Below are 72089 nucleotides of genomic sequence, written 5' to 3'. Positions count from 1 at the left end.
ACACTGCAGATACCTTCAATAATCTGACCATAAAAAACATACTTAAGAAGCAATCATGTCAGTCCAGGAGCACTTATGAGGCCACTTGTGACGATCAGAGAAGCCTGGTGGCATATTGGTAAGAAATGGATGACAGGGGGAAGTTATAGTTTACTAACCTATTTCATGTTCAGATGAATTTTTTAAAAACCCACTTTCAAGCCTGTTATTTTACTACTAGTTTAAAAATAGAAATGGCTTCCTCTCAGAAACTTAAAATACTCTTGTAAAGGGATTTCCCACTTGCAGAATTAGTAAGATTTAAAATTGCATCCACGTGCATTACTCCTATCTCCTCTCCTTTCCCAATTTGTACCTCTTTTAACACGGGATGAAAAGGGAAACTTTAATGTGATTATTCAGGCATAATTCGATCACATCCTGATGTCTCAGTCATCTGACTCTTAGGAATTTTTTCTAGGAAAACACTTTAACAACAACAAAAAAAGTACTATGTGCATCAAGAAGTTGCTGTAACACTTATAGCAGAAAACCAAAAAAAAAAAAAAAAAAAAGGATATACTCTAAGTATTAATAATATCTGTAACATGACATTGGATAGTAATATTGATATAGAAATGTTGTATATATTCATAGAAATATTGTATAAATTAAGTGAAAAGGCAAAATGCATAAATTTTAAAGTCTGAAAGAAACATATACACATATGGATATACTAGGAAACGCAAATAAATGCACTGGCTAATTTTCACCTTATACAAATTTATATTATTTTAGGTGAATGGTTTATTGCTATTCTTTGTGAGGATGTACATAGCACAGAAACCATTTCAGCATCCTTATATCCTCTTTGGGCCTAGTTAAGATTGCATTTATCAGGTGAAAATACAGTATACACCATTAAACTTGAATTTCAGATTTTAAAAAACAACTAATTTTTAGTGTAATGAGAATAAAATATAATTTAGTGTAATAGTTTAATTTTTAGTATAATATGCATTTAATTTGGGGATATACTATACCAAAAAATTTTGTTATTTTTATCTGAAGTCTAAAGAGGAACTGGAAAAAGAGGTTAGTATAAGGGGAAAAAAGATCATTTAAACTCTAGTGACACTTCTTCTCATTTATGTTCCAAAAGAAGTGCCCATATTGAGTTTCACACCAAGCTTCTCCAATGACTAACTCGTCCTGACATGCCTTGGCCTTAAACATTGTTCCTTAATGTGGCCAGAAATGGTTTGCCCTACAAACATAGAAGAAACCACAGAAATTTCATACAGATATAAAAGTCTGAACTACTGGGGCCCCTGGGTGGCTCATTTGGTTAAGGGTCTGATTCTTGGTTTCCGCTCAGGTCATGATCTCACAGTTTTGTGAGTCGAGCCCCGCATCAGGCTCTGTGCTGGCAGCGAGGAGCCTGCTTGGGATTCTTTCTCCCTTTCTCTCTGCCCCTCCCCCACTCACACTGTCTTTTGTCTCTCTCAAATAAAATTAAAAATTTTAAATATACATATTAAAAAAAAGTTTGAACTGCTCTTCTCAGATGGGGGTAAAAAAGCACTTAGATCTTTTTGGACTCATCTCCATGACAAAATTCAAATGGAAGAATAAAATATAAAATGCTTCCCTCATGTCAATCTTAAAAATCAATATATCTATATGCAAATGAGCTTTTATAGCAATACTATCAGCCTTGCTACAGGAGGCAGATTGCTTTGTGAAAACAGGATTATAGGAATCAAAATAGAATTTAATATAAATATTGGTAGTCCTTCAAATTCTCAATATTTTCCTTTACTAACTATACTACTAGTCTGGTTATCAGAATTTTTAATGAGGGAGTATCATAAAAATCTCAAAAGTACAGACGACAACTTAGAGAGTAGAGAGTTACATGCCTTGTTTCACAAATAAAATGGAGGTACCAACAGGTTAAATGAGCTGTTCAAGGTCACATCTACTTCCTGACTTCCCTTTAGGAAGAATAATTGAATTTTTTCCAATTTTTTCACCAAGGCAGAAAGGTGATTGAGGACCAACCATTGACAGCAGTGAACTGATTTACTTGGACTAGGAGGTTTATGGTAAGCAAAAGGCAAAAAAGACTTAGGACAACATAGGTAATTCTTGACATTTTGCTTTCAACACAACTCAAAGATGAGTTCAAAGATTATGATTAACAAATATGTATAGATGTCAGCTAAGAATATAAAGACAATTTGATTAGGAATTACACTGATTTCTACTTTATAAGTCAAAGCTTTGCCGTGACAGCCTTCAATTTTACATTTAGATGAGTGTGTGTTGATGGGTGCATAGAGGGGTGTAGGTTTTCATAAAAGTAACATCAACCAAATCAAAAACAAACCCTGTATCCATTTTTTGCTTTCATAGACAACAGATCTAAACATCTCTCACAGAGAAAATTAGAAGCTTCAAATTGTGGAGAGTAACGTTATTTCGTGGCCTTTTGTAACAGCTTGACTCTACATGAAAAGCTAGGCTAATACCAAGAACCCAAAGTAATAAAGCTTGTGCACACAACTGTAATCCATTGTCAGATAAGATGGAAAAGTAATGTTTCCATAACGCTTAAAAGAGTTTTGGAAATTGCCAATAAGGCACTAGTTTTCTTTCCTTGCCCCAAAACATGATAGAACAAAAGACAATTGCTTTTCCTTCATCTAAGATGAAGCTCCTTGATGTAAAAGCAAGAGAAATGGACTCATAAAATACTTGCATTTTATCTAGTTATCTTAGTCTCTTCTTTTCAAGGGAAGGGTGGCATCTTGTGGCACAAACATGACTTACTTCAATAAGCTTACTTTCCCTGGGAGCAAAACAGTTTGGAACAGGACATCTGGTTCTGAGCAATTATGCGTATTTTTAAATTTCTTTTCCCTCTAGGATCAGCCCCTTTCCTGCCCTATTGTGGTTGCAGTTGCTGTCAGTAGACAGAGAGCAGTGGGTGGAAGGTGCTTGGTTTATTGAACACAATGTGACAGCCAAACCACCGGAACACGATGCTTTCCACGCAGCTCCGCTCACCTCTTCCTCGCCCTATTCTACTGGGGCGGGGATCCTGATTTTCAGATTGCCTGAGATTTTTCTCTCCTTGCTAACTTAGCCTAAATGATTAACCCTTCCTATAATTACAGTCTCAAGCAGTTTGCTTCTAAAAGCACTTGGCCTATTTCTGGGGTAGAAAACAGTAGCTGTAGGTTTATAGCAATTCAGTGTTAGAGTTTTAATCACAGTGCAGGGAAGGAGGAAAGAAAGCCCTACCAGCTTGGGGCCATGGAAGAAAGAAGCAAAAGTGTTCCTAAAATGTTAATTTCATACCAAAGGAAGGCAAGAACTCTGACGCTGTCGTGACCTTTGTGGGAGTTAACCTTACATGCAAACTTTTGGCTTTTCAGAAAATCTAATTTGGGGAGAGGGGTATTTTCTTTTAATTGTCAGTGACGAATAAGACCGAGGTCCACTGTGTTTCCTCCACGTGCTGAAATCACATCACCAGATATGGCAGATATACGTGTGCACAACACAGAGATCCATCCATTGAGCCCCTCTGCAGCTTATTCTATAACAACCAGACACATCAAAGGCTTTCAGAGAGGTTTTAAACCATGTTTACAGGTGCTCCCTATGCTACTTTATAAAAATAACATCAGAGCACAAACTGTTTCATAAACAAATGATTTCAATATACATGTTGTGTGTGCAGACATTTGCCCATGGCATGGAATTTAATGACAACAGTTGTCTATATAGATATATTTTTTAACCCCCATCCTCACCACAACTGTTAAGCACTTAGGTAGTTCTCCCAAATAATACTTTGTACATCTTTGTGCACATTTCTGATTATTTTCTTAGGAAAGTTGTCCTCAAAAATAAAATTTCTGGGTAAGACAATATGTATATTTCAAGAGTTTTGAAATATATAGTTTTGAAATATATTGCCAATGTGACAATCTAAAATATTGCATCAACTTACATTCCTTGAGCTATATTTTCACACGGCAATTTGAGTTTTATCACATTTTTAAACCTTGCCATTTTGATAGGTGAAAACCAGTGTCTCATTGCTAAAAGATACATTTGTCTTAGTGGACAAAATATTTACATATTTTCACTATATACGATTATCTTCATTTTTCCTTTTCAAATACTTTGTCCATTTTTCTATTAAATTATTTATCTTTTTTATATTTTTTGGAATAGTCTTTTTGTGTGTTAACAAAATCAACCCTTTAGCACCTAAGTGCAAAATATTCTCCCCAATTTTTTTATTTCATCTTAATTCCATTTATGGTATTTTTCTTTGGATTCTGGTTCAGTGTGTTTATATATCTTACATGTGCCAGTAGCCTCTTTTCTTCTTTTTCTATCACACTTTAAGTTGCCTAGATTTTGGAGCCTTTATTCCTCCCAGAAATTGACTTCCTTCATCAGTCTAATATTTGTAACAGGTTGTATTTCATGTCTGAAAAGAATGGATTGTGGTGCCTGGCTGACTCAGTTGGAGGAACAGGGTCGTGAGTTCAAGCAGAGATTGCTTACATAAAAAATAAATAAACAAAAAACTTAAAAAAATACAACATGAAAAGAATGGATTGATTATTCAATAAATGGTAAACAGGCAATTAGATACCTAGAAGGAAATAAAATTTAAATTTTTTTTTTCAACGTTTATTTATTTTTGCGACAGAGAGAGACAGAGCATGAACGGGCGAGGGGCAGAGAGAGAGGGAGACACAGAATCGGAAACAGGCTCCAGGCTCTGAGCCATCAGCCCAGAGCCCGACGAGGGGCTCGAACTCACGGACCGTGAGATCGTGACCTGGTTGAAGTCGGACGCTTAACCGACTGCACCACCCAGGCGCCCCATAAAATTTAGATTCTTACTACAGGCCTTAAACATACACACAGGCATGTGTGATTTCCCAATGAGTTCAAGATCTAAAGATAAAATAAATAATAAAACAAAACACAATAAATAATGAAGTAACTAGAAAAGGCAATGAAAAGAAATAAGGTCTCAAATCTCAGGAAAGAATCTTGTACTCAAGTCCAGCAGGGTAGCTGAGGCAATGGGGCTTGAAAAGCAGGCATATGGATGATATCCATAGGGAGTATACAGCCCAAGGACCTGGCCAAATATATTGCTCTGCCTAAGAGAATCTTCCCACATCCATGAAGGTTTAGGAGAAGAACCCCAATGATGACTAACCATGAATGTCCATCTCCGGGAGGATATTGTGAGAGATGCACATAATTGCATTTAAAGAATATAAGGTAATGCGGTAGTTCCTACACACCTGACTGGAGTTACAGACTCAAAACCGATAGATGATAGATTGATTGATAAATAGATAGGTGATAGATAAATAGATAGATAAATAGATCAAAATCCAGATTCGGTATATTTTAAAACTCCTGCAAAACAATAAAAATACAGTGAAAATGGGTGAAGTATATGAATATAAAACTCACAGGAATAATATACAAGTGGGGAACATACATATGAAAAGATCTCTAGTCAGGGAAATGCAAATTCAAACAACGATGAGACATCATTCTTTTATCTAAAAAGCTGGCAAAAATCAGTAACATCGATAATATCCAATCTTGGGAAAAACTAGCAAAAACTCTCAAAGGAGTGTAAATTGGCACAGCTCTTTTTGGAAAGAAGTACCTTCTCATTTTTTTTTTTTTTTAACATTTATTTATTTTTGAGACAGAGAGAGACAGAGCATGAATGGGGGAGGGTCAGAGAGAGAGGGAGACACAGAATCTGAAACAGGCTCCAGGCTCTGAGCCATCAGCTCAGCCCTGACGTGGGGCTCGAACTCACAGACCGCGAGATGGTGACCTGGCTGAAGTCGGACGCTTAACCGACTGAGCCACCCAGGCGCCCCCCTTCTCATGTTTTAAACGTACAAACATTTGAGTCAGAAATCCACAGGTGCCCTTCCTAGAAAAATACTTGAAACTATGGGTAAAAGTGGTGTAAAACTTTTTTCAGCATTATTTTTCAGTTTTATAGGAAAAATTTCAATTAACACCTTTGTGCATTATTTTTGTAAGCATGTATTTCTATAGAAAAGAAGTGAATTTGCTGAGTCCAATGTATACACGTTCAAATTTTTTGTCAATAAACTGACATTGCACCAAAACAGTCTTACTAATGTGCTCTCTACCAACAGGGTTTGAGAATGCCTATTTCCCTGTTTTCTTGGCAACAACAGGTATTGTCAACTGTTACCAAACAGTGACTGAGAGGATAAAATCTGTTAAACAACTTGCCTTTCCCTAGTTATTAGAGAGGGTTTCAATTTTTATGTGGTTAAACTGGCTTATAGTCTCTTTTATAGCTCTTGAGTTTTAGACATTTTTCCTAATGCTATCTACTTTTTTACCTTTTGAAAAATTGTAGTAAACTACACATAAAATGTACTAGCTTCACCATTTTTAAGTGTACAGTTCAGTAATGTTAAGTACATTCACACTGCTGTACCTCCAATCTCCAAAACTCATCATCTTGCAAAACAGAATTTCTGCACATATTAACGAACACTCCTCATTCACTTCTTCCCCAGCTCTTAGCAACCATCATTCTACTGTCTCTCTCTATGACTCTGGGTTCCTCGTATAAGTGGACTCATACAGTATTTGTCATTTTGTGACTGGCTTATTTCAATGCACTTTATTTGAAAAACTAGAAACGACTTAGTAAAAAATAGAATAGTTAAATAAACTATAATATATCCCTACCTTTTATACCACGAAATTATTTGCTTGTTTTATAAAACAGATGTAAATGCGCTGGCCAGGCAAGAGGTAATGATGACTTGGAAAAAGATCACCATCTTGGATGCAGATGGTAAAAACTGGCCAGATTCTGGACACATTGTGAGTTAGTGCCAACAGTATTTACAAGTGGATTGGATAAGGGATTTGGAAGAAAGATGACACTAGTGTTTCTGACCTGTGGAAAGGGAAGATTGGAGACAGATTGGAGATGTCTTCCCGAGATTGGGAAGATGACTGGAGGAACAGTTTGGGATGTGCAGGAATCAAGAGTTGACTTTTGGTCATGTTAAATCTAAGATGTATAATTGACATCTACAGTTGCATATGAAAATAGAAGAATCATTTAAGAGCATTTATTTTAATTCACTGTCTCATGCTTTGAGATTAGAGCAATATGCGTATATTTTTTTAAAGGATTCAGTAACTTCAACTGGCTGGATTTTAAATGTTTTTTTTTTTTTTTAACATAAAAAAATGAGTACCATATGCAAATACAATCTTTTAGCTAAATTTGCATTTTAATATGGTGGCCTATTATACAATGCTACCACCTGTGTAAAATGAGTCAAACATGGCTCAATAGGACTTGGATATAATTTATAACGTAAAATAGAACTATCACATTTGGTGATTATCAAAACTGCAAGCTGAATAAAATGAGAAATTCCATCTGTTACTACCTACCTTTCACCCTTACATGAAGGGAATATAAAAGGGAAGAGTTATAGGAGTTTCTCCAAGTGGTTGCATAGAATGAAAGTTCCCATTTGGCAAGGACTGTGTGTTATTCATTTTTGTATCACCCACAGTGGCTTGTGGGGAGTAGGCGTCCAATTAACATTAGTGGAGTTTAATCAAAGTCTATTGAGCTGTAAAGAAAAATGTCACAGTCGTTATTCAATACATTTGCACAAGCATTTGTTATGGAATGTTAAAAAAACATAGCTTAACTTCTGGTAACTTCAATTATCTACAACACAGATAGTAACTGAGAAAACAAGTGAAAAAGGATTAACTACCATAAGAATACTTGTACTTTGCGATTTGAGAGAAGTTGGTTGTCACCTTCAGGCCAGAGAAGGGCTTAGAATTAATTCTAAGTAAATTAAAATTCATTGATTTAATAATAGCATATACATAATAGCATACACAGGAGGGCATCTAGTTTATCCTAGGAGCATATATAAGAAGACTTATTCTAAGTGCTGATACTCAGACTCAATCCTAAAGACTCCTAGTCCTGAAGCAAACAAACTCAGTGGAAGATGTCTTCAAAATCTAATCAGAGGACCAAGTCATCTCTACTCTTGAGCCCATCATCATCTGAAAATCGATTAACTTAATAATTCTATCAAGTATCTCTCTTAGAGCCTCATCCTCTCCTTTCCTAAAAGCTCTTTCTTCTCAGCATAGAAATATGCTCATCTTCTTCATCTTTGTTATCTTTTGCTCCCATGACTCTTCTAACTATTGCCCGACTTCTCTTCTTTCCTTTACAGTCTTTTATAAAACATGCTCTGCTCCCTCAGCTCCCCTTCATTCTTCTTGCTGCTTTACCAGTAATTAGTCTTGCCCAGGTTGCCAATGATCTCTTGCCTGCCAAATTCATTTAATATTTTACCTTGTCTTCCTTGACCATTTTTTCCCCTTCTGTGGCTTCTCAAGTCTTTCAGTGACTGTCCACTATATTATAAAAGTTCATGCTAACAGGATTTTGTGTGAGGACTTATCCAGTTTGAGAAACCAGTTTTTATTTCAGAAACAAATGCCTAGAAGGAAGTAGATGAGGATATATCACAGGGAAAGCATATTTAATCAGATAATCAATTTACAAATATAATTTAAGAAGCACGTGACAGAATTAATGGCCTCACCAGAGCCTTTACTACCAAGCTAGGGTCATGGACAAGAGCAGACCAACATTCCTGATCTCTGTAGACAGGGAGCTCTCAAGGAAGAAAGGAAGAGCAGACTAGGTAATTTGAACTAACCTTCTCACTGAGGACAACTAAGAAAACTGGACCAATAAAATAAATTAACTTACAAAATTATGCAGTACTGGTAGGCCAAGACTAGACGAGAGTTAGAAAAAGTAAGCCCAGCTGCTCAAAGCTACATTTTTTCCAAAGGCACTTGCCTATGATGGAAAAGAAACTATGAAGTTCATTTGCATTTTGGTGTCCTCTTGAGGCCAAAGAGATAGGAATCAAAGCCTGGACACTGCCAAGGGATGGGACTCTGATCAATTAATTCCCACTTTCATTATGAAATTGAAATTTCAATTTATTTATTTCAATTCAAATTATGAAAAACATGCCCTCAGAATAGATGTGAACTAAAAATTAGTAAACCTCAGCAGGAATTTGTAATCTAGTCTCTAATCAGCAAGATGTCCAGGAATCTCAAGCTTTGAATCAAGGTTAAAGAGGTCCCAGAATGGTAGCACTCCCAAACACCTAGCTGAACCAGATGAAAGTCCTCTTTGGAAGAAGACACCATCATCCTAGGCATCAAAACATTTCCCTAAATATCTTTTAAATACAATGTGTAGCACAGACTTAAAGGTAACCAAGCATACAAGGAAATAAACATCTTAAGAAAAAAACAATATAAACAACAAGTAACAGAAATGATCCACAAATACAGTTTACTCTTGAACAACACTGTGGCTAGGGGCACCATCCCCTGTGCAGTCAAAAATCCATGTATAACTTCTGGCTCCTTAATAACTTTACCAATAGCCTACTGTTGATTGAAATCCTTACCAATAACATAAACAGTCAACACTAAAATAAGCTAAAACAATGTTATTTAAAAAATCATAAGGAAGAAAAGAACACATTTACAGTACTGTACTATATTGAAAAAAAATCTCCACGTAAGTGGGACCCACAAAATTCAAACCCACATTGTTCAAGGGTCAACTTTATATGATATATTGAAATTGCCAAATATACACTACTAAAAAAGCAGAACAACAAAAACCAAAACCATGTTTATTATGTTGAAATAAATAAAGGTCAAGATTGAAAACTTTGCTGAAACTAAAAACCATAAAAAATAACAAAGGCGAGAAGAAAAACAACTAAAAGTCTAGAACTGAAAAATACAATTTTTAAAAATCAAGAACTCAGCAGATGGTTTGAATAATATGTTGTATACAGAGAAATTTAGTCAACTGAAACACTGAAAGTCAACTGAAAGGTGAAAAGAAACTAGAATATAGCACAAAAAAATTCAGAAAAGAAAAAAGATATCTGGAGGATACATTGAGCAACAAACGTTTTGTTGCTGTTCCCAAAGAAAAAGAGAAAGAGGATGTGTCAGAGGCAATAGCTGAAGACTGATGAAAGACATGCATCCACAGACTGAAGAAGACAAAAATATTCCAAGTAGGATATATACAAGGAAATCCACAATTAGACACATCATATCACAAAGGCAGAAACAAAGACTAAAGGGAAATCTTAAAAGCAGTCAGAGTAAAAAGAGTTTCAAAGCATCAAAAGTTAGAATTATAGCTGGCTTCACAATAGCAATAATTGAATCCAGGAAATAATGGAATATCTTCAAAGTATGGGTGTGGAATTCCATATCCAGCAAAAATATCTTTCAAAAATCTGGGGTGCCTGGGTGGCTCAGTCAGTTAAGCATCTGACTTCAGCTCAGGTCACGATCTCACAGTTCATAGGTTCGAGCGCCGCATCAGGCTCTGTGCTCAGGCTCAGGGCCCGGAGCCTGCTTCAGATTCTGTGTCTCCCTCTCTCTCTGCCCTTCCCCTGCTCATGCTCTAACTCTTTCTCAAAAGTAAATAAATGCAAAAATATCTTTCAAAAATGAAGACAAAAATATTAACATTTTCAAATTAGGAAAAAATACTAAGTCATCACCAGAAGACCCATGATAAAGGAAATTCTAAAAAATATACTTCATGCAAAAAAAATAAATAAATAAAGATCTGAGATGGAATCTGAAATGCAGCACAGGATAAAGGATGAATAAGGTGGTAAAAATAGGAGTTAAATATGAAAGAATATTAGCTGTATAACTAAAAATAATGTCTTATGATTTTTAAATAAATTTTTAATAACAAGATTACCTGGAAACAATAGCATATTGGGAAGGTAATTAATGGAATTAATAAGATTCTTGGATTACCTTGGAGAAGGGTAAAAACCTTGATTAATTTAGGCTTTCACAAATTATTTTTGTTAATTTTATTTATCTATTTTGAGAAAGAGAGAATCCCAGGCAAGTTCTGCATTGTCAGCCCAGAGCAGAGGCCAACACGGGGCTCAATCTCATGACCCATGAGATCATGACCTGAGCCGAAATCTAGAGTTAGACACTTAACCTACTAAGACACCCAAGCACCCCTTGACTTTCACACATCATTAATGATTATTTTTTGGTAACTATAAGGTAACTTCTAATTTTGAAGGTAACCCTTAATAGAATAAAATAAAATGTATAATTTTTTGAATAATAGATTTTTAAAAGATGGAATTATATAACTAAATTCAAAAGAAGACAAAAAGAGAGAGAGAGGGAGAGAGAAACAAAGAATGAGTATGACAAGTAAAAGACACATAATAAAATGGTAGATTTAAATCCAAACATGCAGTAATTTCAGTAAGTGGACAGACTCAGAACTAGAAAGCCCTCCTCATCTAGTCACAGTAACGGCTGGAACAGTCACAGGCCTCTCATGGACACCGATGGAGGCAAGCCACCTTGTAAATTTTGCAGCAGGGAGAAACAGAACAAAATGCATTCTTCCTTGGGGCAATTTGATCTCAAAGCAAAGCAGAGGGGAAGGGTGTCTGCATGCCCACTTCCTGTTCCCACGTTTACTAGGCAAATAATTAACTTTTCACAAAAGAAATGTATGAGGGGACAGAGAACTGTCAAGAATACTACAATGATTGATAAAGCTAGGGAAAAGTCCGCCCACCACCATAGAAATATTTATTGCTCTAGTCTAGGCCACTGTAACATATTTGGTTGAGGAGAGGTTAGGGACAGAGGAAGGGAGGGTACATATAAGGTAAATCTTAAGAAAATTATAAAACCTCTACCAGGGTTAGGGAGGAGTAAGGAGAATGTCTCAGATTTTTCCAGCACTTATTAGGACAAAAACAAAGAGCAACCAGAGCAGATAGGAATGATTAGGAGAGACTGAGAAGAAGAATTGGTTAATATAAAATTTCAGATGAAATATAATTCCTCCAAGGCTGTATGTCTGTCTTAACCTACATCCCTTGAAAAATATCATTAGCACAGAAGCGCTTTTAAAGAGGTGCATTTTTCAGCTCAAATTGGAGAGCAGTTTCAATCAAAGGACTCAAACAGAGTTCGAAGAGATATCACCTCAATCCCTCCATCTTTAAAAATAACCCTAAACTAGACACCTCAAAAAGCTAAAAATGTACCCTATATTTAAAGACCTCCAGAGAAAGATTTTTACATGCCATCTCGGTGATTAATTTTAGCACTTAACACAAATTCTTTTTTTCAACTGAATTATCATTCACAACTTGAACAGGAATTTCTTTTAAAAAGAAAACAAACCCAATTAATTTAACCTACATCTTAAATCTAATTATTTTTCCTCCAGGAAGATAAATATTATATGAGTTCTATAAGGCTGGTGGCAAGATGCCCTGTGGAACTCTGAGGCAAACCTCCCACAAGAAGACATAAAAGTAGAAAGTGGCACAAAAACGGAAAGAATCGCTCTTCAACCTTATTGCCTGACAGACCTGGTGTAGTCACAGGATTTATAATGCTGAAGTGAATTGCTTGACGTTGTGGAAATCAATGAAAGTAAAATCCAATTTAAGCTTTTTATTAAAATAACATCAATTTTAAGATGTGACCTTCCTGTCAAAGTAAATCATCAAGACGTAGTAAGGATTGCTAGAGGTAGAACCAGAGAACCATCGTTCGAGCACATGAGTTATACCCTGAGGAGCAGAGTGTTGGCCCTTTCGGGCCTGTCACAAAAAAAAAAGAAGTTGAGTCAAGTCCATATACTCCAGGCACACCATTCTTTCCATGTCAGTAGTCTCTAGAGATAGTGATTGATATTGCCAAGTCCATTATACAGTAATCACCAGAAGATTAATTATTAAAATTACTGCAATTCCTAAAATCGCTGAAATTCGGGAAGGAGCCATGGTATATACACCGTCCTTTTCAAACACCGTGATACAGCTTGAAAACCGGCAATATTATGAAGAACTTACACTTGTAACATGACATCGAACTAGCCCAGGCTGCTGGCTCCCTCTCCTGAACCCTACCCTAAAGAAGCGAAAGTAAAACAAAGCAAAAAACAACCAAGAAGGAATCAGATGTACTTTCAAAAACTAACATAAAACTCCTAAGATACCCCTGGAGACACTGAAAATGATTATGACTGTGAGTGGACTGGAAATGGTAGTCTCACCAGAAGGTTTATAAACCAGGGCCTGAGCTTCAGACTCCTTTCCCTGGATACTCATCAAAAGCCCACGTAGCAAAGACCCCAGGCAATATAAGCTCGGAAGGAAAAATGGCATACAAAGAACATAAATGCTATAAAACAAAAGACAATGAACAATAGCAAACAGCAAACAGAGCTGAATTAACGGAAGGAGCAGATTAAGAGTTTAAAGTCGGCAGAAGATCAGGTATTGGTGACATGATGCAGAAATAAGAATCTTAAAGAACCAATGAAGAATCATGAAATGCAGTATAGATGGAGTGGAAAACTAATTTAGCGAGCTGGAAGACCAAGACTAAGAACCAGTCTAGGAGGATTCAGGGATGGATTAACAGAATATATGTGGGATATTATGAGTATATGTTAGAGATATGAAAATAAAGCATCACCCTCTGCTTAATAATATGATGGGAAAATAAACAGAAGGAAGCAAATATCTGAAGAATTAATGACTGATAGTTTCCCAGAATCAAAGATGAAAAGACTTCTGGTTAAGAAAGCATACAGAGTGCCAAGGGACAAACAGGAGAGAGAAAAGGAGAAGAAAATCCAAAATCCAGATTATCAGTGGAGGAAAACCAAAGGACTTCAAAGTCTATGGGAAAATTCTAAAAGCTTCTAGAAAGGAAGAGTAATTCAACTACAAAGAATAAAATTCAGATTATTCATTCTCTCAACAGCTACACTAGAGAAAATGGAAAAATACTTTTAAAGTATTTCAAGAAAAGAACATTAAACTTAATATTTTAAGTCCAGTAAGTCACATTTAAATAGAAGGCAGTAAGAATATCCTTTACATACAAAGCCTCAGACGGTTTTTTAAAATTTTTTTTAATGTTTATTTATTTCTGAGACAGAGAGAGACAGACAGAGTATGAGTGGGAGAGGGACAGAGAGAGAGACACACACACAGAATCAGAAGCGGGCTGCAGGCTCTGAGCTGTCAGCACAGAGCCCGACGCGGGGCTCGAACTCACAAACCGTGAGATCATGACCTGAGCCGAAGTTAGTCGCTCAACCGACTGAGCCACCCAGGTGCCCCCCGCCATTTTTTAATTTTTTTTAATGTTTATTTCTGAGACAGAGAGAGATGGAGCATGAGTGGGAGAGGGACAGAAAGAGAGGGAGGCAAAGCCTCAGAAGGTTTACCACACAAAGACCTGCTGTGAAAACATTCTTAGAAAGAATATTTTAACAGAAAGAAAAAATAAATAAAGCCAGATATAAAGGAAATCAGGGTGAGCAAATAATTTAATAAGGTTTATTTTGTCTAAAAAAGGAAGGGGGTATGTATATTATGTATATTAATACATAAAAATCCATAACTAAAACAGGATGATCCTAAGTACCTTGCTTCAGAGAAGAGGGAAGTAGAGGTTGTAGTCAGAGAGAAGAAAGATTCCATTTTACAGATGAGGAAATGAGTCACAGAGAGGTTAAGAAACCTATACAAGGACACACAGCCGGTAAGAGGCAGTGCCAATCATTCCAAGTCAGGCCATCTGGGGTGCCTGGGTGGCTCAGTCAGTTGAGTGTCCGACTTCAACTCAGGTCACGATCTCACGACTCGTGAGTTTGAGCTCCATGTCAGGCTCTGTGCTGACAGCTCAGAGCCTGGATCCTGCTTCAGATTCTGTCTCCCTCCCTCTCTGCCTCTCCCCTGCTCATGCTCTGTCTCTCTCGCTCTCAAAAATAAATAAACGCTACAAAAGCATTTTTTTTAAGAAGTCAGACCATCTGATTCAGAGTACAGTCTTCAAGGGGGAAGACATAAGTATTGATAAAATCAAGAACTATGAAAGAAAAGATAAACATAAGAGAGGTCTTAGTAAGGTTTAAGTAACCATCAGATAATTAAAAATATAAAATGTAACTGTCTTATGTCCAGGGTAAGAATATTTGATTTATCCATTGGAAGGAAGGAGAAGAGAAATAAATTAACCATATAAAAGTATGATAAAGAAATAATTTTAATTAGATGGCCTCAGTAACTCTAAATATGACCATAACTAAAATAAATGTAAATGGTTAAAACTAACCAAGAGAAATAGAGTGTCAGATTGGCATAAAAATAAACAAAAAGTAATATGCAAAAACAAGTCACCTACAGAGATAAACTTAATACAGACAAGTTGAAAATGAAAAGGAAGAAAAAGATATAATAGGCAAGTATGACAAAAAGAAAGCCAGAGAAGAAATTTTCATGTCAGATAAAAGTAAATTCAAGGCCAAAAATGGCAGGGAAAAACATGAATATGATACATGGATTAAAAGATATAAGCCAGGGGCTCCTGGATGACTCAGTTAATTTCTGCTCATGTCACGATCTCGTGGTTTGTGGGAAAGAGCTCCACACTAGCGCTGATATTGTGAAGCCTGCTTGGGATTCTCTCTCTCTCCTTTTCTGCCTCCCCGCCACTCATGCTCTCTCTCTTTCTTGATAGATACATACATACATACATACATACATACATACATACATACATACATACATAAAAGCCAAAAATGTAAAATGATTATATCCCTTCATTTAGTGCTTATCATATTCCAAGCACTATTCTAAGACCTTTAGATGTATTAATTCAACTAATCCTCAACAACCCCACGGGATAAATAATATTATCATCCCCCATTTTGCAAAGAAGGGAGCTGAGGCACAGAGAGTTAAGACACAGAACATGCTAAGACTGTCTGATTCAGAGTTCACATTCTCAACCTCTATTTTCTGCTAATATTCTAGATTGTAAAGTAACAACTGACAGGTTTTAAAGGAGATAAATCAAGAATAAATGATAAATTTGGAAATTTTAACATACCCTATGGAAATTGATAGGTCAGGTAGATAACAAAGTAATAGAACATGGGTCAGCAAATCATGGCTTATAGGCTGGCCACCTATTTTTGCAAATAAAATTTTATAGGAACACAGCTATGCTATCTATTTGCATATCATATATGACTGTTTTTCCATTACAAAAGCAGAATTGAGTAGTTATGACAGAAATTGTATAGCGTGCAAAGCCTTAAATACTTACTTTCTGTCCTTTAGGAAAGTTTGCCAGCACTTGCAATAGAAGATTTAAACAAAATTAACCTGCTCAACCATTGATATAAAGAGCATTATACCCAGAGAAGAGACTCTGCACATCTTCCAAACAGTGCATTGATTACCATAAAGCTCTAATTCTACCCTCCTTGCACAATAACACAGGTCTCCAAAATATAACCCTAATCACAATATTATAGAATAAACAAACATGAAGCCCAAATAAATAAGATGAAAATCACTGCCTTAAGAAAAGGCATTTGAATGTGACAGTGAAATGCACAGATCTTTGGGGCTAATTTAAATGAGTGTAGAGGTATGGACTAGTAAAACATCTCAATGCAACTGTGACTATTAGTCAACGAATTTTTAATAAGCATTTACTGTACAGTTACTTGAAGTATCTACTGCACATCTCTTGAAAGAGAAAGCCAGTAAGAGCCTGGGCATTGAGGTCAAGCAGCAAGAATTCTCTTCTCAGTTCTGCCCCTTAGCAGTCAGTATATCTATGGAGAAGTCACTTAACCACTCTGTGCCTCGATTTCCTAATCTGTAAGATGAAGCTAATAATAACACCCACCTGATTACAGAGTTACTGGGAGTAATAACAAGATAATGTAAACGAAAGGGGACTAGCATAGTTCCCAACACACAGGAAGTTTTCTATGATACTATTGAATAATATCTACTGATAAATGGGATACCACTCAATTGATAATTGGGAAACCACCATGACTCCAGAAACAATGTGCTGGGAGATTACTTCCTTCTATGTTTTTTTTTTATCTTTTTCCTGTTTTAGTCACTGAAGCAGCCATATTTTGAGAGACCAGTTTGCTGCTATCCACTATTTTCTCATTTAGTAAGAATATCCAAGCATAGAAGCAAAGAGGTTGTGGGAGAGGAGGCAGGGAAAGAGCCTGACATGTATAGTAAAGGGAGAATAGATTCAAAATGTAAGGAAATCCAAGTTTAAGAGGCTATCTTTTATTTAGTTCTGTGAATATCTCCTAATAATGACTGTCATAAATGATGGTCAAGGCAGAGATGTTTTTATGATCAATACCATAGAAAGCAAGATGTGTGGCAAGGTTCTCTCTGATAGGGAATCAATTTTAAGAACAGAAGTACAAAGAATATATTCTCTTAGCTCTAACCATGATGCTGTTGTTCAAAAAGCTCTAACTCATTCTGATCAGGGGTGAAGAGATATAGAAACAGGGTTATCAGACTTCACCACAACTTAGAGAATCCATTTCTTATCATACAGGCATCAAAAATAAAGGCAAAGCAAGAAAAACTGGCAAAGCTCACAACTCAAAGATCTGGTTTAAGAGCAGAACTTGGACCCAGAATAGGTCATTAAAGACACTTGGGGGAAAGTTCAACTTTACATACCTCTTGAAAAACACTTTAATTTGTATACTCAAAAAATAACCATAACCTTTGTAATGAAGGAAGCCTAGGGAGGAAGATTAGAGTATGTCCATCATTTCAGATAAAATTTCTTCCAAGATTATGAATCTCTTTTGTAGGAAATTTCTAACTGCGAATATTATCCTTTATATAAATAGAACCAATTGATTCATGGCTGACATTGTGTATCATGGGTTTCATGTGATCTGAGACCCTTTATATAAAATGTGGGAACCTCATAAATGATCACTGGAAACCCTTAAGGCCTTCTTTTTTTCCAAAGCCATTTTTTTTCTCCTATGCCTGTAAGTCCTTGTAGGGTAGTATGCTTATTATCTCATCAAGGCTCAGCCATAAGGATCACAACTGGTCATTTTCATTGAGACTATTATTTAGACATACCCAAAATAAACTCTGAAAAATTAATAGTTTGAGTTGTATCATTGTCATAAGGTTTCACTGGTAGAATTAAAATTTTTTATTTAAATAAATTATAGTATCAATTCCAAAGGAAAAATAACTAGAACAAGTTTGTAGACACTCCATCTACTGATGTTCCTCTTCCTAGAGTATATTGAAAAAAGATTTTTTTTGGTTTCTAAATATTTTTATTGAATGATGCCTAACCATACACAAAACAAAAAGCCTTGCTGATTTTCAAAATCAAAGCAGCAACACTAAGCAACTTGGAATTTGATTCATTTTTCCTTCTGACATTTATCTACTGAACTTGTTGAACAGTAAAAAAAGAGAGAGAGAGAGAGAATAATGTCACTTCATAAAATATCATTTCTATAGGCAGTGCTAGTGTTAATGCAATCAAATAGCACAAACAGGAAAACACTTATAAAAAATTGTTTCCCGTGATGATTACTACTTTTTAAATTTGTTCCTCAGGTCGTATCTTATCACACTTCTGTTTACACTTAATCCAGGATGCACATAGGATGATTTACCTCTGCCAGATATTGAAGCTTGGATAAAATAAACAGCTTTCATTTGGTGCCTTAAAACTTGAGACCAGAAACAAGGCCATCACAATAACTCAGGGAGGCAAACAGAACAGCGCAGTCCAAACAGAACGTTGTTTTTCTCCTCTCATTTCATAAAACCAAACTGGGCTAAAACCATGCAGCCATAAGGCATCGGGCAGCCTAGACCACATCTCTTGAAGGCCCTGACCTCTAGAGACTTCTGTTTCTCCTGCAAAACTATTTTATGAGCAAAATGTTATGATTATCGGTTGCCCTAAAGAGAACATGAGGACTCCCATATAGTGCTACAGTTTGGCTAATGGTGAAGCTATCTCCCTTTTCATGGGTATTTTTACAAAAAAAAAAAAAAGGCGTTCTTCCTGGTTTTTAGTGTTTGCTCCATTCCTTATCCCCCAAGTACATTTATTTTTAAAAAAAAATTTTTTTTTCAACGTTTTTTATTTATTTTTTTGGGACAGAGAGAGACAGAGCATGAACGGGGGGTGGGGCAGAGAGAGAGGGAGACACAGAATCGGAAACAGGCTCCAGGCTCTGAGCCATCAGCCCGGAGCCCGATGCGGGCTCGAACTCACGGACGGCGAGATCGGACGCTTAACCGACTGCGCCACCCAGGCGCCCCTCCCCCAAGTACATTTAAAAGAGTACTCTTCTGGGGCGCCTGAATAGCTCAGTTGGTTAAGCGTCTCACTCTTTTTTTTTTTTTATTTCTTTAATGTTTATTTATTTTTGAGAGAGAGAGAGAGAGAAAGAGAGAGCGTGAGCAGGGGAGGGACACAGAGGGAGGGAGACAGAATCTGAAGCAGGCTCCAGGATCCAAGCTGTCAGCACAGAGCCTGATGCGGGGCTCTAACTCACAGACTGTGAAATCATGACCTGAGCCGAAGTTGGACGCTTAAACGACTGAGTCACCCATGCGCCCCAAGCATCTCACTCTTGATTTCAGCTCAGGTCATATACTCATGGTTCGTGAGATGGGGCCTTAGATCAGGCTCTGTGCTGATAGCACAGAGTTTGCTTGGGATTCTCTCTCTCTTCTCTCTCTGCCTTTCTCTCTCTCTCTGTCAAAATAAATAAATTTAAGTAATAAATAAATAAAAGTAATTAAACATTACTTTTCTTTTAAAAAATAAGCCAAGGTGTGGCTAGTGAAGAATTTTCCCCACTGTGATCCCTACAAGAACCTCTATGTTTGTTTATTTATTTATTTATTTATTTATTTATTTATTTATTTATTTATTTATTTATAGAGATGGAGAAGGAGGGAGGCGCAGAGAGAGAGAAAGAGAGATGCATGAAGTCTGACGCAGGGCTCAATCCCATGACCCTGGCATCACGACCTGAGCCTAAAGCAAGAGTCAGATGCTTAACTGAGTCACCCAGGCACCCCAGTCTCTTCTAGAACTTCCCACCTTCTGATACACTACATAGCTTCTTTATTATGATAATGGTTTCTTTGCTTCCCTCCCTCACCCCCTAACTAGAATGTAAGTGCCACAGAGGTATTTTTAAAGACAAAGACACTTGGGGCGCCTGGGTGGCGCAGTCGGTTAAGCGTCCGACTTCAGCCAGGTCACGATCTCGCGGTCCGGGAGTTCGAGCCCCGCGTCGGGCTCTGGGCTGATGGCTCAGAGCCTGGAGCCTGTTTCCGATTCTGTGTCTCCCTCTCTCTCTGCCCCTCCCCCGTTCATGCTCTGTCTCTCTCTGTCCCAAAAATAAATAAACGTTGAAAAAAAAAATTAAAAAAAATAATAAATAAATAAAGACAAAGACACTTGTTTTGTTCACTGGTGTTTCCTTCCCATGTGCTTAGCTAAAATCATGCCTGGCACAGGGCTGACTGATGCTCAGGAAGATTTTTTTGTTCAATGAATGGATATTATTTTTTAAAAGTAAACTGAGTAAACTGAGTAAAAAGTAAACTTTTTTTAAAAGTTTACTTTTTTAAAAGTAAACTGAGTAAAAGTAAACTGAGTAAGAATTATACCAGCCATGGTCTGTTTTTGATCATTTTATCCCAATATATTTTATGGGAAATATCATGAGCTTTTGTGATAGCTGTTACACATTTAGACAAATTGTTTTAGAGTTTTAGCCAGGTTTTCTGAAAATCATTTCATCCTGGGGATTTATTTGCATGTAGTCTGAGTTTGGTCTAGGATACCCTTTGTTTCAGTTCAGGATGCTTTTGTAAGCAGATAATTAAGGAAAGAGCCCCTGTTAGGGAGATTGAACCATAAAGGCATTTATTGTTTACTTAACAAGAAAAGTAGGTAGTCCAAGAGTTCAACAATGTTATTACAGATCCAGATTTTTTCCAACGTTCTGCTTCCCCATTATTAACTTGTTGGGTTTCTGTTCTTAATACTTGCCTCGTGGTTGCAAGATGGCTACCAAAGCATGAGGCATCATATCTGCATTCAAGACAGAAAAAGGGAAGAGGCTACACCATTGAGTTCTCTGGTATCTGTTTCTTTTATCAGGAAGGCAACAAGTTTTCCAGAAGACCCAGCAGAATTTTACTGGCCAGAACTAGGTCACATGGCCATCCTCAGGGAATAAAAAGCTGGGAAAAGCAAATAGCTAGCAAAGAAGAACAGGATAGCCTTATAATGGTTCTCTATCCTAGGAGACTTTTAAACTCCTAGTGCCTCGGCCCCACTTCAAACCAATTAAATCAGAATCACTGAGCGGGGGGAGCAGGAATCTCTATATGCAGGTAGGGATGAGAGCCACATACTGGATCATTCAAGAGTCTAGGATGAGGCAGCTAGTCATCATAAGGGAAATCTGGGTCTTGTCAAAAAGAGAAGAAATAAAGAGGATGGGTTAGGAAAGGAAATAACAGTGCCAGCCACAACCTTTCACTTACTATTAGTCCCATAACTCTACTTGAAAAGACTCATTCTGATGTTCTTTCTGACCTTCATTAGCAGACATTTATTAAGCTCCTCCTAAGTGATGGCCCCCGGAAACAAAATATGAATAAGTTCCATAATTTAGAGACTAGTGAAAGGGGCAACCATGTAACGAAAAAAATAATCTATCAAAACCCAACATGCCAGGGGCTGGGGGAAGAAGGAAATGGGAAGTTGTTCAGTTTTGCAAGATGAAAAAGTTCTAGAGATCTGTTGCACAACAAAGTGACTACAGTCAACATGGCTGAACCACACAGTTAAAAATGGTACATTTTATGCGAGGTGGTTTTTACCACAATTAAAAAAACAGAAACGTAGCAAAAAAAACCATTCTGGTAAATAAATCCAAATAGAGGGATAAAGCTCAAGAGCTAATGGGAGAAGAATGACTTTTTTTCATTCATCAACATCTTTGCAAGTGGGTAATGATCCAGCTACCTTTTTCAGCAACTATCTGTCTCTGCCCTGTGATTTCAGGCTTTGTGATCTGATCTGACACCTACCTTGCTTAGAAAGGGATCAACAGAGGTAAACGTCAGTCGCTGCCCTCTGGGACACCCAGAAACACCATAATGGGAAAGGAATCAGCAGGCCAGACAGCCAGAACATCAGACCATGGCATGTACGTGTTCCGAAAATCTTTAAAGGATTGAGCCTGCACCATTTTTCAGTCCTCTTTATAAATAGGCCAGTATCTCACTGATGATTCCATTCATATATTTGAAGATATTGAAGGCTTTTCTTAACCTTCCTTCATTTCAGCAAGCTAAACAATTTCAATTCCTTTTAACCTTTCATGTAAGATTTATTTTCCTTAGCTCCTTCTTTAATTTTTCTCCCTGAACTTCTCCACTTTCATATCCATGTCAAAACGAAATGATTATAATAGTCTGAAAACTACCATGCTAAATCATAGTTAATAAATATAAAATTTGTGGTTAGCTTATAGTCCACTTTAGCAGTTAGGCTTATAACAGCTAGATTTGGATTAAACGTGTGCCTACTCTTTCTCCATATTTTTTCCTTGAATTTGCTCCCATCAGATTTATCTTATTATAAAGACATTCTTTTCTCAAATATTTGAATATCACTGAGAGTACCTGGGTACAAGGTGAACCACAATTTTTGGGACACCTGGGTGGCTCAGTCAGTTAAGCATCCAACTCTTGGTTTCAGTTGGGGTCATGATCTCATTGTCGTGAGATCGAGCCCTGCATTGGGCTTTGTGCTGAGCATGGAGCCTGCTTGGGCTTCCCTCTCTTCCTCGCCCCACCCCCCATTCTCTCTCTTTCCCTCTCGCTCTCAAAATAAACAAATAAACCTTTTTAAAAAGGGATTTCTTGGGGCACCTGGGTGGCTCAGTCAGTTAAGCATCTACTTTGCCTCAGGTCATGATCTCACAGTTCATGGGTTCAAGCCGCACATCCGGCTCTGTGCTGACAGGTTGGGGGGGGGGGAAGGCTAACCATAATTTAAAGAAGAGAGAAGAGCAAGAAATTTCTAAATCAAGTTATCACCTAATGCAGTTTTCAACAAAAGTTATGTGTAGGAATATTTTTAATTCTGTGTATGACCAGTCTGAAAGAGCAAATGTGTATCACATTGCTCCGGAATTATTTGGATTAATGATGGTTTTGAATTATTTGTTGTAAGTGCTCTACCTTCTGAGGAAATCAAACCCTTTAGAAATGTCACTGCTATTCTTAGTCCACAGACAAAGAGCCTCTAAGTTTGTAACAGCGTTTCCCCCCCCCCCTCCACACACGCTCTTTCACAACTTTAGAAACTCATCATTTAAAAGAAGCCAAACTCACTACCACAGTGAGGAGAATGCTGCCAACTTAGAGAGCATGTGTGTTCAGCCTGAAGTCTGGGAAATCCACACCAGCATCTAACATCCAATGCAGACAACCAATATAACATCCAGTACAAACCATGTACAAGGTCCGGATAACAGCTTTACACAAGTCTGATTGATGTGATTAATCTATGTGCTAGTGCAAAGCTAGTACTATTTGAAATTTTATAGAAAAACTAGCAGAAAGTAAAAATCCAAAAATATAAAATTGAGAATGTTAGGCTCAACCCCTGATCATAATCCCCCTTAGTTAACCTGCCCTGGGTTGCCCCAAGATTGCAATGTCTACCCATGCTTAACTATTAGATACTTGGTTTATATCAAATTTATTGTTCCAGGTGAGGGACAAATTCAGCTGCACCCAGCTGTCAACGGCATTTTCATTATTTGCCATTGGCCTGCAGCACCCCTCTCTGCACAGTCCTTGTTAATAGACCCACACACTTAGGTTTCTCTTGGCAGCTCTGCTCTGAGTTTCCGATTCTGCTGAATTTTCTGACCAAAGTCAACCAGAGTCCATGTAAAGGGTATCACAACACCCTGACACTTTGAATCCTCAGGCAAAATACCTCAGGCAAAAAGCTATGTTTTGTCTATTTGTTTTACTGAAATTTGGGGTCACTGAAGACAGTTCATGGCAGCACCAGAAACAAATTTCAACTGAGTATTGAACATCCTTAGAAGTCCTTCAGATACCATACTATAGGCCATCTCTCATTGGTTGTTTAACCCCACCGGCCTCAGTTTCCCACACTGTTGCCCCAGAAATCCCCTTTCCTTATCAGGTCTTTCCCCCCTCAGGACATTCCCTATCTTCTGTTGACTTTTATACAGAACAGTTTGATAATTTCTATATTTCTCCGCTTGGTGACTTGAAGCCTTGCTGAATTCCATCAAGGATATTTCTTAAAGATGATTTGGTACCTACGATGAATTCTGAGGCCAGCTTTTAATATTTTTCCCAACTTGGCTACATTTAGATCTTTTGAACTTTGTGAGGCAGATAATCTGTATCGTTTAAGTTGACCAAAGTGACAGGGCAATAAAACAACATGTCTTGATTAAAGATGTATTACCTGCCTATAGTCTAGGCGCTCAGCTAGTACCAAATAATTTCCGGCATCATGTCCTACTCTGAAGGTATTTCATGGAGGAACCAAATGATAGCCTAGCCCTATATTGCAGGTTGCATGCTTTTATCTTGTATCTATACTGTTTTTCTGTTTAGCCAAGTAATTCGTATTATAAAAAATTGTAACATTAAATATAAGTAGTATATTCTTAATTATTAAATTTCAAACTTTTTTTTTTTTTTATTTTAGAGAAAGAGAGTGCACGAGAGGGGGAGAGGGGCAGAGGGAGAGAGAAGTAATCGTAAGCAGGCTCCACACTCAGCATGGAGCCCAACGTGGGGCCCAATACCACAACCCTGGGATCGTGACCTGAGCCTGTATCAAAAGTCAGATAGATGCTCAATGGACTAAGCCACCCAGGCACCCCATAATCAAACGTTTTGAAAGAAAATTGTTGAAAGGCAAGCCTGATTATATTTTTCTGATATGTATCAGAAATAAATTTTCAAGGGTGCTAAAATCTATTTTTCAAAATAGCACAAAATGTTCACGGGCAGTGAAAAATTATTGCCCCTCAACAACAACAACAACAACAACAACAACAACAACAACAACAACAGAGTTGAAAACATAACAAGCTTGCTTGCTCCACAGTCCATTCTCAACGATCATGCCAACAATAGAAGGAAAGTTGACTGAATTAGGCCAACATTCTAATAAAATCTTCAGATTCTATTCTGCCAAATACCATTCACATTAAAACAAGGTACTCTGTCTGTATTTCTGAAGAGATAGAATCTGTACCTTGGTTGTTTTTGTTTATTTGTAGATCACATTTGCTTGAGTTTTAAGGTGATTCTGTTTAAATTGCACTGATAAAACAGGCAAAATAAGGGACCATCTACTAGAAAGGAGGGAGTCTTACCAGAAAATGAGAGAAATTTCAAAATATGGGAGTCCTAGCTGGTTTGGGATATTTGAGGGGTTTTCCTCGTACTAAGAAATAGGATGACTGTTAATAACAAGCCTCTAATGGAAAAGAATTCATAGTAAATATACACATATATGCAGTACAATAAAAGGAATATTAAAACAACAGTCTGAGTGAGGTGAACATAACTGCAAGAAAATGGCTTTATTTTATTTAGGCAATATAGTTGATCCAAGTAAATTAAAGAAAATTGTATATTCAGTCATTTGTTCAGTCAGCAAATGTATCAAAGAAATAACTTCCATACCCCCTTCCAGATGGGATGTTATAAAGGTCTATCAGATGTGAATACAGTTTTATGAGCTCAAAATATATTTAAACAAATAAAATCACATCAAAACCACTAGTGTTTTGAAATATGCGTTAAATGCACGTCACATTTTTCCAAAAAAAGCACTGGATACCTAGACTCTATTTGTACATCAAAATAATAATGAAATAATAAGTTCATGCACTGCATAACTAAAGCAAGATAATACATATAAAGGAATTTTCCCTCTAGATCACAACACGGAGATTACACTTTTTGAATTTTGATGTTACATTAAAACTACAGTGACATAAACACTAATGAATAAATAATAAATAATGCTCCACAGGCAGTATTGATATACACAAGGCATTAATGTTCTGCTAAATTTTCTCTTTTCTGACTATGTATCTCAAGGAAGCACCACTCCAGGTGGTTACCGTGTGCACTACTATACTGCCCATAGCTTGTTCTCAAACTGCATTTGCAGTTGCCGCCGTAAAAATACATTGTTTCCTTCTTTCACAATCCGCACTGACTTGGTTGGAATGTGTGTGTCCAACAGACTTCTGTGCCTGTATCTGAGGTTTTACCACAATGCCACAACTCCATTGACTTCCAAAAAAATCGTAAGATCCTAAAGTTACTACGCTGGGTTGTGTGAGCAAAATCCACTGTATCTCCACCGTATGCACAAACCTTGGGCAGGGAGCTTCAGAAGACAGAGAATGTCCTGATTTGGCAAAGATGCTCAGAGGGAGACGAGAAACCACAGACATAACAAATGTTCACTGGACTTCAGGATAAGTTCACTTATTCAACTTCATTTACTTACTAAGTGCCTACCATGTGCCAGGCTCAGCTGCTTTCTTTTGCTCACCATATATCACATTTTATTGTCATTCTTTGTATGTCTCTCTCAGCAATCCAGCACCATCACCATTACCACCCATTAAACCGAACGTTTCTCACAGGCTGGAACCTTGTCGTATTAACAGACATACCGACATGGAATCAATAAATATTTATGAATGAATAAATAATAAAGGTATAAAATATTGTGTAAATGGAAGCATGCTAGAAAGGCAGGAGAGAGCATTCTGGAAGAAGTGGCATTCTGCCTCAGCCTTAAAGAAAATAAATGGAAGAGAGAATTCTAGACAAAGGGAGCAGTGGAAGCAAAAGCCTGGGAGGAGGGAAAGAGTGGGTGTTTCAAAGAAGTTGGCAATCGAATCCATTTGGGATACAGCAATGGTTCCTGTTCTCCTTAGGAGAGGGGCCTGGCTCAACACCAACCCCACTCAACTGTACCAGAATACAGGGGTGGGGGGCAAATATGACATCGAAAAGACCCCTAAGGTCATTCTGACAAGTATTCCTTGTTAAGTGATATTATTTATAAATTGTGTGGGGAGGGATAGAGAGAACGGGGTCCCTCTATCCCCTCAGTGCCCTCCATTGGCCTTAGTCCTCCACCCTTACCCCCATATCGCACTCACAAAGGCCCCTGCTGGTGTGGTGGTTACTGCAATCCCTGCCAGCTGAAGAGGACGTCTCTAGTGACTGGGTTTCCAACTAGTTATATTCCATCCATTTCAGCACACATTGATGGAGAGCCTACCATAGGCAAGCCAGTGTGCTCTTTATGGATGCCTAGATCAATGAGATCATCCCATCCTCAAGGATCTCACAACCTAAAGCATTTGCATTTTAATATCTAAGTACATGCATCAAACGCTTTTAAGAATGAAAGGAAATGCCAACTGCACCAAAACATGGAGACCTTGAAGCAAATAATCAAGCCCTAAATTCCTTAAACACTCCCACTTAAAAGTATATCTGTTGTAAAATTGTTTCTGCCAACCACCAGCTTCCTACCCGTTGAAAATGCGATATTGAAACTGCAAAGCTCAGCTGGATATGCAAAGCATCTATAGGGATCAGTGGTTCTTTTCCAGTAGAGACATTTTTTTAATGAGAAGCAGAAATGATGGAGGAAAGAGTATTTGAGTCACATAGAGAGAATTCCAGGCAACTCTCCTCTCAGGGAACCAATTATTTTCTCCCTAAAGAGGCAAAACTCCACCTATCTCCTCTCATCTCCAATACTGTATGATGAAAGGCATTCCCGGAAGCGCTGTGCTACAGCAAGGCCCAAAGATGAGCAAATGGCACTTGACTCCCCGACCCCAACTGAAACAAGAGTAGCTCCAGACTGATAGTGCTGACCAAAGGTTCTGGGTGGGGGAAAGACCACAGAAGAAGAGAAAAGAGGATATAAGGGGAAGATTGGCTCTGCAGGACTGAGCCTCAGCTCAGCAGTGGTTTGGCAGGAGAGCATGTTGCTAGCCAGCCCTACACTGGAGAAGTCATTTCTTCATCCTCCATGGGCAGTGTTACCATAACATTAGCCCTACCACCTGTCTACCTTGATCTCCATCAACTTCCCAACTCATGTAATTATGCTCTAATAGCACCTAACTGCTGATGGGGCCTTCCTGTCTGCCCCACCCCGCCCCCCCCACACACACTCAAATACTCACTCACATCTGCATCTGAGTCTGCCAGAGAGTGGGTATCCAGTATTTGTTGAACTATATGTCTGGGTGCTTACTATCTTGGGTACAGAATGTAGGAAGTACTAAGGAGGTTTCCTGGGTGTCCCCAGACATACTAGAGTACCAGGAATCACAAAGCATAAAGCTAAGTCAACTGCCAAAAGAATGAAAACATAAATATGGAGGCAAAAAAAAAAAAAAAAAAAAAAGAATGAAGGAAACTAAAGAATGTGCCAACATGAAAGGTTCTGAAAAGAAGTTTTAGGACTGAAACTTTGATACAGTCATGTTACATGATTCCATAAGAATTTTCATAATACTGTCCAAGTAGACCATGAGCTGGGGTGAGGTGGGGAGGAAGAGAGGTAGTATCTGCCACTCACCTAGGTATCCCCTTGAACCACATAAGAGGCACTTGCCAGAAAGACAGCCAGCCATTCATTTAATAGTTTCTATATACTGTCTCTTCATATAACAACATGTCGACTTCTATACAACAACAGAGCTTATGTAATGCTGTCCACTTTGTCATATGGATTCTATTCCTCCCAACTAATATTTTCATTGCCAATTCAAAATTCAAAATTGGGCACCTGGGTGGCTTAGTTGGTTAAGCATCCCACTCTTGACTTGGGCTCAGGTCATGATCTTGCGGTTTGTGAGATTGAGCCCCAAATAGGGCTCTTTGCTGCCAGGGCAGAATCTACTTGGGATTCTTTCTCTCTCTCTCTCTCTCTCTCTCTCTCTCTGCCCCTCCCCTGCTCTTTCTATCAAAATAAATAAATAAACATTAAAAAGAAAGAAAGAAAATTCAAAATTAGAGTAGTCCCTTCAAATACTGTTAAGACAGCCAATTAAACCAGGTGGCCCAAACTAGACAGTGCATTCATTACCTTCATGGTGAATGAACTTAGAAGTGCAAGAAATGTGAACATAAAAGCATTCCACTGGAGAGTGAGAATTTCTGCTCTTGGTCCTGAGGATTCCCAACTTTGGCCCAATTCTTGGTGAAGACAGAATAGGGCTCCTTATGTCAGGAGAGTAATGGCCAGTGATAAAGAAGAGGGGAGAAGAAATTTGGGAGAAATAGAAGCTCGTTATACTGGCTATCAAGACCAACCTCAGCTCTATGCCACTTGTCCCTTGGCCTGTTTAGGAATCAGCTTCCTCAATCTCAAAAATAAGGCAAATGGATTAGATGATATATACCGTTTCTATAGATTCCAATTACAGATCCCAACTGTATGCCTTGCATATGTGACTCCAAATAGTTCCAAATACCTAATCAGGGAAACTCCGAGCAGTTAACCAAGGAGCCCTACAGCCACCCCTCCGAGCTGACCCGCTCCCCCGCCCCCCCACGGGCCCCACCGGCCCCCACCAGCCCCCGTCACCCCGGGTCTCCCTGACAACCCTAGCCTCTGACTCCACCCTGCCCCGCGGCCCCAGTGCCCGCCTCCGGGAGAGCCGGGACTCGCCGCGCGCGCCCCAGGCCACGTGACCCCGAGCGGCGGGGCCGCGCCCGAGCCGCCATGGCGGCGGTTCCTACAGATTCCGGTTCGCGGCCTGCAGCGGGCGCCCGGTTTTTCTGCACCGCGGGCCGCGGCCTGGAGCCCTTCCTGATGCGGGAGGTGCGGGCGCGGCTGGCGGCCACGCAGGTGAGTCGGCCTCGCTGCGCGCCCGGGCGGGAAGGAGGGCGGCCCTGCCCCCGTCCGCGCCGGGTCTCCCTCCCCGCCAGGGTCCGTGTAGACTCTGGAAAGCAAGAGCCTCGAGCCCCCCAGCTCTCAAGCCCCAGGCCTCGGAGTTCTGACACGTCCTTTAATTACTGCAGGAAAGAATCGCCAGTCGTTCTCCCTTCCACATTACCGCGTATCTCTCATGCCTGTATTTTTTTTTAAGGCGGGAAGGAGTTTGAGGCAAGGTATTTCCTAGATTCTTTACAAGAAGGTACTGGATAGTGCCAATAGTTAGACCCGTCACAGAAGCCTTTCTCCAGCCTTTAAATACAAGTACAGCCTTCAGGTTGTTACTGGACTTGTCAGTTTCCTGACAATGATGGTATTTGCCCCATGGGATTGATACAAGGTGCGTAAAGTACACCTTAAACACCGAGTAAATAGTAGCTAGAAAAATAATAGTCTTGGAGGCTTCGTAGTCCAGCTTCTGGAGGGAAGTAACAATTGCTGGTGTTAATTTCAATGACATGAACAAGGTTTTAAACTTGAGTTTAGGTCCTAGAACATGCTGAGCTGGCTTCTTGAAAGCAGAGGGAAAAGATGTAATAGAAACAGACTCCACTGACTTGATGGGCTGTATATGACAGTGTGAATCATGTGTTTTTGGAAAAGGAAAGCTTACTAAATGAAATTGACCACGTCAGTCTTGCAGCCCCTATAGTGTTGGAAGCCACAAAAGGATTTTCTGCAATGAGGGAGTTGGGGGGCATGGGGGATAGAGGGGGGTCACGAAAAATGACATCAGCTTTATTAGATTACCAGCCACTTGTGGTTTTGGTCGCAGAATTTAATAGAGCGCTGAATACGGCTAATCTAAAAAAGCAACAATGTAAGAATTGCCCACATTGATTAAGCATGTTCTTAGGTCCTCAGTCTGTACTCACCTGCTTAATTTTCACAACACTGTGAGGTAGGCTCTACATGTAACAGAAAAGGAAAATGAAGCACAGGTTAAGTCCAAGAAATTATTCAAGTCATGTAAAACGGCAGACCTGGGATTCACACCCAAGCTGTGAAATCAGGCATGAGTATATAATCATGTTTAACCCAGGCAGGCCAGTACCCAGGTCCAGTTCCTTCCATTACATCATGCTGCACTGGTTTTTTGTTTTTGTTTTTTAATATTAACCTAGAGCTCTTAGTATGAAAAATAGAAGCCTTCACCCAACTGCAATACGTCGAATTACCAAAATTATCTTCTCTGCTTGTCCTCCATCTTCTCTAAAGACAAAATGAGATGTGAGGGGAGGGGGTCTCCTCACAGCAAAAAAGTTCAATTAATTATAGGGACAAACTTCTTGGCAATGAGAGGAATCAACCACAAGATTTGGGGATTTCCATATTTTGATTGTGCCTGTTTTAAGGACAGATATGCTTGGAAATGGGATCTGAACAAATAACTTCTGAAATGTCATCTCTAGTTCGCTAACTCTCAAAGTTAAAGCAATCCCGAAAGAACAATGATAGCATCTAACATTTATAAAGCACTTAAAACGTGTCCGACACTTTTATGTACATGATATGATTTAATCCACAGAAGAATCCTATGGGAGACGTCATTTCCCCCCTCTGTTTTACAAAGAAATAAAGAGAAAACTGATGCCCTGTGGTGGAGCTGGGACTTGTATCTGGATCTTTATTGCTTTGAAGCCCAGGTGCTTTACTAGTACACTAAATTATAGTGGGAACTTCCCCGAAGCTTGTAAGTTATTTCTGTGACAGCGTGGAAAAGAGTATATGTAGATCTCAGAGGCAAAAAACGTGTGTTCAAATTTTAATCTTCCTTTCCTAGATTTTTGAATTTGGGGTAAATACTCGAATTTCTGAGCCTCACTTTCCTTGGATAGAAAATGGAGATTATACCTACTTTAAAGGATTAAAGCAAACCTTGAGATAAAAATTGATAGCACGTGTAGCACAATGTCTTGCAGTTAGTAGGTGATCAGTGAATGTTCCCAAAGAATGAGTTGCACAGGAATACTTGAAACCATTCGTGCAGTAATAAGAGTGTTAGAAACTTTGATTTGCTTCAAGAAAATTAATATTGTGAAGTCTGCATTTATAAAATGAATTTAGAAAGTGATTGTTTCCTTTTACAGATTAGTCACGCCTTTCTTTTTTTTTTATTTTTTTTTTCAACGTTTATTTATTTTTGGGACAGAGAGAGACAGAGCATGAACGGGGGAGGGGCAGAGAGAGAGGGAGACACAGAATCGGAAACAGGCTCCAGGCTCTGAGCCATCAGCCCAGAGCCCAACGCGGGGCTCGAACTCACGGACCGCGAGATCGTGACCTGGCTGAAGTCGAACGCTTAACCGACTGCGCCACCCAGGCGCCCCTAGTCACGCCTTTCTAATCGGTGTTTTAGTGGGTAAGAATCACGCAGGGGAGCTTGTTGAAAATGTGTGTCCCTAGTTGCCACCCCCCAAAACTTTTCTTTTGGTAGGAATGTACATAGCTCAATCGTTTGCATTTTAACTTGCAAACTCTCCCTCCTTGGAGGACTGATGCAGTTGCTTCCTCCAACATGCAGCTTGCAATAGAAAGTGTCCTGTGTATTCTGTTAAGCTTTTTATCACGGAGAATTTCAAACATACACGAAGTAGAATAGTGTGGTGAATCTCACGTGCTCACCGACCCGCTGCAACACCGATCCCACGGTGAATTCTGCTCCATTAATGCCCCTCCCGCTCCACCGATGTTATTTTGAGGCAAGGCCAAGATATCACTTCATCTGTAAATGTTTGCCTATATAGTAGTCGTCCTTATCCATGGGAGATACATATTCCAGGACCCCCAGTGGATGCCTGGGAGCATGGATAGTACCAACCCTATATATACTGTGTTTTGCTATATATACATACCCATAATAAAGTTTAATTTTTAAATTAAGCACAGTAAGAGGTTAACAATAACTGAATAGGACATTATAAAAATATAAAATATACTGTCATAAATATATAAAAATATACTGTCATAAAACTTACGTGAACAAACATGTTTTCTTGCTCACTCTCCCTCTGCCCCTCCCTCCCTCTCAAAATATCTTATTTGTACTGTACTCACCCTTCTTGTGATGATGTGAGACGACAAAATGATGAGACGAAGCGTGGCGCATGACGTGAGGCTACTATTGACTTTCTGACGGTACTTCTATTTCGGAAGGAGGATTGTGCTTGACGTAGCCTTAGGCTGTTGATCTTACGTCACAGGTGGGGGGGGTCATCTGCTTAGGAACCACGCAGTTAAATGCAGTGACTGGTTAAATGCAGTGACGGCAGGAGGCTATACTGTGGATAAGGGGGCTACTGTATATCTATAATGAGAGGACTCACAGCATAATATATATAGTGTAATATAGAAGACATCATACAATGGCTCTTTTTAAAAATATAGACCACAGGGGCGCCTGGGTGGCTCAGGCTCACAGCGCGCAGAGCCTGCTTCAGAGCCTCTGTCTCCCTCTCTGTGCCTCTCTCCCGCGCTTGCGCGCGCGCGCGTGTGTATGCGTGTGCGCGCGCTTGCGCGCTCTCTCCCTCGCAAAAAAATTTAAATTAAAAAAAATATAAACCACAATATCATCACATCTAAAAATAATTCCTTATCAAATATCTAGGAAGTGTTTAAATCTCAACTTTCTCAGGGGCGCCTGGGTGGCGCAGTCGGTTAAGCGTCCGACTTCAGCCAGGTCACGATCTCGCGGTCCGTGAGTTCGAGCCCCGCGTCGGGCTCTGGGCTGATGGCTCAGAGCCTGGAGCCTGTTTCCGATTCTGTGTCTCCCTCTCTCTCTGCCCCTCCCCCGTTCATGCTCTGTCTCTCTCTGTCCCAAAAATAAATAAATGTTGAAAAAAAAATTTAAAAAAAAAATTAAATAAATAAATCAATCTCAACTTTCTCATAAATGTCACTTTTCTTTTTAAGTTTGTGTATTTGAATGAGGATTCAAATAAGGACCATGTATTGTGATTGATATTCTTTTAAATCTCGTTTGTTATAAAAAAAATTTTAAGCCTCTTTTAATCTGTAGATTTCCCCTCCATCTCTGGCGCCGCCCCCCCCCCCCCACCACCAGCAATTTATTATTTGTTAAAGAAGCAGGGTTGTTTGTTTATCCCATAGTCTAGAGTAGGGGTTGGCCATTTTTTTCTCTAAAGATCCAGATTGGGGGCCTAGGTGGCTCAGTCGGTTAAGCTTCCGACTCTTGATCTCCGCTCCACTCTTGTTCTCAAGGTGTGAGTTTGAGTCCCATGTTGGGCTCTGCACTGTGCATGGAGTCTACGTGTAAAATAAAGGCCAGATAATAAATATTTTATGCTTTGTCGTTCACATATGTGGATCACTTGTTGTTCTTCTTTGTTATTGTTTGTTTTTACATCCCTTAAAAAATGTCAAAACCATTCTTAGCTCACCAGGCCTCATTTTCTGAGCCCTAGTCTAGAGCTGTGATGTCCAAAAGGGTATGGTGGCTATTTTAATTAAAATATATGACAAAAAAATTCACTTTCTTAGGCACATTAGTCACATTTCAAGTGCTCAGAAGCCATATGTGCTAGTGTTGACTGCATTGGACAGCACAGGTTATGGAATATTTTCCTCATCACTGAAAGTTGTTGGACAGCACTGCTAGAAGTTCCCCTGATCTAAATATTGCTAATTGCATCTCCATAGTGTAGTTTAACATGTTTCTCTGTCCTCTCTATCTCCTATCAATTGGAATCTTGTAAGTTGTATCTAGAGTTTGGTCAGAGTCAGATTAGATTTTTTTTTCACTTGGTGGTAGGGCAAACTTATTTATAGGTTCCTGGGTATTTTTAAATATTCAATTTATATTGTATAATTACGTATTTTTATATGTATAAACTATTTTATATACATACATATGTTTATTTTACCTAGATTGCTTTAAAATTAAGAAAAATTAAGCTATAACAATGTATAATGTATTAAATACTGCTATTATAACAATAATAGCAAGAACAGTTATTTTTAAGATAAAATTCAGTATAATAGAGGTGTGCCTAATACCAGCTAGCCAGAAAGGCCCTGTCAATGGATTAATTGGTCTTTATAAACCCACATAGCAAAGACTTTTAACCCAGGACCTGAACTTGAATAAGCCAACCAATTTTTCATTTTTTAGTAGGGTCATGGTGATAGAAGGTAGTGGGGTAGAGCTAACCAGATAATTGGATTATTTCATAATTACTTTATTTAAAGGAGTAAATTGCGTAGGTTGATTTTTTTTTAATATCCTATGCATTTCTTGCAGATTGAATGCTTTTTTAAGAATTAATTAAAATATATTTTTTAATCCTTTCTTCTAAAATGAACCAAAAAAACTCACGTACCACCTCAGCTCTTCATTTAGCAATGTATAGTTAATTCTAAAACTAAATGGCATTTGTAGAATTAGGAGAACTTTGGTGTCTCCGTATCTTCCTATGCATTTTGCCAAGACTTAAACTTTTAATTTTTGTGTTAGACTTGAATGCCTGAATTTTAAAAGAAAGGCAAAAATGCTAACTACTTAGATATTCTAGCTGATAACAGAAGTGTTTTTACTTTAATAAAGGCTGTTATTTCATCTTTGAAAGTGTTAGACATAAAACCAGCTGGTTTTAGACACTTCGTTATGATTTCATTCCAAATGGAAAAAACAGATTGTATATATAAATAAATTTTCAAGTAACAAATATTAGGGTGAAGTATTGTAAAATGCCACATTTCTCCCCTAAGTATTATAATTGAATATGCTCAGTTACAAGCAACAAAGGAAAAGGTTAACACCAGCTTCAGCAGTTTTTGAAGTCATAAGCACCAAAATTCACTCTCCCCACTGCTTTAAGATACCATACTTCATCTTCACAAAGGGTACAACATTATAGTGCTTTCATGTATATGATTATTTGATTCTCATAGTGACTGTTTAGCAATTTAGTAAACTACTTTTGATTACATGCTTATTACTTGTAAAAGGAATGTAGGCCTTACATTAATTTTTAAAGAAAGAAAATAATGTTGCTTTTGGTTTTGAGAATATATTTAGCATTTTAATGCTTCAAGACTTTATTCTTATGATTTGATTCCCCCAGTAAATTAAACCTTTTAGGTCCTCTCAATTAACTTGATTTTCAATCATGTTCTTTATTTGTTCTTCCCACCACCCCCAAATAATGATATTTTTAAAGGAAGTTTGCTGTGTAAATTGTTTCCCTTCATATTTCAAATAAGTAAGAAAAGATCTTTGTACAGTTAAATAACTATAAATTAATATCTAGATCACTGACTACTTAGATTAAAATCACTGGTCCAGATGTTTGCATCAGTTTGTTTATAGGACTTGAATCTTAAAACCATACATCTTCAGTAAAATACTTATTTCAATCACCCCATAATCTTGGCAATGTATTTCATGTCTGTTAACTTGTTTTGTGATGGCTTTAATATCAGCTATATTTTTATGTCAGGTAACATAAAATCTAAATTTTTTAAAAGTTACTTTTTAAGGGGAGCCTGGGTGGCTCAGTTGGGTAAGTGGCCAACTTCGGCCCAGGTCATGGTCTTGCGGTTCACGAGTTCAAGCCCCATGTCAGGCTCTGTGCTGTCAGCTCAGAGCCTGGAGCCTGCTTCAAAATCTGTCTCCCTCTCTCTCTGCCTGCTCTCATTCTGTCTGTCTGTCTGTCTCTCTCTCTCTCAGAATAAACATTGAAAAAAAAATTTAATAAAAGTTACTTTTGAATATTTTGTTTTCAAGTTCCAAGCATTTTGAGGTATGTATTTAGTTTTGACTTCATGAGAAAACATCACCTTTGTAATGAGAAAGAAGTAAATTCTAGAAGCCAAAAGTTCTTATTTTAGTTACTTCCTTATGACCTCAAATATTGATTCCTAAACATTCTTCTCATTCCCTGCTTTCTCCATCTATCTTGGTCAGATGCATTGCTGGGGCTTTTATTTTTATTTGTTTCTCTGGCGTTACTGAGATATAATTGACATATACCATTATGTAAGTTTAAGGTGTACAACATGTTGATTTGATACATTTATAAATTGCAAATGATTACCACCAGAGCATTAACTAACACCCCTATCCAGTCACATAATTACCATTTACTTTTTTGTGGTAAAAACATTTAAGATCTATTACTAGCTTTCAATTATATAATATAGTATGAGCTATAATCACCATGCTGTACATTAGATCCCCAAAACTTGTTAATCTTATAATGAAGTATTTGGGCTTTAACTGGTATCAACCTAGGGCTTCCTCTGCAGATTCTTCTTCATCAAGTTAGAATGGTAACCCCAGAAATTACCATCCCCAGAGCTTAATTAGACCATGTCAGATCAAAAATACAAAAACACTTGGAGTTCAAGTTCCCATTGGACGGGAGCTGCCTAAACACATGGGAAACCCCAAATTCCCCATTACCTCAGTTCTAGGAGATAACTGAGAACCATATTCATCAGCTGATGGCCACTGCTAAAAGGAAAACTTTAAGGCATTCCACATCCATCCTGAGCTTGAGAGGGTTGGGTTGACTCCAAAAGTTTTAGGACTCCATTGGTTTTGAGATCCATTTCCCATACCTCTCTAGACTCTATAGTTAGTGCATTTTTCATTTTCTTTCTTCGCTGGCTTTTACCACATATCCATCTTGCCTCCAAAACCTCTTTCTGGTGATGCATATTTCTTGCTGTTATCCCTTTTCCAGTTCCACAGCCAAGTTTCATTATTTCTACCTTGGTAGTCTCCTTCTTCCTCTGACATCACATTCTACACTCAGTACTTTATGCCTCTTCCAAAGTAATTTTTTCTGCTAGCTAATTCAGTGCTGTCATAGCTTTCATCAAAAGTCTATAATGGTTGACCATTACCATCTGGGGTACTCAAATTTTCACGACCATTTATCAAGCTGGTCTGAGCTACACCATCCATCCACCTGACACTATCAATCAGTGTAAACAGCAAATTTTGCCATGCTGACTTACACTTTACTTCAGCCAGGCTGTCACTCCCACCTCTGCATCTTGCCCTTTGTTCTTCTGTTAGAATCTCTCTTCTCAAATCTTACAGCGTTCTTTCCCAAGACTTTTACTAATGATGGTTCCATATTCAGTGCTACTTATTGTACATACAGCTTATCAATGCATTTACATATTAACTTTTTTATTTTGGGTTTAATTCAAGTTATTTTCTTGTAAATATTATATTTTAATTTGTATGTCAATATGTACGTGTTACATTATTATTCATCTTTAGGATTTATGTTGCATGTTTCCTGGTAGACCACAAGGTAGGTGTTTAATAAATCCCTACTGATGGTGTTAACCTTGGACTAGACGCCTGATTTGTCCTAGAAGTGTACTTTACAAATGGTAACATGGCACAGATTATGATCTTGGTCACTTTGTGACTTCATACCGGTTATTTAACCTATCCAAGCCTCAGTTTCATAATCTGAGAAATGGGGGTGATAAAATCTACCATAGAAGTTTGTTATAAGGATGAGGGGGAAAATGTATTCTGAGTGCCTAGTAGCATGTCTGACAAGTAGTACATCTTTCAGAAATGGTTGTTTATTGTTAATCTAGATGCTATGTTTTAATTCATTTAGAGGGGAAAAGGGAAATGATTCTCACTCTGACATAGGACTACATTAATCTTTTCTGTCTCTAGGTTGAATATATTTCAGGAAAAGTTTTCTTCACCACCTGTTCTGATTTAAATATGCTGAAAAAATTAAAATCTGCAGAAAGATTATTTTTGCTGATTAAAAAGCAGTTTCCACTTAATGTTTCTTCTGTAAGTAAAGGTACAGTATATGCCTATTGCTTTTACCCACATGATATATTGTACTCCAAAGTTTTCTGCTTGATAATTAATTTGTATCCATTTCATATTTTTAAGATTCATTCATACCTGTGGAATCACCAATTATGTATTTTTCTGTATTTCCTGAATACTATCACCATATAAATCATATTATCACCTAATTGTGTCTCTTTGCAACCAGCTACCTATTTTCTGAGTCACATTTCTTCTGTTTTAATTATGATCAGACACCTTCTCTAAAGATACATGTGATCAGTTGCTTCTGTTTAGATTTAGAAGTGTATAATAACCCGGAATGCATGGTTTTAATAAGTTGATCAAAACTATCACTTAGTACTTTTTAACTGATGAATTATATAATTGGAAAAAATACTTTGTTATAAAATTTCCTATTTGGGTGACCTTAAATTTAAAGTTTTGAATAAACTTATGCCCATTAATAAAGCATTACAGCTAAAGGGAATTAAGAGATTCCCTCTTCGCTCTCTAATTTTATACACATGCTGCTAAAATAATTTAAGGATCTTAATAGAAGCACCAAAAATAGTCAGATACTGCTAGACTAAACATTGCCTTAAACTTCATTTTAATTGCTGATCGTGCACAAGAGATCATGTAATATTACAGTCTGCACCAAACTGTGTCAGTAAAGATATAAATGGCAAGAAATCAAGACAGGGCAGAAATGTGGTTTTAAAGCAAATCCTAAGGTGTTATACTATGAGGTCGATATAATTTCATCCCAACATTCTACATTCTCATCTTTAGAGAACACTGTAATTATTGTTGGGTCATCTTGATGACCCTTCTTCATCGAAAAAAAGATTACATTGTGTTGCGCATGCTGACAGTCCCTAACTTATGAATGGGTTGTGTATCTGAAGTGTTACTTTATGAAAACTCATTTTATGATGTATGCTAATAGTGTATGGTTTAAGATAGTGTCAAGATTCATTTGCTCTTGTTTCAAAGCTTTGTTTTGCAATTTATTCTGTTTTTTAACTTAGTTTTTATAGGCAAGATCTGCATTATTTCAAAGATCAATACATACTCTAGGCCTATGCTTATATTGAAGATATAGATATATATTATCATAAGACAAATGATCTTGCTAAAATACATGATAATTCTATAGGATTTTAAAATAATTTGATATTAATTATGAAATATAAGAATGAACTTTAGTGCCGCCTGGGTGGCTTAGTCGGTTAAGCGTCCGACTCTTGGTTTTGGCTCAGGTCATGACCTCACAGTTTGTGATTTGGAGCCCCACATCGTCGGGCTCTGTGCTGCCAGTGCTGGGCTCTGTGCTGCTGGTGTGGAGTCTGCTTATGATTCTCTCTCTCCCCCTCTCTCTCTGCCCCTCCCCGCTCACGCGCTGACTTGCTCTCTCTCAAAATAATAAACTTTGGGGGCGCCTGGGTGGCTCAGTCGGTTAAGTGTCCGACTTCAGCCAGGTCACGATCTCGCGGTCCGTGAGTTCAAGGCCCGCATCAGGGCTGAGCTGATGGCTCAGAGCCTGGAGCCTGCTTCCGATTCTGTGTCTCCCTCTCTCTCTGCCCCTCCCCCGTTCATGCTCTGTCTCTCTCTGGCTCAAAAATAAACAAACGTTAAAATTAAAAATAAATAAATAAATAAATAAATAAATAAATAAACTTTGTTTAAAAAAATGAACTTTATTCTGCACAATATTTTTATGTTAAATTATATAAACTCCAGGTAAAGGTGAATTCACTATTCATGTAGCAGTTTAATAAAACTGACTTTAAAGAAATAAAGGTAATGGAATTTGGGGGTGATGGATGTAATAGACTGTCTTTAAAGCTTCAATAGAGGATTAACTGACATCTTACTTATTTAGGAAAAATATTAAGTGAGATACAGAGACTTATAAATGATGATCCAGAAAGTTGGTTGAATGCCATCTCAACTTGGAAAAATCTTCTTGAACTTGATGCAAAAAAGGACAAACTTTTTCAAAGAGCTGCTAACCCACCAAAAAGAAAAGTGGAGGAAAATAACATCATCAATGCTAAGAAATTAAAAACAAAACAATTGCAAGTGTTACAAGAGAGTGGGGAATGCTCGCTGGAAAAGCAAACGGAAGAAGAAACACAGGAGCAAGGAGATTTTCTCACTGAGAGAGAAAAATCTCAAGAAGCATTTCAGAACGATGTAGTAAAAGCAGCTGATGCCAAAAACCAGAAAAACTTGACGTTCAGAGTTTCCTGTCGCTGCAGTGGAGCTATTGCAAAGACCTTTACTGCACAGGTACACTTACCTCCCAAGGTGGGGTTCCATTTTCTCAAAGAATTAACTACTCCTTAGCTTTAAAATGAGATGACAGCCTTTCACGGAACAGTTAAGTAGGCCGAGGCACATCACTAGGCCTAATGTCATATAATTAAATCTCTTTAAAAAATGCATTCTTTTTTTTTTTAATTTTTATTTATTTATTTTGAGAGAGAGCGCGGGAAAGGGGCAGAGAGAGAGAGAGGGAGGGAGAATGCTAAGCAGGCTCTACACTGCCAACACAGAACACAGTGCAGCGTTCAAGCTCTCAGAAGGTGAGGTCGTGACCTGAACCGAGATCACGAGTCAGACACTTAACCGACTGAGCCACCCAGGCACCCCTAAAAATGCATTTGCCTTTTTAACTTCACCTCAGATGGCTTTAAGAGTAATAGTATGCCATTCCATGTAATCACCTCTGTTTTTTCCTTTCTCGCTCAAAGTTTCCCTTAAACTCATAGGTATTCTTGACGTTTGGAAATCCTGTGTTATTGTCCTAACCTTTTGGGTTTTCTCTTCAGTTCAGTCCTGTGTTTATTAAATGGCTGCTCTGTGCTCTGCCTTGTGTGTGTGATTGTCACCAGGACCCAGACTGCAAATACACAAATGCACAAGACACTCGAGGTCTCCGTGAGAGCGAATACCACGGTTTCCTTCAAAACACTTTATTACTCGGCCCTTACAAAGTTCAGTGATGTCGGGGGGCAAAGGTCTGAGTCCTTTCACCAGCCTTAAAATCAGATAAACCCTAAAGTTTGAGTCTAATGCTACTGTTCTGGTAATTTGTAAACATATAGGATTGTAGTTGCTGAAATAGTTCATCTTTCACTTTGCGTTTGTTTGCTAAAACCCACAATGACCATTTTTATCGATTCACGATCTGGTTATTTCAGCTCTCTAAAGTTACAGGAAGACAGATTACACATGAGGAAGCATCAGTGCCATAAGATATTTTGGGGGGTGAAGAGGTCAAATGCAGCCTGCTTGCCTTGAACAGAAAATGCTTTAGTGTCGTATTCTTATATTGCAGCCCTAAGTTACCATCAAATAGTCTGACCTGATTTTTCTGCATGCTCTCTTAGTTTTTGCTTACATTTAAACATAAAATTTTCAGTTTTAGTGCTCCTTTCTGTAACTTTCTGCTTTTCCAGGAGGTAGGAAGAATAACTGGAATTGCTCTTATGAAACAGTTTGGATGGAAAGCAGATTTGAGGAATCCAAATTTAGAGGTACTGAATGTTCATTTTATCCTCTGTGCCTATAACCTAATTGTTTAAAGACCACGTCAGCTATCCTTATTGTACTTTTCAGTTTTGCTTCAGAGTTTTTAAAAAGCATGTCTGCGTGGATCCAGCAGTCTCTTTTCTCTTTAATAGTGGAGTAGTGCAGATAATTTTCCTAGTATTTTTCACTGTAAAAATGTCTTATCCAAATAAGATGTTTGGGGTTGGAATTATTTTGCCACAGTTGAATTTTAGAGATGACCTCTACAATCACTAGAATATGTAACAAATCTCTAAAATAGAAAATTCCATAAATAAATAAATAAATCTAGCCAATGTTAAAAAAAAAGGAAAATGAATAGAAAACAAAAATGCCCACTCAAAATTCAATAGTATGTTAATATGGCTTTGTTAGGATTCTGGGATTATGTTTTTCTTTTTTTTCTCTGTTTTCAAAATTAATTTAATTAGGTTTCTCTGTTTCTCATTGGAACAAAGTAAAACACTTATATGGGGAAACCAATGCTAGCCATAAAAAATATTCTTCACTTTTTTGAAAACTATCTGATAAATTTGACAGGTGGTTTAGTCCTTTTCATGATTCATTGATTCATAAATTTATTCTTATATAGCTTTAAATAGAATTAATAGCTGGCCATATTAGAACATTTTGTGTTGTTTCATTTTTTAATGTTTCTATTTGGTATTTTCACTTTTACAAAGTAATGCCTGGTGTATGTCCTTCATTACTGTCATGAAAAATATTTTGACCCCAAGAATGTTGTAACATGAGGGCATCCTCCTCCCAGTTCCCCTCACCAGTTCCCTTATCTTGTGCTTTGCCAGTTTCAGTCTCCCCATTTCCCCTTGGCCCCATCTCACTGTCTGAGAATTAGTTTCCTCATAGTTTTAGCTCCTAAATAAATATAGCTAATTTAATTCCTATCAGTATTTAATGTAATTAATAATAGCTATTATTGGTAGAAATAACACAGAGCAAAATTGACAACAGTAAAATCACACAGTAAAATTTGTGAACAAAATTAACAGAAGAATCAAATCTTAACAGATTTTATTTGATAAAATTAATAGAAAAATTATAGTGGGAGAAGCTATTCTCAATAATATTTGATATATAAAAATATCAGTATATCTTACCTTTAGTATCAATTTTAAATAGAAAAGAATCCTAATAAATACTTTTGCTAAAATGAATAATGCAAAACATTGGAAAGTTTACTTTGCTGATCAAGGATTTAATGGACTAACTGGAGTCCACTCCAGATCATTCGGTATGTAATAAAAATTTGTCAATATTGGAGTAATTCTGATTAAACTATAGAGTAAAAATAACTTTAGGGTGAAAGTATCAGGGATCAAATGCTCTTGAGATCAAACAACGAAGTTAGAATATTCCATAAACTTCATCAAACTATACAAAAGTAAGATTCTAACTTTTAAAATTTAATTGGGCTACTAATTATAACTTGAGACATTTAAACCCTCTTTGTGGCCTAACAGAAGAAGGGTAATGGAGAGAAAGAAACTCACCCACGGATAGCGGAGAGAGAAAAGATTACCCTTGCTATAATATCTTTGGCCTGAAGAAAATTATGTTACCCTGGAAATATGTGTAGCCTATGATGATCCTGTGTGACCTCAAGTCTCAATTTGAAGTTAAAATTAAGGTGGAAAGAATTAAGGTTAGAAAGTCTTCTCTAACCCCAAATGCTGAAAAGTCTGACCCAGTCATAGTTCAGAGAACCCCAGGGAAGAAAGAACCCAAGATGTCTTCAGAACATGATTCTCCATATATAATACCTCATATAATGAACTATCCTCAGAATCTTCCTATGGAATGTACTGAAAATTTACTTTGCCTCTGCCCAAGAAAAAATATTATAGTGGGGCACCTGGGTAGCTCAGTTGGTTAAGGATCTGACTTTGGCTCAGGTCACGATCTCACAGTTTGTGAGTTTGAGCCCCGCATCAGGCTCTGCACTGGCAATGCGGAGCCTGCTTGGGATTCTCTCTCCCTCTTTCTCTCTGCCCCTCCCTGACTTGTGCTCTCTCTCTTAGAATGAATGAAAAAATTAAAAAAATTAAAAAATAAAATTAAATATATATATATATACATATATATATATATGTAATGGGACATTTTTCCATATATTATAAACAAGGCCTTAGAATTTTTTTAATATAGATTATTTAAAAAATTAAAAGTAAAATAAAAGATAAAATTTAGATTATATGCAGCTTCAGAATAGAAGTTTTCAAATTGTCAGTGCATTTGGTAATGCATTTCCTGTTCTGTTCTAACTTCTCTATTTGTTCTTTCAGATCTTCATACATCTAAATGACATTTACTCTGTGGTGGGAATCCCTGTGTTCAGGTAGAGACTGTTCTGTAAGCTTCTGATTTGTCCCTTAGAGTTTGTGAAAGTAAGAACTTTATGCTCTTATTTATAGTATAAGACATCGATGTAACAGAGCGGGGCTAAGGACAAAGCATCGGAGTTCTCTACTTGAGCCAGTAAAGTGTTTTCTTAGTACATAACGCATATGATTTAATCTGGCCAGTTAGAGCTCTAAAAGATTTGATTATAATCATGCACTGATTACATGATTCGTACTGAAAAATTATATCTAATTATTTCTATTATTAAATGATTTTCACAGGCCCTTAGTCTGTTGGCATCTGGAGTTTTTATTAAAATAGAAAATACAGCACATTTCTTAAAATTCACGTTTACACATTCTACAAATTTTATTGCCATTATTCTTTTATCGTGGGAGAGTATTTCCAACTTTTATTTTTAATTTTTAATTATTTTTTTAATGTTTATTTTTGAGAGAGAGAGAGTGAGCGGGGGAGGAGCAGAGAGAGAGGGAGACAGAGAATCCGAAGCAGGCTCAGGCTCGGAGCTGTCAGCACAGAGCCCGATGTGGGGCTCGAACTCATGAACTGTCAGATCGTGACCTGAGCAAAGTCAGACGCTTAACCAACTGAGCCACCCAGGCACCCCTATTTCCAGTTTTTAAAATCTACTGTAGGTATCTCTCTAATCTTGCAGGGTACTATATAATAATAAATGCAAATGATTCATTTCCTTATTTCAAAATATCTGTTGAACACTTACATAACAGGTATTTTTCTAGATGCTTTAGGAAGAGAGAGCTAGTTGGATGAAAACAGTGATTTCCAGTTCCTTGGAAGCATGTAGATATTGTTGGCATCTTAATGAAAATCATTTTATATGCACATCCCTGTTTACGTAGTATAATGTGATTTAGATACCCTTTTTCTAGATTCTAGGCATGGAATATTTTCAAAGATTATAAAAATTCTATAGGAATACCCCATTTTCCCTAAGCTCACATTTATGCATCTGTAAGCCCAAAGCAGGATGTAAAAAAAGAATGCTTAAGGTTATTGTAATAGCTTTTATCAAGCTTGCTTTTTCATTACATTGGAAAGATAGAAATAATATTTTGAAAACCTCCATCAAATCTGGAAACATTGATAGTAGCAGTAATGAAGCAAAGGATAAAGTATGCAGTGGTACATAATGGAGGCCAGTGAACTCATCTGGGAGATGTCTGCTTCAGCCCTTCATTCCATAAATTATTTTAGACAATGCAATGTAATGCTTCATTTCATCTTTTGAGAAAGATGCAAATGAGCAAAAAGCAAACTTACAAAAGGGATTTTTTTCTAGAAAACAGATTTCAAGGGTTAGCATCCATTCAGCCCTACTTCCCATACCGCATCTCTATCACAGTATGTTCCTCTTGATGACTCCAGCAAGAAAAGGTCTATTCCACATGGGAAGACAGGGAAGTATATTAACACTTGAGAAATACTTCCCTCATATGTGATTAGATTTTTCTAAGTTAAATACCTAAGAGTTTAAATTTCAGTTGTCTTACAAATGTACCTTTCTGAAATACCACACTGGCTGGTCAGACGAGGTGCCAATGAAAAAAGGTATTTTTGTCATAAGGTTAAAATATTCTGTAACTTACGGCAACTTAGTGTATGTTAGATGAATATATAAGGAGGAGGTCACAGATACGACAGGTTAATCAGTTTTTTTATATCACACTTTTCTTTAACATACAGTAATATTGGGTACGTCATCAGGTTCTTTTCTTTGTAGGATTCCTTTGGCCAGCCGAGCTTACATCAAGACAGCAGGCCTGAGGTCTACCATAGCATGGGCACTGGCCTCTCTGGCTGAAATTCAGGTGACGAAGTGTTTTCATCTTATGATAGCAAGGTCCTTTCTGTAATCAACTGATTGATGGGCATCTTGGTTGCTTCTTTGTTTTTCCCTTCTTTTCATTTCTCTTTTTCTTCTACCCTTCTCTTTCTCTTGCCATTACACTTCTGAACTGCTACAGCGATATTTTTATATATTGTTGAACTTCTGAGAGTGTTTTGGCTATGAAAATGCTGAGTCCAAAGATAGCTGCGTTTTTATGATTTCTAATCTTTTATGTCACAATCATGTGGTCTGTAAATCCTCCACTTCTTAAAATTTAAGTTTTTCTCTGTGACCAAGATCTTGATAATTTTTGTAAATGTTCTGTGGACATAAGAAAGTAATTTTATTTTTTAGTCAACAAATGTCTGCTGTATTAATGTTTTACTATCTGCACAATTCTGAAAGAGGTATTTCAAAATCTCATCATGTTAACCGTATTTGCATTTTTGCTAGTCGTCAGCTGTGGTATATGCACATTTATGACTTACTGCTTCATCAGGAATGGTGCCTTTTCATTGTAACATAAAGTTCTCTTTATCTTGATTAGTGAGTTTCAACTTAAATTTCATTGTGTCTTATTAATAGTTTTTTAGTCCTTTCTTTTTCTTTGCATTTGCTGCATTTCTTTGCCATTGCTTTATTTTCAGCTTTGCTTTCAGTATGTTTTTTTTGTTTGTTTGTTTTTTGTTTTGTTTTTTATACGAATACCCAGCTCTGTTTTTATCCCATTCGATGGTCCCTGTCCTCCAGGGAGGGAATTCAGTGTTTATGACACACACTTGATTGTGTTCCTCCTATTTTACTCTGTTTACAACGTCTGACACTGTTTGTTTTTACTGGGTTGATCAAGTTACTTGATAATCATTTCATTGCTCTCCTTGAGGTTGGAAATTATACTTTATTGTTCTGTTCCACTAATGGTTCAGGTTGCCAGCTCTCTTAATTAGACACGTGGGACTCTGCTGTTGCTTTAAAACAAGATATCAACTCTTTCCTGTGTCAGGACACTGTTTTTACCACCCAAATCCTCTAAGCTTACCCTCTTCCCTAGCACAGTATGAGGCCTCTCGAGTGCTTTTCTTCTCTTCTCCTGACCCCCCTTTACTCCTCCCTACAATGAGACCTTTGAAACGTTTTTGCACCCTTCCACTATCAGCCCCCAACTACTAGATTGTAGTAAATTATTTATCATGTGTAAGAATTTCCCTTGCAATACACCCCTTGTGTTTCAAAAGTTCTTATTTAGCACTTACATTACACAGCCTGTCCTTAGTCATTAAGGTATCACTGTGCGCGCACACACACACACACACACACACACACACACACACTTTTTCGTATAAGCAAAGACGTGTTCCAAGGTGTATCATTCCTCCCCACTGTTCTTCCCTGTTTGAGGTCTCTGCTCTGGTTTGTTTGTCACTTGGTCAAAGTCTTTTCTTAGGCAATTTCTTCAAGTGTGGTGTCCAAGTAGTACATAGTCAGAAATTCCTATACAGCCTCAAATTTGTTTTTCATCCTGGGGTACAGACCCATCTCGGCTGGCTTTAAGAGTTGTGTCAGTCCCCTGCCCTCAGAGGTCTGTAGACGCTGTCCCTTTGTCATTTAGTTTCCTGTGTTCCAGGTGAGCGGTATGTGCCAGTAGGATTTCCTTTTCCTTTAGAGCTGCTTAGGGGCTTGTAAGACTTTTCTCTTTAATCCTCCAAAGTTTGGGAATATTAGCAAGATATACTTACATATGTGTGTTTTCTATTCAGCCCAAGCTGAGTTCTAATTCTGGTTACACCACTTCCTAGAAAACTTTGGGCAAGATATTTATATTTAACATCTGCGTGCCTCAGTTTCTCATTTGCAAGATGAAAATAACAATCTCCTAGGATCATGTGAGGATTAAGTGAATTAGCATGAATTAAATGGTTTAGAACAGTGTGTGACATATAGGAGGTGTTTAAGTATTCACTGCTGCTATGCCAGTAGTAAGTGTAATAATTACAAAAGTTATTGTTACTATTTCTCTGGCTCAGGCACTCTTTCTTTCATTATTTAATTATTATTGTCCCGGCTGTTTTGCTTTAGTGGCTTTTACCTTAAACTACTTTCTTTTCCTGCTTCCGAAATTATAAACACGTTAAGCCTCCTGGAGCTAGTCTCCCAAGTTGCCTATCCTCTCTCCAGAACATGGTTTCCGTCTTTCCATAGTGTGAGTCTACGTTTTGACTTATTCTTGAATGTTATCTTCCAGGCTATAACAGGAGTCATAGAATTATGTTCTCCTTTATTCATTGGAATGCTTTAGCTTAAAAATCATTGTTTTTTGGCTTTGACAAGTTTTGTGTGTGTACTACATCTGAATATCTCCAGAAGCCCTTACCTCTTTTCTTCAGATACTTATCTATGTCCTGCAGGAGTTCTGTTTCATTAGATGTATGTTCAGATTGTTCAGTCTGTTTATTCTCTCACTACTGGTAGACCCCTACCCTTTAGATTTACCTTTTTTTTTTTTTTTTTTTTTTTTTTGCTCACTGGGAGTCAATTGTGGTTACTAAAATATTTGAAATGGCTAAAATCCTACAAGTGCTACAAGGCAAGTGGATCTGTGGCACTACCGGGCTTGGCAGTGGAAGGAGAATCTGTCAGCCGTGCTGAAAACTTTTTCTAGGTGAACACTTTTCTGTTCACTGGTCTCCCGGCAGATCTGTAGATCTCTGAAGACCAGGTTCTCCCCGGTTGCAGTGATTTCCCCGTCTGGGCTCCAGTGCTCGTCTCTAATCCCCCATCCAGCCTTGGCAAAGAGGCCCCATGGAGTTCCTTCTTCCAGGACCCAAACCAAGCCCAGGGCTTCTCTTGGCGTTAGTTGCCTCTAGGTCTGAGCATCACTTGGGCTCAGGGGAAGTAAAGAGCTTGGAGGTGAGAGAAAAGAAGAAAGCGGCTTTAAGATTATCATGTTCCCAGAATCCATGATTTTCTTTGTTATTTGATTTTACTCTTTAGTCCAAATCTCTTTTAGTCTAAGGAGAGAGTTACCAAAACGCCAGTGATCTCACCACAGTTTATATAACAACATGTATTTATGTGTGTGTGTGTATTATATAAATATAAATTTATATAACCACCTACAAATTTGAAATGTTACCTTTATCTTGATATAAACATCCATTTGTCCGAAAAGTAGAAAAGTAAATTAAATATATCCAAAGATGATGCTTGTTAAAATTTTCCCTTACTGTCAGTTTGCCTTGCCAGAACCGAGAGTAAGGAATGTTTCTCTAAATGTGACCACCAGCATCGGAATGTTAAAACATGTAAGAAGTAGCACAGCACAGTTGTCTTGGAGGAGTTTAGTCAAGACCCACAGTGTAAACGATCCCAGTACTCAGCCTTGATCCAGTCCCCTCTAGGGAGCATGGTACCCAGAGCAGTGCGTAGACAGCTCAACCTTGGGTAAGCCAGTGCTATTAGCAGTGGGATCTAAACATGAGGATGTTAGATATTCTTCGTGTTTACCACACACTGTCCTCCTTCCTACATATCCTCAAAAGGAAGGGGCCCCTGGGTGGCTCAGTCAATTAAGCGCCCAACTCTTGATTTCAGCTCAGGTCATGATCTCGTGGTTTGTGGGTTTAAGCCCCACATCAGGCTCTGAGCTGACAGCGTAGAGCCTGTTTGGGATTCCCTCTCTCTCGCTGCCCCTTCCCCACTTGTGCTTTCTCTCTCAAAATAAATAAATAAAACAGAAAAAAATCCTAATAAGGAAAACCAAGTTCTGTAAGTTTTAGTTATTAATATAAGCATACAGAAATGCTTGTCTGCTTCTGCCTGTGTACCCAAATGTCACAGCAAGACAAGGTCCTATGATAACGTAAAGACATTTATAGATACTAAGGTCAGATTACCTCATTCAACGAGGACCATGTTGGAGAGGGGACGAGCACAGTGTTTGACATATATCAAGATCTTAATAAAAATCAGTTCTCATACCATTGTTATTTTTGACTAAATTTTAACGAAATTCTTTCTACTTGCCGCCCCTTCGTGGGGGCATCCATAGGATACTCTCCTTAGAATTTCCTGCTGGAGCTTTCCCTCTCCTGAACGACATTGTGCTTCTTTCCATTAGGTGTCCTCTGGCTCTGACCGAAACCTGGCTGTCCACTGAGGGCTCTGCTTCCTCTATAGACCTATCAAGGGACCAAGGGCCTGGAGGTGGTAGGTGTCCTGCTTGAGCCTCTCTGCTCTTCTGCCCAGAGCCTCTCTGTGCCTTTGAAGCACGTGCCGGGAAGTTATCCCAGTCGTAGGCAGACCTCTCTTCTATCATTTCTAACAGAGTATGGGCCACTATGCCTGTCATAGTTCTTTATGATGTCAGAATCCGCTCTGTAACCTGACCCTTTAGTCTCTTGGCTTCCCTACCTCTGACGATCTGCCCTGCTCAGATCCTGTACCTCATCGTGCCCAGAGGCTGAATCTCAATTTCAAGAATCCTGCTCTTAGCACCTTCCTCCTTCCCGTTCAGCTCCTCTGGTGTCCTGCCACACAGTTCCTTAGCCCCCGCAGGGGGTTAGTCATTTGCCCTCACCACCCTCCATCGCTCCTCACCCGTCCTCATCGCTGCTTCACGGCTTGGATTCTGCGTTCTACCATGACAGTCATTTCCTTGCCCACGCTTTTCACTCTCCTGCTCCTTATTTGACTTAAATACTGGAATCAGCAGAGAACGTCAGCGGGTTCTCCTCACCGAATCTACCAGCATGCTGGAACCTGCACCCACATGCTTTGCCTCATCGCCATCACAACAAGGGAGCTGTCCTTGTTTCACTCCAGTGCTTGGGGACCGGACTCCATCGCCTCGTGCCCACTCGAGGACTTTCTCTCTGCTGCGCATGCCCATCAGCACATATACTTGATTTAGTATCTTGTAATTTGAGAAAATAGCCCTTTCCTGAACCCACATGCTCCTTCTCTGCTTCCCTTTGCAGAAAAACTCTTAAAAATAGTTGTCCATATTTGGTGTCGCCACTTCCTCCCATCCCCTGTCTCCTGTGCCCGCTTCCGTCAGGCTGTCATCACCAACACGCCACTGACACTGCTCATCACACTTACCTGCTAGCACTTTGATACTGTCATCACTCTCCTTGTTGAAACATGTTTCTCCACTTTTTTTGGAACACCGCTCTGGCTCTCCTCCTACATCAGTATGTGCTGCTGTCAGTATGCAAGGCTGAATCTTCATCTACCAACATCTATACTTAGGAGATCACCAGGGTCCAACCCATAGACTTTTCTTTTTTAACTTCTCTCACATTCTCGATGACTCATGTAGTTCTGATGCTTTAAATATCGTTTATGACTAACACAGAGTGTTCCCAACTTCATGTCTGTAGCCTGAACCTCTCCCCTGAACTCCAGACCCATATGTTCAACAAATCACTTGACATCCATACCTGCTCTAAGAGGCATCTCTCAAAATTTAACCTGTCCAGAACCGTACTCCTGTCTCCTTCAAAGCTTCTCCTCCCCATCTCTTCCCATCTCCGTAACAGGGAAGTCCATTCTTCTAGTTGCTCAGGTCAAAACCTTTAGTCATTTCCAACTATTGTCATTCTTTAACATTCCACATCCAGTCCATCCCATTGGCTTCACCTTTAAAATATATCTAGAATGTAACCACTTCTCATCACTTGTACCAATACCACTCTTAATTCAAGTCACCATCATCTCTTGCTGGTGTCCCCTAACTAGCCTCCCTTTTAACACTCTTACCCTTCTCTGGTCCATTCTCAGCAGAGCAGCCAGAGTGAGCCCTTTGAAGTGTAATGTCCTGTTACTCCTCTGCTCAGATCCTTCCAGTCGTTTCCCATTCTTCAGAAGGCAACCAGAATCCTTACGGTACCTACAAGATGTGACGTAATGAGACATCCCTCCCCCAGAACGGGAAAAATTAGTTTTTTCTCCAAATTTCCTGTTTTCCCAGGCACAAGTAGGATTACACTTTCTTCGCCCCTTCAAACTGCGTGTGTCATGTGACTGACATGCTTTAGCCCGTTAAGTGTTGGTGGAAGTAATGGGTCTCATTTCTAGATGGCACCTTTAGGAAAGTACACGATTTGTCATGCTTCTTTTTCCCCTCTGATGGCAGTGCTCTGGATGGTGACCACTTCATGAGTTTGGCTTCCAGAAACCCCAGATGTCCTTCTGTGGAGATGTAGCATTAGCTATCTGTTGTTTTCAACCTCTGAGATTTGGGGATTGTTACTACATGCAGCATAACCCAGTCCATCTTTTTTTAATATATATATTTATTTATTTTTGAGAGAGAGAGACAGAATGTGAGTGGGGCAGGGGCAGAGAGAGAGAGAGAGACACAGAATCTGAATCAGGCTCCAGTCTCTGAGCCTTCTGCACAGAGCCTGACACGGGGCTCAAACCTACAGACCGCAAGTTCATGACCTGAGCTGAAGTCGCGACGCTTAAACGACTGAGCCACCCGGGCGCCCCATAACCCAGTCCATCTTGACGGAATAGCCTATCTCTAATGTGAACACCACATTTTCCATCTCACTCACTGTGCTTTGGCCACACCAGTGACCTTCCTAATCTTCATACATGTGGAGCATACACCTACCTTGTGGCTTTGACCACCTGAAATTCCTAATAAAGTGTAAAAAGGAATCTCTGCTCTTGAAATGTTGATTCCTCAAGTTTTAGGTTTCTTTTATAATATATATTATGATAGACTGAATAATAACAAATCAGTATTTCTGTCTGCAGGCTGGTGCATTTGTTTTAGATCCAATGTGTGGACTGGGAACAATACTTTTGGAAGCTGCTAAAGAATGGCCCGTAAGTACTCACGTTTGGTAAATCAAGCAGTATGTTTACTTTAATCATTATATGTATTTTCACTGACCAGTTATTTATAAGTAGATTGTCTATTCAGGAGTATTAGTTTTGACTACATGAGTTGCTGTGTACTATTGTCAAAATGGATTATGAAGGGTTAATTAAATCACTGTTTCATTTCTTAAACAACTATTTAGGAAATCGTATTTTAGGGAATTTAGGAAAATGTGGGCAATTTCAATAACTAGTCATGGCAGATTATGATAACCCCCAAATTCTTTAGGCATTTGTTACTGGAAAATATACTAATAGTTTCTAAAAATTAACAAAAACTTCTAATTTTTTACTATTGAATATCATTTTAAAGAAATACTACAAATTTGTTTTAACCTGAATTAAGAAATCTATTAAGTTCATTTTCCTTTATTTGAGAAAAAGCAAGTAGGTTTTCTTAACTATGTAAAATGTCTGATAGTCTTATTTATACTTAAAATATGAATTTCTTTCCTCATAGGATGTATATTATGTGGGTGCTGATGTCAGTGACTCACAGTTACTAGGTGCATATGACAATCTGAAAGCTGCAGGCCTTAAGAATAAAATTGAGTTACTTCAAGTTTCTGTTATAGGTAAGATATAAAAAATGCAAACATTTGGGAAAATGAACATATGTAAATATACTTAGAATCATAATATTAAACAAAATTCACTTTCCATATGTAAATGTTTCCATATGTTGAATTCTTTGGGGCTAATACTTGGTTGATTTCCAATACTATAATTATAACTTATTTTTCAAAAGGTTATTAGTACCAACATTTATATAGTATCCCTAAGCATTTAAGTGAAAGGCCCTTTTTTTTTTTTAATGTTTAGTTGATTTTGAGAGAAAGAGAGACAGAGTCTGATCAGAGGAAGGGCAGAGAGAGAGGGAGACACAGAATCCAAAGCAGGCTCTAGGCTCTGAGCCATCAGCACAGAGCCCAATGCAGGGATCCAAACCACAAACCACGAGATCGTGACCTGAGCCAGAGTTGGACACTTAACCAGGTGGCCCACAAGTGCCTTTTTAAGATGTGTTTGTTGTATGTGAACTGTTCTCATATCATAACCACAGACCACTTAATATAGGGATAAAATAAAGAGGACAGAATCATCATCATCATCATCATCACCTTCTTTGGATTTCTTTCAGATAAACTGAAATGTTCTGAATTATCTTATCTTTCTCTTGCCTCACATTGGACAGTAGTCCTGTGGTATATAGGAATGAGGTAACCAGCCATCCCTGTCTGCTAAACCAATACTTCCAGGGCTAAAACTAGGCAAGTCTGGGGCAAACCAGGATAGTTGGTCACCCTGTGAGGTAGAGGGAAACCTGTTGGGGAATCAGCAGTGACAAACAGACTAGGAATCAACTCTACTGAGTCCAATCAAAATAATATTTCCCTAAGACCCACCCATCTAAAATGGTGTTTAGACCATTTTAGACAAGCCTTACATTCCTTATTTTCTCCCCTTCCCCTAGTACATCTTTCTCCCTTAGAAACCAGCACATTTAATTCCCAACTAAGAAAATGGCATTCTCGGGGCGCCTGGGTGGCGCAGTCGGTTAAGCGTCCGACTTCAGCCAGGTCACGATCTCGCGGTCCGTGAGTTCGAGCCCCGCGTCGGGCTCTGGGCTGATGGCTCAGAGCCTGGAGCCTGTTTCCGACTCTGTGTCTCCCTCTCTCTCTGCCCCTCCCCCGCTCACACTCTGTCTCTCTGTCTCTCAAAAATAAATAAACATTAAAAAAAAAATTAAAAAAAAAAAAGAAAATGGCATTCTCTTAGTAGATGGTCCCAGTGTTAAACCTATAATCTGGAAGAACAAAATAATTGTTTAGAAATTTTTTAATGTGGGGGTGCCTGGGTGGCTCAGTCGCTTGAGCGTCCGACTTCGGCTCAGGTCATGATCTTGTGTTCTGTGAGTTCAAGCTGCACGTCGGGCTCTGTGCTGACGGCTCAGAGCCTGGAGCCTGCTTCTGATTCTGTGTCTCCCTCTCTCTCTGCCCCTCCCCCACTCATGCTCTGTCTCTCTCTGTCTCGGAAATAAATATTAAAAAAAAATTTTTTTAAAGAAATTTTTTAATGTAGTGGAGGAATAATAGAGTATCAAGAAGAAGATATTAGGGTAACTATGGGTAAAAACATAGTAAAGCAGCCCCAGAGGAGAAGGTGTATTGGGGTTTGGGGGTTTTTTTATTTTTTTTTAATTTTTTAAAATATAATTTATTGTGAAATTGGCTGACATACAATGTGTACAGTGTGCTCTTGGTTTTGGGGGTGGATTCCGATGATTCATTGCTTACATACAACACCCAATGCTCATCCCAACAAGATGGTATATTGTTGATTGAGATCTCAGAGTTGTTTGCTGCCAACGACTGTTTTTTCAACCTTTCTATCGAGGTTTTTAATGGGATAAGACACAGGTTTCCAGAGGAAACTAAGGGGTGATGAGGCCGAAATCAGCTTTCATGAACTCTAATTTCTTTCAGAAAGCTATTTGGGAGAGGGGGGTACTTGCAAGAGGACTGGACTGGCTTCATCAGCTGTTGCAGCGCGGTGGTTTTTCAAACCCTTTACTATCTCCTGAGCCTTGGGCGCGTTGGGAAGGAAGTACTGAGCTGTCCGTCTGTCCTCCGCCACAGCTCCATTTTTATCTGTTTTCATGTGGGGGGCTTTTCCCACAAGATTTCACTTTAAAAACAAGCAAAAGGCACAGTTGTCTTAAAAATAATAATAAAAGTGTTAAAAACAACGTTCTCTATGGCACCAAAGAGTCAAATAAATTGTAGTTTTTGGAAGGATCAGTCTAACTGCCATGTCAAGAATAGACTACAGCAGGGAGGATGGAAAACAGGAAACAAAGAAACTCAGTACAGGCTAGTGCGATAATCTGATAAGAAATGATGGTGGCTTGGCCCAAAGTTCTATTTGTGGGGGTGTTGAGAAGAGGTCAGATGCATAATTTTTGAAGGTGGAGTGAGCAGGATGTGTTGTTGGATTGAATGTGGCATGTGAAAGAACAAGAGTGACGACCTAAGCAGCTGGAGGGTGGGGTGGCCACCCTCAGAGTTGGGGAAAACTGCTGGGGAACCAGTTGGAGTTTTGGAACCTGTTTAAATTCCACGTGATCACTAGGCACCTAGGGGAGAAGATGTCAGGTTAGTAGCCCCACCCCCAGATCTGGAGTTTAGGGGAGAGGTGAGGCATCAGCAGCATAGTAACGTTTAAATCCAGGAGATCACCTCGGGAATGAGGATGAATAGAGAAGGGAAAGCACCCTGGAATAGAAGTTGTGCGTGGTTTCTCCACGCCAGCTGCTGCTGTAAGTGCACATTTCCCTAAACCATTGTCAAGACGAGGTATTATCATTTTATTGCAGTTTTTTTAAACTGAAAATTTGATACATTTTTCAGACTTACTTTTCCTTATTACTAGTGAGATAAAACATTTTTCACATTACGTCATTTGTAGATTTTTCTTTTGCAAATTAATTGTTTTCAGGGTAACACTCTGGAGGAAAGAATAAACCATCTATTTCAAATTGTTTCATCATCCTAACCTTTTAATGTTAAATTTCAGTCTAGAGGGAACCATATATATCTTGTGTGCAAAGGGGCCAATATTAACTAATAATTCGCCCTTCATAACACATCTCTGCTTGAGAGGTGGAGTTGTAGCTGGATCCAAGTGTTTATTTTTCTTCGCTAATTTGGTTTTACGTTTCAAAGCTTTAATCATAAACACAACTTAGAGTGGGGAGACCCATGAATTGTTCGACGTTCACAGGTGTGAGGATTTCACATCTTTTTACTATAGTAAGTAAGAGCACGTAAAGACTTCAGAATCAAACAGACCAAGTATAAATCCTGGCTCCACCATTGTTTCTTTACTCTGTGGCCTTCAGCAATATCCTGGACCTCTGTATTTTATCATCTAGAGTCTGAAGGTAATCCCTGCTTCATAGAGCCTGTGGTGAGGATTTATCACATAAGCACACAGAGCACATTGCCTAACACGCAGCATGATTAAGGACCTCTGTAAACATGGAGATGTCTGGGAAGTTAGTAATATTCCCGTTGTGATTTGTTTCTGCAGAATCACTATCTTTGTTCTTTGTGAGCTTTAATGACTATATCTTTTCTACCTTTTTAGTAACTTTCACCTTACAACTTTCTACTAGTATAAAAAGAGATGATCCTTTAATATGCAGGAATTGCATGTGTTTATTCCTAAGTTTTACTTATGAAAATTCGGAACCAAATGAGTACTGTGTTGCAGGCCATCTTAGGAACTAATTAGTCATTGGCTAGGCTTTGTTTTCTGTTAATCTACAGATACATATACATTCCTAGGATAAGATGGAGAGCTGTAATATATACACATTTGAGCAAAAGAAACACGTATATAAATTAATTAAAATGACAAAATTGTTGACAGGTGAGAAAAGGAATGTTTTCACTCCTTTCGGTTAGACGTTCTATAGCCTGTCACACATTACTTCAGTGAGAATTTATAACAAGCTTATTGCCAACAACTGTGCTTTGTTCTTAGGTGTTATTCATTTCCACCCTTGTAGGAATAAGGCATGCTTTTTCAGTACACCCACAAGCTGCCCGTAATGTAGTGGCTGCATTTTCTTTCATATCAGTGTGTTTTTCTCTAATTCCTCTCCTGCCCTTGCTGGCCTGGGGCCTGGTGTTCCATCCACATGTCTTGTGGCCTGTGCCGAATTTTGCAAGATTCATGAAGCTGCCAGGCTCCGTGTTTGGGAAATCAGAAGGAAATGTGGGAAGTGATGAGTTAGGTGTATGTAAAGTATGTTGAAATAGGGGATAAGAAGCCTACCATATTGAGTGATTGAGTGTTTTCTTTGGTACAGTGGCCTTACAGTTTATTGTATGGTATCCTTTCTTATTGTTTGGCAACGCTTGTATTCTGAAACAAACTTTTTCAGCATTAATAAGTTCTTAAAAGCATATGTTTAATGAAAAAGTGAATACAGAGTTGCCATTTTGTAAGAAAGCTGATGAACACATATCTTAAGTAAAATGTTTGTTGACATTTATCATCCGCTGGGAGAGCCATGGTGATATCACTGACCAAATGAAACAGATCTGTGTATAGAAGTGTGTAGCATTTATTTCAAAACATTGCAGGTATTTTAAGGGGACAGAGCCCAAAGACAGCCATTTATCAAATGCAGCTAAAGAAAACGCATTTAACTATCACTCTGTAAAGCATGACTTTTCATTTAGATCAAATGACTATTCTAAATTAATTTTGCTCATCTTCAATACCAAGTTTTCTTATGTACATAAACAAAATGAAGCTATAGCTATTAATTTGTTGGTTCCATTAGTAGAAGACCTTTGCAGACAGTTAAACGTTGCCAGTTTTGTTTCAGGGTTATCAGATGCTTCGAAAAGAAAATCCATAGGGGTACCTGGGTGGCTCAGTTGGTTGAGCATCCGACTTTGGCTCGGATCGGGCTCTCTGCTGTCAGCGCAGAGCCTGCTTCAGATCCTCTGTCTCCCTGCCTCTCTCTCTGCCCCTTCTCTGTGCACGTTTGCTGTCTCTCAAAATAAACATTTAAAAATAGGGGCGCCTGGGTGGCACAGTCGGTTAAGCGTCCGACTTCAGCCAGGTCACGATCTCGCAGTCCGTGAGTTCGAGCCCCGCGTCAGGCTCTGGGCTGGTGGCTCGGAGCCTGGAGCCTGTTTCCGATTCTGTGTCTCCCTCTCTCTCTGCCCCTCCCCCGTTCATGCTCTGTCTCTCCCTGTCCTAAAAATAAATAAAAAACGTTGAAAAAAATTTAAAAAAAAAAATAAAAATAAATAAATAGGGACGCCTGGGTGGCTCAGTCGGTTAAGCATCCAGCTCTTGGTTTCAGCTCAGGTCACAATCTCATGGTCTCATGAGTTCGGGCCTCATGTCGGGCTCCACGTCAGGCTTTGCACTGGCTGCGTAGCCTGCTTGGGATTCTCTCTCTCCCTCTCTTTTAGCCCCTCTCCCATTCACACTGTCTTTGTCTTTCTCAAAACAAATAAATAAATAAACTTTAAAATAAATGAAGGCACAAAAAGATATCCTGAAGGCTCTTAAAACCTATTGGAAGAAAATATATTAGAGCCATAATTCTGAGTTTTGAGCAGTTCTTACCCATTTTTCTTCTGGCAAGAGGGAGAAATAGAGCAGTTCTTTTGTTCAAGATACACCAGTATTTTACATTTTTTTCATGTTCTTGAGTCATCCTGCAGAGTCGTACAAAAGGGATGAGTTTTATATATTTGTTTTGAGCTATGTTTCTATTTCAGAATCTTATCTCCTTAGCTACAAGCAAACTCTTTGTTCACAGGCCGTTCAAGGCATTTAATAATTGAAAAGATTTAATGTGTTGAAAATTATGGGTCAGGTGTTCATGATTTCAGGAGTTTCCTCATCAGAAACTCAGGAGGTAAGGCCAACGGTCTGTGGTCTACCAACCCTCCGGTCACTTCTGATACGCACTACATAGTAGGTTTGGGATGAAGGGAGCAAGACTTTGCACTTATGGTTCCCAGGAGATTCTGATGCTGCCGGTGTCTCCTGGGGATGCTGCGCAGGAGGGATGGCTGCAGCCTTGAGAACCGCTGCTGGAGGAAGAGCAGGAAAGAGGCCCACCTGGAAGCGGTGGCCCTGCTGGGCATTTGAGGAGCCGTGAGAAGGATTCTGCAGAGCTGCTTTGAGGGATTCTGGCCCGCCGGTCTCCACCTGGCCGTCATCTGGCTGTACACCCAGAGAGGACATTGTACATAATCAGCACAGTCATCGAGTGCTCACTGGGTGCCAGGCACTGTCCTGAGTGCTTTCCATAAGTGACCTCACTTGTTAGGACCCTGAGATAGGTACCCTTACCTCACTTTACAGACGAGGAAACTAAAGCAGTCATTTCCCGAAGTCCCACTGCTGGTTAGTGGCAGAGCCAGATGCAAGCCGTCTAATAGCAGGGCCTGCCCGCGCTCTCAGACACATCAGCAAAAACTTGCTTTATGCTCTATTGTAAGATAGCATCGCTTAGTTCTAGAACTTTTTGAAAAAAAAATTATTCCATTTAAGTTTATTCCTTCAACTTCTAAAATTATTTAAAGCAGTTTAGCAAATTATATAATACAGAGTAGGAAAGTTGCAAATAAAAATAGAGACTGACAGAAGAAAAAAAAATGTTACCAAACCTGAGCAAACTGGGCAGCTTGTGTGTGTGTGTGTGTGTGTGTGTGTGTGTATGTGTGTGTATGAATGCAAAAGAAAGATGTGGACTCAAACTCTAGAGCCAACTACTGCATGGTTTCTCCGGTATAAAACATCTGATAACCATGATTGCCTTCACTGTACATTTACCTTGAGTAGCCCTGCATAAAGTATAGAAACGGTATTTAAATGTACGTGTCCTATAGCAACATCCTAAAACTAAGTGCATGAAGCTAAAATATGACCTGGAAAAAAAAAAAAGAATTCATGTCTAGCTTTAAAAGAATATTATCCTGAGACTTTTTTTCTGACGACCTATTATTTTTTCTACTAATCTCAAGTAAGGGTTAGAACTAGGAAAGATCATCAAGTGTTCCTTAGACTTTCCCCGATAATGGGATTTTTTGTTTTGTTTTTAAATTTCCAGCCAACAAAAATGTATATGGTATTTAGAAGAGCAAAGGTTATTTAAATTGTATTCTGTTCTTACAGAGTTAAATGCTATTCAAAAAACGAAAATTGGGACATCTACCTTATGAATATACAACTAATTTACATGATGGGTGGGAAGTAAAATAAGTAGAAAGTGAAAAGTACACTCAGAAAATGTGGAAGTTAAGATTATGTGTATGACCTGGGAAGCTAATTTCTGAGAAATGTAAAGATGAGAAAAAAATTCAGATTCAGTAATCAAATACTACATTTAATTTTGTTTAGTAATAATGTTCATTTTGTTGATTATTCGTTTTTTAGCCTTTTCTCTAGCCTTAGGATTTATGTCAATGTTCTTAACCTTTGGGTCTCCTTTATTTATTTTTTTTTTTTTTAATTTTTTTTTTCAACGTTTATTTTTGGGACAGAGAGAGACAGAGCATGAACGGGGGAGGGGCAGAGAGAGAGGGAGACACAAAATCGGAAACAGGCTCCAGGCTCCGAGCCATCAGCCCAGAGCCTGACGCGGGGCTCGAACTCACGGACCGCGAGATCGTGACCTGGCTGAAGTCGGACGCTTAACCGACTGCGCCACCCAGGCGCCCCCCTTTGGGTCTCCTTTAAAATTTCAGTGAAAGCTAAGATCATCTCCCTTTTAAAAACACACAGATATACACATGCAAAATTTTATATGTAAGTATGAAGAAGGAAATGAAAGAGCATATAATTTGTAAAAGTTTTTTCTAGACAATTTAATGTGTTTCTTCTTGGGTCTGGCAACTTTGTATTCATGTAATATGTTTAGAGAATTCAATTTTCTGATTAATTTAAGATTTTGCTTAACTTATGTCATATTTTATCATAACAGAAAAACCAATTTTCAAAGAACAGAATCTAATATCTTTATCATTTATTTTTCAGTTGAAAAGCCTTTCAGGAGCTTATAATTTCTTGGAGACAATGTTAGCAACCCTAAATTGTACTTAATATGCAAAAATAATTCTCCATACTTCAGTTTTCTCATATTTAGGTTGTAAATATTTGAACTTAATGTAACGGGTTTCTCTGGTTTTTGTGTTTCAGACTTGCCATTGCCTTCAGAAAGTGTCGATGTTATTATTTCTGACATTCCATTTGGGAAAAAGTTTAAGTTAGGGGAAGACATCAAAAGCATTCTACAAGAAATGGAGAGGTAAGTTTTAAGTTTATTTTCATGATTTTTGAGTTATTGGTCATTTAACTGAAATATATCCTAGTTCTTCAGCTAAGATTTGATTGCATTTTAGTAATTTCCCAGAGTTTTTGTACTTAAATTTTCTAAGGTTTCAAATCAGAAGGTTATCATTGAAATAGTTATTCTGTATCATCTTATACTATATTAAGTTTTATTCCAAAAAAGGTACTGAGTTTTCATTATTGGCTAAAATTCGAGTATCTGGATTAGTGACCTATATTTTAATCACTGAGGTAGGTAATTTACATATTATAAACCTCACCAAAACCCTGCCTCCTAATGTGTTAATCGGCCACACTTTACAGATGAGAAACTGGGACCCGGAAAGATGAACTTTCTCAAGATCACAGCTACTAAGCCCCACAACAAAATTCACATGAGGAGCATTCACTATCATAGAGAGGCTACAACACTGCTGATTGTAAAATGAAAATTTAGAGGTGTTATTCATGTCAGGGTGTCTAAGGTTGGCCTCAGGGAATATAATTCAGGGAAAGTATTTCTTTGAGAAGTTCAAACAGTGAAGCCTGAATATATATTTTTCTGATCATTTAAGCTGGTAAAGGAGAGAACCTAGAACACATGGAGGAATAAATAGATATGACCAAGAAGTCAATTCATTAAATTGTCTCAGTTGGACATTTGATAGAGCAAGACAATGTAAATGGTCAAGAACCTGTATATAAATAATGTCACCAAGAGAAAAAATGAGCCATGGGTTTTGGATGGAGAAAATTTAGTGTCAAGGCTAGCATTCTGTAGGGAAAATTAAAGACTTAACTTTATATGAAGATTTGACATGAAGTCTAAGTCCAACTAAGAACCGTCTCACCTCCATCTGGTGAACTGGATGCTCCACACTTTTTTTTGGATTATCTTATTTCTAAGCAACTTCCCCTGTCACACAGTTACCTAACCTGAGATCTCTTTCTGGGCACCACCTATAATTCAGGCCTGCACTCCCTTCTGCCTGATAACACCTTCCCCTCAAGCAGATTTTGCAACCCTGACTTCATATTAAAATCATTTCAGGGGCTTTTGAAAAACTGATGCGCGGGGCGCCTGGGTGGCGCAGTCGGTTAAGCGTCCGACTTCAGCCAGGTCACGATCTCGCGGTCCGTGAGTTCGAGCCCCGCGTCAGGCTCTGGGCTGATGGCTCGGAGCCTGGAGCCTGTTTCCGATTTTGTGTCTCCCTCTCTCTCTGCCCCTCCCCTGTTCATGCTCTGTCTCTCTCTGTCCCAAAAATAAATAAATGTTGAAAAAAAATTTTTTTAATAAAAAAAAAAAAGAAAGAAAAACAGTGATGCTCATTCTCCACCTCTCCAGTTTAATGGGTCTAGAGTAGAACGTGGGTGTATTTCTTAACCACTCCCAAGGTGATTCTGTCCTGCAGCCTGTGTTAATAACCGCAGCCTTTGTGCCCAGTAGGTAATTCACCAGCCACACTATTAAGCCAACTCATAGTGAAATACTAATATGTGTAAGCAGTGACTTATATTTAACCTGAAACTTCCCAGAAGATATTCAAGATTCCCCCCATAATTTCAATGCCTCAGTAGGATCAGTTGAAAAGTGTATGTATTTGAACATAAGGAACTCCTATGACCACGCTTCCTTGACACCTGCCTACAGCCTTTATGGTTTGATTTTTCAGTTTTTATAGTTGGAGGTTTTATATAGGCAGTGGAGCCTGATATAGTGGAGTTCGGAGACAAACTTGTCTTGATTCACTGATTTTTTAGATGAGGGAAAGCTACTTAAGTTCCTGATATCTTTGTTGGGTGTGGGGGAGATTCCCTTTAACTCTTGACCCTCTAGCTGTCACCTTGTCTCCTTACCTATACAACCAAACTTACTGAAAGAAGAGTCTACACTTGACATCTCTGCTTCCTCACCTTCCAGTCCCCCTTCGATTCTGGCAGACCAGCATTTTCTCGTGTCCTCAACTTGGATTGCTGTCCCCAGGTTCACTGAGGACCTCTTGTAATCCTAGTCACCTGTTCATCTTGTAGCATTAGACGCTGTGGAGACCATTCCCGTCCTGAAAGTGTGCACCTTTCGCTTCCATGCCATCACTGTTGTCCAGACTTTCTCCCGGGATTTTGTGCCATGGCCCATCCCTCCTCTCTCCTTCCTTAACTGTGAAGCCTCTGTTCCTGGGCCCTTTTTCTCTTCTCACGCTAACCTGCCTCCCCAGGTGATGTCATTCACCATCACAGGTATATCTACCGTGTGCTATTGACAGCTCCGAAATCTCTACCTGGAGCCCTGGTCTCATCGCCTCCAGGCTGTATATCCAACTGTGGATTGGAGCTCACGTTGCCCTGTTCCTGAGGTCCCTCAGCATATTCCAGACAGCCCTCTATTCCTCCCTCCTCCTCCCACCCCTCTGATTCACCCTCACGCTGAATTTCTTTCAGTGCCTCCTCCTCCTCACTTCTTCCTTTCTGCTGCTTTTCTGCCTCCAGCTCCCTGCCTCGCTCCAGCCCCTCGCTGTCACTTGGCCTGGCTTGGTCCCGCTTGTCCTTAACTCATGGTGCACGTTTGGGACCCAGCTCATGTGTTCCCAGGGGACCTCGTACTTGCCTGGAGGGTGGCATCGCCAGCCTCTGTAACTCTCCGCTCGCCTCTCTCCCGCTTTCAGTAATCTCTTTAGCAACTCCGAGGACTGTGGTTGGGCATCACTTTTTCCACACAGAAGTGCTCTGCAGAATTTGGTCAAGTGATTGAGCAATTCTCCTCAACAGGCTGACATTCTGAGGCCTCCCCTTTTCCCTTTCTGAGCTTCCCCGTTGTCATTCCTTTGTCCACGTCCTCACTCTTTCCGGTGCTTTTCTTCTGCCATCAGCCTAGTGTATGCTGATTCTATAGGATTCTTTCATCCGCCTTTTCCTTTGTACAATCACTTATTAGAATGTGACTATGAATTACTTTGAGGCTTGCCTTTTAAGTAGAGTAAAAATAGATAATTAAAGCAGATTTGTGCTCATGATTCCATAATTACTATAATGAATATGCATTATGGAAGATACTACCTAATTATCAAAATCCTTGTGTTTAAATAGATAAAATTAAATTTCAAATTAAAAACCCCAAATATTTTAAATAAAGTGGGATTGTTTGTTGTCTAAAAAGAAAGAAGTACTCATACCAATTACCATTTTTTTTGTCACAGGGTGCTTCACGTTGGCGGAGCCATTGTATTGTTGCTGAGTGAAGAGCACCACAGGCGCCTTAAAGATGGCGAACAGAGCAGCATCCCTTTGAGTTCCGAGGGCAGCCACACAGGTGAACCTTCAATCAAAAAGTGCTTGAAGCCTGGAGGAAAAACTGGCACATCAGAGACAGTGTCATCTTCATTCGAAGCCAGTAGCCAGGAGTGCTTAGACAAAACACCACCCTTTGGCTCTTTAGTGCCAGTGGAATGCCACAAAGTTAGCCTTGGGAGAACAGATGCATTCATATGCAAATATAGGAAGTTGCACTCTTTGGGACTCTAGCAGCCGGACAACTGCAAGCCGGTTGGAGTCCTCGCGTGTCAGCCAGCCATACAGCCGCGAAGGTAGTTGTCATAGGATCTTGATGGGGCCACAGAGTTCCAGGGAAGCAGACTCCCCTGGGGTCAGGAGGCATGGCTGCTGGACGAGTTCCAGCTTCATCCTGGAAAGAGCTGAAAGTTGCCAAAGACCGGTGAATGAATACTCCTACTAAAGAACTCTCAAACTTTGAATTCTGTTGGAATGTGAGGAGTTGTGCCCCGCCTGCAGTTTCTGAGAAGGAGCTGCAACTTGGAACACAAATTTTCAGAGGTTCACATAAAGTATATTGCACTCATCACAAGGTTGATGATATTTTCACTATCAGAGTTTTTAAAAAAAAAATTTTTTTTAACATTTCTATTTATTTTTGAGAGACAGAGAGCGAGGGAGACACAGAATCCAAAGCAGGCTCCAGGCTCTGAGCTGACAGCACGGAGCCTGATGCGGGGCACTCACCAACCGTGAGATCATGACCTGAGCCGAAGTCGGATGCCTAACTGACTGAGCCACTCAGGCGCCCCCAACTGTCAAAGTTTTTTAAATGTGGAAACTTTGATGTGTTACTTCTTTTGATATTAAACTTGATTTTTAAGCTGGTAATTTTCTTCTCCATTGGAATGAAAATAATTTTTATTTGTAATACCTTTTATATGTCCCATATGTCCCTTTTATATGTCCCATTTTATAATGTAAAACATTAATGGGAATAATAGCAATAAGAATCCAGCCAGTATCCTCCAGCATGATAGAAAATAAAGTTTGCTCTTTTTCTAAAAACATTAATAAATGTTTTTAAATGTCACCTCTCTCTTATTTAAATGAAATGCATTCCTTGTGTTTACAACTTGAGAAGAAAATCTTCTTAATAGAAAGTTGATGCAAATATGGTTTTCATTTTTTTTTTTTTTCAATAAAGTAGTGACTTGGGTTTTTGGCTGCTTTAGTACTGTTTGAACAACCTTTCCATGTTTAGGCAATTTCTCACCTTGTGCATCCCACCTCTCCAAAGCAGAAGCAGAAAACTTCTTTTCCAGCTAGGGTGTGGCATGTAACCTTGGCCCAGTATCAAGCTAGGCCCACCAATCAGTCTGGGGCTAGTGGAGCACCTGTGATAAATGAAATTTACTTAGTTACTACCTTACCGATCTGAAAGCAATTCACAGTAACCCCAGCAGGACCTAGCCTATCACATACTCATACAACAAATATTTATTGCACAGCTATTATCTGCCAAGGCATTGTTCACATCTGTGAACCAGAGATACTTGCCCTCAGAGGACAACACTCTAGTCGGGGAGACAGGGAAGAAACAGTAGACATAATAATTTATTTGATGGCTTAGAAGGTGGTATGTGTGGGTTTGGGGGAATGAAAGTAGAGCAAAGGTTTGGGAAACACAGGAGGATGGGGATAGAAGTGCCTTCCATTTTGAAATAGATGAAGCCTCGTTGAGAATATGGGAGTTGAGCGAATACTTGAAGGACGTGGAAGAGTGTACCAGGCACATGGAACAGCCAGTTGCAAAGGCCGGAAAACAAGAGCCTGCCTGATGTATATGAGGAGCAGCAGAGAGGAAATTTAGCCCGAGCAGAGTGAAAGAGGGGGAGAAGGAGAGGTTGGAGATACGGGAGTGGCAGGTGGTGGCGGCTGGTTAGACCAAAGGGGGTCTTAAAGACTTCTAGCAGGACTGACTTTGACTTAAAACTATTGGAGGGGTTTGAACAAGTAGAAATCTAACCTACATTTTACAGAATCACTATGACAACTGTATTATGGACAGGCAAAGGTGAAAGGAGACCCATTGGGAGTTTTTTGCGATAATCCAGACAAGAGAAAATGGTCACTTGCCCCAGGGCAGTGGCAGTAGACGCAGTAAGAGGCAGCTAGATACTGAATATATTTTGGTTCTTAAACCAGCAGGATCTGCGGATGTGTTTGATGTGTGGTGTGATAGGTGGAGAGGAGACAGGAGTGGCTCTAAGATGTTTGGCCAAGCAACCTGAACAGTGCAGTTTCCATCAACTGAGGGGGAAAGGCTGCAGAGGGGGCAGGTTGGGTGTGAGAAGGCAGAAGCTCATTTTTAGACTTGCTGACTTTTGAGATGCGCATTAAATATCCCAGTGGGGGGTGTTGAGTAGGCAATTGAATACAAGAGTCCAAAGTTCTTAAAGTTCTGCCCTTTATATAATAAATTTGGGAATTTTCAGCATATTGGTGCCATGAAACTGGATGGGACTGCTGAAGTACTAAATGGAGGAGAAGGAAGAACAGGGGTTCCTCCAACACTAAGAGGTCAGGAGAAGGGAAGGGGTCTGCCAGGGAGACTGACAAGGAATAACCAGTGAGGCAGGAGGAAAAGGAGTGGTTGCCTGGAAGGCAAATGAGCAAAGGGTCTGGAGGAGGAAGTGACCTATTAAGTACTGCTAGATAAGATACTGGAAATTGACCCTTGGATTTAGCAATGGGAGTTTTGGTGGCGTGTGGAAGGAGCAAAGTCACCCTGGGTTGGAATTAAGAGAAAACAGGGGAAGAGCTGGAGGTAATGAGTACAAACAACGCTCGCAACTAGTTTGCTGAAAAGGGAGCGAAGAATGGAGTTAGTAGGTGGGTTAGGGATGTGGAATCAAGACTTTTCTTTTTTTTTTTTAAGATGGGAGAAGCAGCAACATGTTTTTCATATTGAAGAGACTGCTCCGAGAAAGGCAAAAAAATTCATGAGGTAGGAAAAGGATAAATGCTGGAGCAGTGTCCTTGAAAAGGGGGTTGGAATACATTCCACACATGGGGGAATTAGCGTTCGATAAGAGCATGAATAATTTCTCCATGGTTACGAGTGGGAAGGCGGCACACAGGCATTTCTGCAATAACGTGATAAATGTGCTCCTGAAAATTTCTTATTCTCAAATTCATGCACTAAAAATAACAGAATTCACGGAAGAAATATGGGGCAGACCATTTCAAACCTGTCCGACTTTGGAAATTGCATACCAACAAAAACACCAATTAACATAGTTTAAAAGAACATGTTACATTCCTAATAAAGTTGACCCTTGAACAACACAGGGGCTAGGGGGCCCTGACCCACACACAGTCAAAAATCCACATATAATTTCTTCTAAGTCCTCCACAACTTAACTACTAATAGTCTACTGTTGAACTGAAGCCTTACCGATAACATAAATAACTGATTACCATATATTTTTGTGTGTGTATTATACACTGGATTCGTATATGAATGTAAGCTAGAGAGAAGAAACGTTATTCAGAAAGTCATAAGAGAAAACGCATTTGCAGCACTGGAGGTGTGTTTATTGAAAACAAAGTATAGGCTGGTTGGGTGAGCAGGTCAAGTGCAGTGGCAGCAGAGGGTCGAAGCCTGGTGGCCTTGGCTCAGCAGCAGCAGCCAGAGGGCAGGCCTGTGGGTAGCGACATTGGCCAAGTACAGTACAGCTGCCCGGTCTCCCTGCAGGTGTCCTCCACCCTGTGACCGTCCCGCAGGAAGGGGTCTGCACCTGGCCCAGCAGAGGCCCCAGTCCTGGAGCCAGGAGCCAGGAGGACCAAGGCGAGACGTTCCAGGCTAAGCTCCTGCAGCATTCTCCCCGCCTTCCGGAAATGGTCTTCTGCTTCAGCCCAGCCTCCTGCCCACCAGTCGGGGCCCTTTGCCCAGCCACCCTGTCAGCACACAGGGGACCGGCAGCCTTGCCTGGTCCTGGGCCCCTGGGGTCTGCTGATGGCCTCGATGGCCTCACTCAGAGGGCAGCGGCCATGACCTCTGTACCCTTCGCCTTTGATTTGCTCCCAAGGAGACCGGAGGTGGGCAGTTGTAAATAAATGCCTTGTGGCTTTTGCTGTCACGTAAAAGTGGACCCCTGCTGTTCGAACCCCTGTTGTTCAAGGGTCAACTGTACATCAGTAAATAAAGGATTTCGCCTTTCCAAGAAGAAGGCAAAGGCAGCTTGATAGAATTTGGCAGAAGGAAGGGTAGAAGCAGATATGTACACAGTAAGCACTCCCAAGATGGAACCTGTAGCCCAACGGCCCCAATAAGAAGATGCAGTGAAAAGGGCTCACGTAAAGTACCTGATTCTTCGGCAGTTTGCTCATTCAGCTCATTCCACTGGTGTCTCCACATTCAGCTGCTCTTATCTGATGGCACAAAATATTAATGGGGGAAACATCACTTAGGAACCGACCCAATTTCCCCATTATAGTGACATCATCCCCCACCTAGCAATAATATTTGAGTCAATGCCTATTACAGAAGCACGCATTGTAGAACAGACTGTAAGTGGGAGCAGATGCTGGGAGGGGGGCGGATGTGGTGGTGGTAGGGCTGTGCAAGTTCTCTTCTGCCTGCTTCAGTTTTCTCAGTGAGAAATTATGTGGTAATTTCCCCAGATCCTGCCTCTGTGCCTGGAACGGTGCCCTCAGCAAATGCAGAAACCCCACAATGGCTTCCACAGCATGGGGGTAAGCATGGCGTCTGTTAATGGAGGGCCAAGATGCCATCCTCCCGGGGCTCCCCCTTGCTGCCAAAATGGCCAAACAAAACCAATAGTTCTTCCTTTGTAGGAACTGCAACGATTCGTGCCATTAAGGAGAAAGAAGCACGGAGGCCTCGCGGAATTCCTTGGCAACAGAAGGCAATCGATGTCACCCTCGGGTTTGCTGCTCTGACTCATTTACTTTTAATGGAGCCTCGCGCAAGGGAGGGAGCTCTCCAGCTGGCCCAGGCCCCCTGCGAGCAGCTCTGCATACTTGTCCTTATGACCCCGTGCTCAGAAAGCCTGTGACCCACCTGGCCGCTGTGCAGAGCCTGCAGCAAGTCCTAATAGGGGAAGCATAGCTGTCGCCTCTTAGCTTTTGGAGCAAAGCCAAGCTCTCCCATGCAAGTAATTATTCTCCTTTCAGAAAGAACTCTTGGCTGGCCCCTGAGGGCTTGACCACGGGGCACGAGGTGACCCTGGGACCTAAACTGCCCATGTTGAACTCAGAGGAATTTTTTTTTTTTAATGTGTATTTTGATTTGGGGGAGAGAGAGTGAGAGAGCATGGGTGGGGGAGGGGCAGAGAGAGAGGGAGACAGAGGACCCGAAGCGGGCTCTGGGCCAACAGCAGAGAGCCCAACGTGGGGCCTCGAACTCACGAACCGTGAGGTCATGACCTGAGCCAAAGTCGGACGCTTACCCGACGGAGCCACCCAGGCGCCTCTGAGAGTGATTTGACCCGCCAAACCAGAGTTCGATGAGCCCAGCCCACCAGCACGTTTGCATCAGATGGAAGGGGTGTATACGAGCACCATGGCTGATGGGCCTTATGAGCCACAGGAACAGTCGGCGCCTTATCCTGCCATGTGCCTCCTGACTTCTGCGCCGTTCCCCTCCCTCACCGCCGTGTTCCCGTGGGGGAATCCACACCGAGCCGTTCGCCAAAGAGGAAAAAAGTCACATCTGGTTTGCAGACGGTCCTGCAAATTTTGCTGGAACCTACTGGAATTTAACTGCGGGGGCTCTTCAGCCCCACTGGGGCTGAGAGACAATGGGGAAAGGAAATGTTCTCAGGGAGCCGAACTTGGAGCAGTCCACCTGGTACACTTTTCCTGAAAAGGAGAGAGAGCCTGAGAGGCAGATGCTAACCATGTCGTGGTAGTGGCTCCCAGGTTGAAAGGACGGTCAGCGTCACGAAAGAAGGTCTGGGAAAAAGGAACGGGATGGACGTCTCCGAGCTGGGCCCAGTCTATGGGAGAATATTTGTGTCACACTGGAATGGCCACAAAAGCTACCACCGTGGAGGAGGTTCTGAGTGCGCAGGTGGGAGATCGCCTGTCCTGTGCCTTCCCTTTTTCCCTGGCCACCCTTGCTCAGTGGCTTCATGGACAAAGCAGCTGTGGTTTCAGGCATAGAGAGAGTTCAGTGGCCCACCAAGGACTTCTCCTCACCAAGCGTCTGCTGCCCACTGCTGATTCACTTTCAGGAGCAGTGACCAGCCCTGAGATTTG

The 72089-nt window shown here is 39.5% G+C and overlaps 1 protein-coding gene across 4 annotated transcripts; it reads left to right on the top strand.

The window, feature by feature from the left end:
• The first annotated feature begins 29920 nt into the window (after positions 1-29920).
• On the top strand, positions 29921-66447 carry THUMPD2 (THUMP domain 2 tRNA and snRNA guanosine methyltransferase). 4 transcript variants are annotated; one of them, XM_040496590.1, is made up of 10 exons: positions 29921-30069; positions 38828-38963; positions 40845-41254; positions 42427-42504; positions 44842-44894; positions 46662-46749; positions 53538-53609; positions 54124-54238; positions 62403-62511; positions 65729-66447. In XM_040496590.1, exons 1-10 carry the CDS (start codon positions 29944-29946, stop codon positions 66051-66053), a joined length of 1512 nt encoding a protein of 503 aa, XP_040352524.1. In that variant the 5' UTR covers positions 29921-29943; the 3' UTR covers positions 66054-66447. The 4 variants fall into 4 exon arrangements, with proteins under 4 accessions (XP_040352524.1, XP_040352523.1, XP_040352526.1 ...); XM_040496589.1 differs by having other exon boundaries at positions 40845-41272; XM_040496592.1 differs by lacking the exon at positions 42427-42504.
• The last annotated feature ends 5642 nt before the right edge of the window (positions 66448-72089 follow it).

Source organism: Herpailurus yagouaroundi, unplaced genomic scaffold (genome assembly GCF_014898765.1).
Source record: "Herpailurus yagouaroundi ecotype Mexico unplaced genomic scaffold, PumYag 188, whole genome shotgun sequence".
Lineage (NCBI taxonomy): Eukaryota > Metazoa > Chordata > Mammalia > Carnivora > Felidae > Herpailurus > Herpailurus yagouaroundi.
The sequence above is the reverse complement of the archived record's forward strand: the minus strand, read 5'-3'. Positions and strand labels throughout refer to the sequence as shown.

Excerpts from the sequence above, each read along its gene's own strand:
- THUMPD2 (XM_040496589.1), top strand. The coding sequence starts at position 29,944 with ATGGCGGCGGTTCCTACAGATTCCGGTTCGCGGCCTGCAGCGGGCGCC. Across the intron at positions 38,964-40,844 it reads TGTTTCTTCTGTAAGTAAAG|GAAAAATATTAAGTGAGATA; the intron begins GTACAGTATATG and ends TTACTTATTTAG. Across the intron at positions 54,239-62,402 it reads ACTTCAAGTTTCTGTTATAG|ACTTGCCATTGCCTTCAGAA; the intron begins GTAAGATATAAA and ends TTTGTGTTTCAG.